The following is a 72,089-nucleotide window of genomic DNA, read 5'->3' on the forward strand; positions in this document are numbered from 1 at the left end:
CCCCTGGAGTTAAAAGTTGGGATAAATATGATAACTCAACCCTAAGGGAAAAGACATTGGATGTAATTTTTCACATGAATATGAGAAATAAAACACGTTTACTAACTGATTTTGGCGGCCGAAGAGTACAAATAAATCTTGGTAAAGTCAGTGAGCAAATTTTGTTTAAAGTAGTAGTTTATACAGTTTTTATATGAAGTTTTAGTACTCACATTCACACATATGCATAAGCGATGTTTCATTCAATATACATAAAGGTTAGAGATAAATGATTACGTGTGCATTCTGATATTCTGTGTTGTGATGGAAATCACAAATGAAAACCACAAGATATTTATATTGATGTAAATTCAAACGATATGTTAAGAAAAGAAATTAAAACCACCATTTACATGCACTGCACATACAAAAAAGGACAAGAACAACAGAAAATAATTGTAACTGTCTTACCTGTGTTTTCATTCAGTTTTTCTGTTGTATTGTATTGTCTGTTTGCAATACTACTGTTATTTTTAACGTATGAATGCTTCTATAACTACCATCATATACCACCTAACTATTTTTATCGATATTGCCAACTAATCTGTTGAATCTCTTTGTGTAACATGAAATGTTTTTTTTTTAGGATTCGTCATATCATTACGAATATTATATGTTAATCATATATAATGAAAATCAGATATAATTATTATCAATTTATTAATGAATATTAGTTCAAAGCGCGATGGTCGTCGCGCAGCACGTGTTCGAATTTAATGTAAATAAACAATGTATTTTACACGCGTTGTATACGTCACAAATTGCAACAGAAATAATTTCTTCACAATGCATTCCGGGGAGGTGCCTAGATTGACATACTAAATGTCTAAATATACCTAATTTGCATATATTCATAATATAACTATTATATGTCCGTCAGAGTCTGTTCTTCGTAATGACTTAGAGCCACGACGTGGGATGAGGGGGAGACATCGATCCTATTGGCCTGATGCGCAACACCCCCACCCCCATCGATCCTGAAACAGTCACTCTCGGTAGGACTGTCACTTCCGGGATTCAGAGTCCTGTATTCGGTATTGCCTTGGATCCCGTCGAGTGCTGGACGTAGGGGAATGCATAGATGGTGTTGATGGGCGGACCTTGGTCCCCCGCGGGATAGAGGCTTCTAAGTCCTTAGGGTAGGTAAATGTTATGCTAAATCTTTGCCGCTGGACCAAGCGCTACCCTATCGAGCGGTGTTTGAGACCAGAACCTTCATTTCTTTCCAACCCCGGTACCACGAATTTAGTTGGTTCAGTTGGACGGGCAAAAGGGGTGGCAACGTCCATGGAATATTTCGACCGGTTAGTTGGAAACAATCCACTCACTGAGAGCAGAGTGGCGACCCTCAACCTTCAAGTTGTGGCCAGCCCACTGAACAAATTATTTTGCGCTGCCAGCACTCTGAAGTTTCAATGGCGGAACGCACCAGCCTTCTAGACCAGCAGACACAGCCATTGGTGGGACACCACACTGCATCTGGCTCTCGTGGAAGGGGCTGCCACTGTACAGCGGAATGTGATTTTGGCCAGTCTTGGAGCAGTCTTGGTGCTTCAGGATCCCACTGACCAGTTGGTAATGGTAAGACCCACGAGCAAGTTTGGTTTCTGCCAAGGGCAAGCGATAAGGACCTCAAGCTGAGAAAACATAACGACCAAAGTCGGCACCCACTGGCCAAAAGTAGCCAGGAGGCAAGTGCCCCGGCTCTTTTGGGGAGGGAAGAGTGGCAATGCGCCCCCAGGAATTTGGGCCCAGGTGATGGTCGCCCTTCTTCCTCGGGGGTTGCCTACCCAGCTCGCAGGGGAAGCAGGTTTGATGCTTTTGCTTGCGACAAGGGGATGGGCATATGTTTGGCGGGAGACAGAGTTTGAACCTATCGACTTCTACAGGCCTTGCAGGGTCTCACCTAGGCGGAGGAGAGATCACCCCGATGTGGAACCACCGAACACACATCGCTGTTGCACTGATTACGTGGCTATATTCCGGTTCGGAAGCATGTGTAACCGATCCCTGGACTCTCCAGGTGGCGATACACAGTTACAAGATCCCGCTGCAACCCCCCCAGTACCAGCCCCCATTCGGAGCACTACCAGAGAACCCGCGCAAAGCAGGAGCAATCCAACAGGAGGTAGATAGTTTGCTTACAAAGGGCGCTATACACATGATAGGGGACCCGGCGTTGAATCTGGGCTTCTACTCGCAAGTATTGGTGGTTCCAAAGACTACAACTGAGACTACAGGTGGCTGTACCCAGTTCTGGACTTAAGCATACTAAATCAGTATGAGCTTTCTGGAAACGCTGAGCACTATATTATTCTCTGTGCTCTGTTTCTACTGATTAGCCTCGCTAGATTTGAGCAATACTTACCTGCACATACCGATACACCCAGTGTGTCAGTGACTCCCTCGATTCGCCCAGTTGTGCCAAGTAGTCGAGCGTGTGGTGCTCCCCTTAAGGTTTTGCATGGCTCCATACATATTCACCCGAGTGTGGAAACAGGTGGTGCTACTGCTGCGCCCTTACACATCACATCGGTACACATCAACGTGTACATAGATGGCTGGTTGCTACACAACCCAACAAGGGGTGATTAGTCAAACACCAGATTTTCTAGACTAGTTGTGCTTCCTAGTAAATCGAGCAAGTCCCACCCTCAGCCAACACAACAGTTGGTGTTCCTGGCAGGGTTGTTCGACCTAGTGTCTCTAATGCGAATCATCGGAATGATGTCAGCAGGGTAGTTCCTCAGGTTGCGTTATGCAGCCGCCCATTACGGCGCATTTTTGTTGCAACACCAGCCTCTCTGACGGGAACTGGAGAGATGAGTAACACTCTTGGACCAAGGGAGGACCGAGGAATGCCTTGCCCTGGTGGTCAGCAATTGCCAACCTCAGGCAGGGGGTCCCTTTGGACCCACTCGCCACGGCTATGACATGTTGGGGGGCGCACCTATTGGACGAACAAGCCCAATGTAAAATATGGCCCCTGCATTAGATTTAGAACTGCCATATCAACTAGCTCAAACTGAAAGAAGTGCGCTTAGCACTACTTCACTTTCTACCCAGTTCGAGACCAGAGTCTTGATTCACATGGACAACACAGGGGTTGTCTCCTATAGATGCAAGGAGGGGGACCCAATTGTTGTCAGTCCTAGCAGAGCAAATTCCCCTTTGGTATCTGGAATACAATGTGGAGCTAGCCGCACACCACCTTCCAGGAGCGAGAAACAGTCAAGTGGATGCCCACTTGTGGCGGCTCTGTCTCCAGAACGTGCAGTGGTGGATACCCCAATGGGTAACCTACAGACTGTTTTAGCAGTGGGACAGTCCAATGTTAGACCTATTCACCCATTCTCCTTACCAGAGTTCCTTGCGGTTAGATCACCGAAAGTATCTCTGCCACCACACACCGCCATTTTGTGGTGAAACACCACAAGACTTTTACTATGCGTGTTATTTGCGTATTTTTTTATTAGGGGGATCTAGTGTTGATTTATTCCTACTGGAAAACAAGTTTTAAAATATTTTATAGATGGCTGATAACGATTTTTTCGTAAATGCACTGTCAAGGGTGAAATAGTTATAATTTACAGAAGAAAATAATTTCATGCGCCGGAATAACGGTTGCTAAGGTGTTACTCGGTTCATCAAACTGACCATCCTGTCGATTTCCAGACAACAAAAATATAAAGAAACGATTGCACTTAGGGGGTATTGACGGCTAAATCGTCCTATTGTCGCACCGTTTGTGCTACAGAAAGAAAAAAAAGCTTCTTGCTTTGAAAACAGCCAGTATATACAAACAACGCATACACATTCGGCGAGTTCGAAAATCGAACACCTGCATGGTAATGTTTTTGGTGAGCGTTTTTGAAAGTAGTACCACTGTGACACATCGACCAATCATAAGATCGCGTGGTGGCAGAGATATATTCGTAAATAAAACTTTGCCAGGGAGATTGCTATTCAACACACCTCGGAATGCCAAGATCCCGACGTACACGACACTCATGCCAACTCCAGGAGCATGGACCAGGGTCACTTTGACACGAGCGCATCTGTAATTTGACTCGGGTGGTGCCCAATGGGCAAAGCAAGGTCTGGTTTCCACTACTGTTGGAAATTTTAGTCGAAACACCAGGGGTGCTTCCGGACTTCCAGATCTGCTGTCCCAACCTGACGGTGCTTTGCCTTTGAGCCCAGCGGTGTACCACTTACACGCATTGAGGCTCTGAGTAGGCTGCCAATGTCCTGGCCAGGTCGAACAGGGATCCCACCAACACAGCCTACGCCTCGAAATGACGTCCGTACACTAATTGGTGTAGTGGAAGGAAGATCCATGGCTTCCCTTTGTTGGCCAGACAGCTGAATTTGCGTCCATCGTTTGAACGATTGTTGGCTATAGGTCAGCCTTGTCACCCACTATTGGGATTCTCTGGGGATGAGAATAGCCAGTTGTCCTACCATTACGAGACTGTTTATTGTTTAATCAGATGCCTGAACGAGAGAAGCAGACTGCCATTTGGGTCTCTCCAATTAGCACCACTCAAACTTTTGATGTGTAAAACAGTCTCCCTACTCACCCTGGCCTCAGGTAGGCGTCGGACTGAACTAGGGGCCCTGTCCTTCTCGGTCAGATGTGTCGCCTTTATTGGAAATCATGTTGTGATAAAGACACGAATCAGGTTTCTCGCGAGGAAGCAAATCCCAGGACGCGATCCACAACCAATCATCATTCCTGTAATGACTGACAAGGAGGCAGCACCTGAATCTCCCTTGAGGATAGTGAGTTGCAACTGCTCCATAGACTGTCACAGTCTCAGATGTACCTGCAGAAAGCACAACCTTGAATGTTCTGCAGTTTGTGGTCAATGTCGAGGATCTGGATGCACAAATGTAGTTCAGATATCTGATAAAAATAGCGATGACAATTAGCAATTACATTAATCAAACAATAAACTTTTGAACAGAATTATAACTATTTAATACAGCTTTTTAAATCAAAAATATAGTTTATAGAGTTGAACAATTTACGTTTAAATGGTCTATTATGAATATAGTATAGCATATTTGTAGATCCAACCATGTGACAGCTATGTTAGATTTATGCAGATGAAGTATCTGTCTACCCAGGAACCCATTTATTCACATCTTTTATGTAGGGTACGATTCTGTTTACTTATGCCACATAGTAGAGAAGCCGGAAAAGAAGTTACATAAAATAATTATATTATCTTGGCCATATTGAATTTATGCTAATTTTCATCTACTCAATTAACACATTTGGCACTCTCATACCTTCTCCGACTCAAAACAGTACCATAGCATAATGAATTTTTGAAATACCTCATCTAGAATTAAATATATGTTCAAATAGTTGTATGTTCATGTTGTAAAAATGTGCAAAACGGCCATTTTGAATATATGCAAATTAGGTAAATTTCGGAAACCTAGATTTTCCTAGACTTTTAGTATGTCAATCTAGATACCTTCCAAAAAGCACTGTGAAGAAAATATTTCTGTTGCAATTTGTGATGGGTTGGCCCCCCTTTTTTACTAAAATGACTAGACTATATTGGAGATGTCAATGTTACATTTGATTTCATCAGATAAATCTGGGTTCAACAGAGAAAATAACTAATTAGGTCGCCTTTTTATTGTTCCTTGGCCCTACCTCAAGACTGCCACTAGATTGCCTGTGGTACATCAATGTTTTACAGTGATGCTACATAACACCATGGTAACAATCAGCTTTATAACAATGAACAAAATTCAGGTTAACATCATTGTTCTCAACTGAATCTAACTGTAAATTTTATAGCTCAGCAAAGTTTCAGTGTCACATTGTATAATTCATATTATACCGCATGTCATTTATATTCTCTTTGGCTTAATTCTTTTTCTAGTGAGTCTACATGTGTTTGTTAATGCTATTAATTGACTTTTGACTTTTAATGTGAGATTTATTTACATGTGACAAATTACGATCAGACTCAGCATCACTTTGTGACCGAACAGTAATCTTACTACCCGTCTTAGAAATAACGGGGCAAGGTTCAAAGTGCAAAGGTGATTTAAGATTTATTAAATAACATCACCTTGTTTACTAATATTTTGCAATCGAATTTAGCCCATGGTTACCACACAAAAATAATAAAACTTACAAAATCAAGTTGTGTTTATTGTGAAGAAGATAAACTAAAAATATAAAATATCATTGATTTAAAATATTGTTAGAATGAAATAAAGAATTTCAGCTTTCGTCGAATGGAGTACAGCTCTGTGACCATAAATTACAGATCTACAAAATGTTAAAATGAAATGCATTTTTACTAAACACCATGAATGTGAAATTAATAAAAATACTCAAATGTCAAAAAAGACAATATTTAAGAATATTACGTACAGAAAAAAATCATTTAGCAGTCAATTTAAGAAACATCGTCTGCAACCCCACTGTCAGGGTAAATACTCGCAACTATAGCTGCCGCCATTTCGTTCAATTATTTCTAGGTGCAATTAGACTTCAGCTAATGAGGTCAGCTGATGTCGAGACAATCAAATGTAAACAAATCGAATATTCAAACAACTGAATAATAACATAACGATAAATTAACTACACAACGCGAGAACAAAAGAAAACCAAATAATGACATAATAATAACAAAATGCGGAAATAACTAAATGGAATAGTAATGATAACATCATAATATAAGAACCACATATTGTAGTAATCATGATAATGTAAAAAAAGACACCAAGCTAATTTGACCGAAACTTGTCAACCAAATCAAGTGAAATAGAGTAGGCTGCATGAATAGGTGCTCGTAAAATAAAAACAAAAGCTATATTATCCCAGTCCTTTTAAAAAGAACAGAACTATTCTATACAGATCGTTTTAGCGAAGTTTGTATACAGAACATAACTGATAAGTTGTATGTCCTGATCGTTAGCCATTATTGCACTTGAATAGTAACGCAAATAGATTCACGATTGAGATTTTAGCGACTGATTATCTGAGTAGACGGTAGTTTTAAAGGTTATTTTTTATGATGATTGCTTAAAGCGGTGGAGTCGTCACCTACGCAAGCGTCAGATGGTCATAGCGTGCCATTGTTTACAAACACGCGTCTACCCATGAGCCTTTGCGTTTTACCGTGTCTTGTTATTGTCGCTTGGGACTCAAATTCCTCGCGTGCGCAGGTGACAATCAGATGACTGTAAACGTTGATGGTTTAAACAGATTGAGCAACATTTTTTATTAGTGTAGTAGTTGTAAATTTAATTTTTATTTTCTTGTAAATGCATTTCCATCATTTTCCATTTGGTCTAGCGAGTAGTCACAGTAATGACATGTTTTACAGTCAGTAGTTTGGCAGTATGGTGAGCCTATATAACCTAAATATGTACCTATACATTGTTTTCACAACAAACACAAATTGTTCACATAAATGCATGTTTAAAGTGAAACACCGCTAATAAAAGACGATTTAGCGAGCACAATTGTACAAAAGTACAATCGAAGTGCGCTTTTCTGTTGTCCATATTGTCAAGTCCCCAAACATCCCTCTGGTTTCTGCTTTTCAACTCGCTGCTTTTGATGGTGTATTTTTGGAAGCTTTTCTTAGGGAAAACAGTATTTATATCATATTTTAATCCTGAAATCTCTACCTCCTCTCTTATTGCTCTCTGGCATATTGTTCATGATGATTGTTAAATTGGGACTCCAGTTGATAAGTTGAAGTTCTGTGTATCATGTCGAATAAAATTCAGATTCAATGTAATGATCAAAAGGGGTACAATTAAATACAGACGTCGCAGTCAAAACTAGTTTGATTTTGAAGTAAACTATAATTTATTAAAAGTAAATACGACAAACAACTTCAAACAAAGTGTTGCTAGGTTGATTGAGAATGACGAGACGTAAATTTCAAAATGTGCTTTGACAGATAAACTGAACTTACGGTTAATAAATACAATATTTCAAAACACCTGATATAATCGTATGTGTGTCATGATGATGATAGATTTTGCTTATTTGAAAAAAACTGTAGTATACAGACAATTGTGTTGTTGTTAGACCTGCACATTTAAGCGTGTTGCTATTTTGTTTATGCATGAAGATATTGTGTATTGTGGTATTACCTTTATAACACACACGTTACCGTGTTACTCCCATTATCACCTTTACATTAAACTGTATTACTCGAATTATCAAATGCTCATTATACTCCCATTATAAGCCATACATAACCCCGTATTCCTCCCGTTATCCTAATATATCGTTTTACTAACATTATCACCTGTACATTATACGATTATCTGTACATTGCGGCCATAATCAACTATGCTATTATCACATGTATATTATTTTATATTATCACATGGAAATGTTATTATCACATGTAAACTATGATATTATCCCATGGAAAATATGCTATTATTACATGTGAACTATGCCATTATCGCATGCAAACTATGCTATTATCCTATGTAATCTATGTTATAATATCACATATGAACTATTTTATTACCGCATGAAAACTATATCTATTATCACATGTAAATTATGTTATATTATCACATGTAAACTTTGTTATTATCACATGGCAACTAAGTTATTATCCTATGGAAACTGTATATTATCATATGTAAATTATTTTATATTATTACATGGAAACTATGATATTATCACATGGGTACTATAATATTATCACATGAAAACTATATCTATTATCATATGTCAATCATGTTATATTAACACATGTAAATTAGGTTATATTACCACATGGAAACTATGCTATTATCACAAGTAAACTATGTCTAATATGAAATGTACATTGTATTGTCTGACGCTCACTATAACCTATATATTATACAGTATCACTAACCTGTGTTGTGCACTCTATTACCCAAATTACTCCCTTAATCACGTGTACAATATACTGTCACTTATGTCGGAACCACAGTCGAGCTGAGGAAACCACAAAACGATACGTTATGTACTTAAGTTAATTATCATTGAGTTAGTTGATTGGCTACTCAGTAACAAGTTAAGTAAGCCCAAACTTCCGGCCACATTGTATGTATACTTTCAACACACGCTTTATTAAGCAGTAGCTGTATATTATTCGTATAATCTGCATCGTAGAATAAAGTCTCTTTCCTCGACTTAATCGACCGTCTCCTTTATCCTATTATTCGATTGCCACAACTTATACCGTGATATCAGCTGTATATTATATATGTGTCACTCCTTTTATCACATGTACAACATACAGCTATTTCCACCATTATCACTTCTACAATATATTATTACAATTATCACTTATACAATATGTTATTACAATTATCACCTGTACAATATTCTATTATTCCCATTATTACATTTACAATAACTTGTTATTTCTATTATCTTCCCTACAATATACCGTTATTCCCATTATCACATGTACAATGTATTGTTATTCCCATTATCACCTGTACAATATAGTGTTATTCCCATTATCACATGTACAATATATTCTTATTCCCATTATCATCCGTACAATATATTGCTATTCCCATTATCACCTGTATAATATAGTGTTATTCCCATTATCACATGTACAATATACTGTTATTCCCATTATCACCTGTACAATATAGTGTTATTCCCATTATCACCTGTACAATATATTGTTATTCCCATTATCATCCGTACAATATATTGCTATTCCCATTATCACCTGTATAATATAGTGTTATTCCCATTATCACATGTACAATATATTGTTATTCCCATTATCACATGTACAATATATTGTTATTCCCATTATCACATGTACAATATATTGTTATTCCCATTATCACATGTACAATATATTGTTATTCCCATTATCACATGTACAATATAGTGTTATTCCCATTATCACCTGTGCAATATATTGTTATTCCCATTATCACCTGTACAATATATTGTTATTCCCATTATCACATGTACAATATATTGTTATTCCGATTATCATCTATACAATATATTGTTATTCCCATTATCATCCATACAATATAGTGTTATTCCCATTATCATCCATACAATATAGTGTTATTCCCATTATCATCCATACAATATAGTGTTATTCCCATTATCACATGTACAATATACTGTTATTCCCATTATCACATGAACAATATATTGTTATTCCCATTATCATCCGTACAATACACTGTTATTCCCATTGTCGCATGTACATATATTCTGAATTCTATTATCACCCGTAGAATATACTGTTATACCCATTATCATCCGTACGATATATTGTTATACCCATTATCACATGTAAAATATATTGTTATTCCCATTATCACCTGTACAATATACTGTTATTCCCATTATCACATGTAAAATATATTGTTATTCCCATTATCATCTATACAATGTATTGTTATTCCCATTATCACCTGTGTTTTAATCTCGCATCACAACTGCTTATTATACAGATGCAAGAATACACCATCGGTGCGACCGAGCTTGGTAAAATACACGAATGAAAGTGTAGTGTAATATAGATGCGAGAAAATTTCGCAGTTTCTAAAATAAATATTATTAAAATAAATTGTAAACCATTGCCATGTGTAAGATGCAATTTAAAAATAAGTTTCATTTCCAGGGTTGTTTATTGGTGCGTTATCATACTTCTTATCTCCATTCTCATGATTCCTAAACAACCACCACGTGAGTGCTTTGAAGATTAGACCAATGACCTTGATAGCTAATAGTACTAGCATGTATTTCATGCGATATTGCGGTATATCATGTACCCAACAAGCGCCCTCATCGCCACATGCTGTCGTTTCCCAAAATACACACGTGGAATCAATGGTTGCTCCGATAAACATGGGCGTTGGTATCCAAACTGAAATTATTATAAAAGAACAAATATGAGATCAAATTGTATTAAAAATCTTCGCAAAAACAACGTCAATTATCAAATTTATAATATCGTAATTTATTTTGGACTACGTATAGTCGAGATATACACTGTGTCAGTATATCTTATCTATACATCGTGTAAGTGATTGACAGTGTGAGTAATCTATAGTTGACAGCGACAGAGCTGGTGTTTCTAGCCAGATTTCCCAGCTTTACACTTTATACAACTAGCCCGAAAGTTTCATTGTTGTTATGGAGACTGTAGAGTTACGTCATGGTAATGAAGTCATAAAACAATGATTTTTGTTAACGCTGCTTTCTACTTCATATTAAATTAAATTAAAATACAATGTATGAGCTGAGAATACCACGGGACGTTTCGGCGTTTATTTCGGTCTACGCGCTCACAGCACCATACTGCCGGGAGATATTAGATATTCAGAGTATAATGCGAATCTAGTGACCCCAATAATTTCATTGCGCATATACAAATGTAGTGATTACAAATTCGTAAATGTGTCATATGAGGTCCATATACAACTTGACGCGGCACGATGACTGTGGCGTGTTAACTAGTTGATTTACCTAATAACGTAGAAAGCACAACTTTTACACCTAGTGCAAGCGTTTTATCTGCTGGGTCAACGCACCTACAAAATAATAAAAACATAGCAGTTTAAACAGGGAGACGCAACAAGAACAACTACTATATATATAGTGTAGAGAACATTGCTTGTTATTTGAGAAATAGTTTGCTGGTTTGGTACGTCGTATTTGATTGTATTGTATTGTATGTAATGGTACTTTGGAACCCCGTCAGCAGGCTGGTGACAACGGTTCGCACTTAAGGTGGTACACACCTTGCCTGGAAATTAAAACATTTAAAACGCAAAACAAGTAACATAAAAAAAATAACGCACTTATGTTTGCAGAGTACAAAACTTCTGGAATCCGTGCGCTTTCTAAACTTGGTTGTGCATTTTCGTACGTGAGTATGAATAATTGCAATATTTGTCAAGACATGTAAGCCAACATTTTATTAGATTTCAGCAAATTTCTATTCATCGTCACGTCAAACAGTGTCTAGTTTTTGTGATGATGGCTGATGAGAACTTGAATCCGATATTCTTAAAATGCACCCGTTTCAAATGCATTGATAGTGATACACAGTAATTGACTTTCATATGACGTATTACTCTTTTGGTTAAACAAGTAATCAGTTAAGTAAAAGCAGAATTGTCATGGTTGTTATACAGATAAATTTGAATATAGCAAAGTCGCATTTTCCATATGCGCGTTAGAATATGCGTTACATTTTGCCCACCCCTTTCCGAGAAGTTCAGTGTTTCGGCAGACACGCAATATCCTTGCAAAAATAAATCAAGCTACATTTTCTCTACAAGAATTAGATCAATATGAGGCACAAGGCTAAGAAAGTGACATACTAACGGCAATGAGATCAGATTAATAATAACAAGAGCATTTTGTTCACAGTCCAGTTTCTGATCAATACAGGTTATTCTCAAGATAAACACCCACAACTTTCAACCTCATGCTGTCCTATTTGAAATCGAGCGATGGACGCCAACCAACTAATAACCCTTCCGACGTTTGAAGATTGATTTTGGATTGTGGAGTTTGAGACACGCTCGTAAATATCTAGTCACGAGTAAGTGAACTGAATGCTGCTTGTTTGTTATAAACAATTCTACGTCGTCAGGGTGAGTAGTAAGGTGTGACAAGTCCTTGAATATTTTCATCATTTTTAAATTTATGGAGTAGTGGTTTAATGGATTAGATGTAGAGAACACATAGTGATGGCACATTAAACACGGATCAGAGACTGGAGATTGAAAGATACGAGAAGAATACAAGTAATGAAAAGGTCATCAAAAACCTTTTCTTAGTGGAAAGCAACATAGGTCAGGGGTATGTTCGTTACGTTTGTATACAAACAGGATAGAGGGACACATTTTCAGTTGAAGCAGTAAATACACAGTACAGGTTACCTCCAGTGATACTGTGAGTACGCCCACGAAGTTTGCAAGTAATGCTGAATTCGGCAAACATGCACGTGATTGGTTCATCAAGGTCTGCTTCGCTTAGCTTCTGCAGCCCTTTAAACAGACTATTTTGAGCTTCAAAGTTAAAGTAATTACGTGAGTACAGGCTATTGTAAATAGTGTGTAAGATTTTACAAATGTTATCTTGGCGCCTCGTTATTCCCTGCAATAAAATATCTTTAGTGGAATCACTTTTGCAAGTCCATCTAGATGTGCATAAGAGCTTGCACCTTTCCTTATATGGGTGTTTTTTATCGTTTATAGCCAATTTACACCCAATCGCAAACAGTCTACATACATATCATATTCTCCCCGTCATTATAATCTTTTAGCTTTTGAATTTTAGTAGAACAAATGGTTGACACACGTGTCTCTTAATTAAAAATGCTTATTCTTATGTTCATGGCTCCCTTTAATTAACTCAGTTTCTGTGCATTTATTCGACTTTCTTCAGAAATTTAATCTGTTTTTCTGGTATACTCTTTGTTCACTTATCTGATCTTGCAACTTTAAAACCCTTTCACGGATATTTTTGTTTTTAATCTTCAAAACTTGTAATACAACTGCCTTCCCAATTCCTCTACAGCTTTCATATCTATGCATTTCAGATTGTCACCTCGTAAATAAACCTAGCCATTGTATACTCCGTTTAACACAGCACATGTGATTATTTTTTAATTAACATTTAAACATATCACAACGCTGCCACCATTGTCAATAGGTTCTAAATGTAAGCCACCAAGTCATACATTAACGCCCTTGGTGATTTTTTATTATCACGTGGCCAAAAACATCTGAACTCCTATATATTTAGTGTCGGTACTCGCAATGTACACATTATAGTGTAACACGAATGGTGTGTATTAATATATTATATAGACCAGTTCATACACAGATGCATGAGACGCGTTTAGAGAAAATTATTTAAAGGTCCTGATGTACACAAATACGTCATGATGTAATTAATCAACCATACAATTCGTTACGGACCCCCATGCAGAACTGGGATATCTGAAGGTGTTTATATGTTCTTGCAGATTACTGGGTATTCTTCAGTCCATCAACGATTCTCTATTGTGATTCACATAGACTAGCGCAGTTGGCAAGCGGGACTCCCGACGACATGGTTAAATCAGTCAATGCTTTAAGAGCCACAGGCAATTATCTAAGCACAAAACACATATCCTCAATGAAGCTTGGTTATTGTAAAGTCTATGTCGCGCATACTAAAATCATTCTCGGCATAGTCAATACTGTCATACAGAGATTAATGTTGTCATAAACTCATCTGTTTCGGTATACTGCAGTGAACAAAGGTCCTGCTGATCCCGGGCAGTCGCACTGCATGTTTTAGGAAATATTGTGTAATCACTATATAACAGACTCTCATGTCATGCTTGTTCATCAACATTTTCGCTTGTGGCAGCTGCCATACTCATGGTAAAATGCACTTGTCGTTTCTGGTCAATTGGCCTTCCCTTTTTAATTTGCTGATCAATGAAGGTGATTTGTTATTGCTGCACTTGACTGTCTATCTCGATGTGAACTAAACTCGTTGGTTGTTGACAAAGGTTTAGATGGCATCGATATTTTAAGTATTTCCTGGTCAGTAAGTACACAACGGAAATCATGCTCTAAAATAGGATTACTATTTACTTGTCTGTATTTCATTCTGTTGTTACCTTTTTTGAACATTCGTCTCAATATATCTATATTAATTGTTCTGTTATGTTTTTCGTTTGAATTCCATGTATCTATTCAAAATGAATACTCTTGGTTTCAGATAAATGTTCTTTTTTGAACAGTTCAGCTTCAGCAAGTTAGTTCTTTGACTCCGTTGCGTCATCACCCATGGATATATTTAGCTCTCAAAGATAGAGTGGCGTAAATATTGAAGGCCTTTAAAAAACTTATGACGGAAAGACTTTATTATACCACACTAATGACTCAAATTTTATTAGCGTTACTTCTAGTTGGAATAGTGTCCTCACTATTCCAATCTTGCTACACACACATATATGTCCAATCAAAATTTACACCACGAAAGTGTATTGTATTGTAATGCGGATTAGAATTGTGTAAAATGACTGGTGGAATTACTAATGCAATTAGTGATGTGGTTTGACCTTCTCTGGTATGTTTAATGGTTGACTTCTGTAGAATTGTTTTGTGCAGTACGGTGTGGTTCAAATTATGTTTTATAATAATAAAGTTGAAATGATTACCTTAGAATAAGTTCTATAGACATTGTTGCAGGAAGGAATCCGACAAAACTAAAAAGGCAGAATACAATAACAAACACTATCGCATTTTGATTGCATTCTTCTCCACATATACCAGTCCTAGCATAGCCAAGTGTTGATATATCGTCCTCATTGGGAAGATATGCAGATCCGTTATTCATTGTATTGTTGTACGTCTCTGTATAGTTATCAAAACTGTTACTATCCATCAGGGAATGACTACTTGTAAAAGCAGAACTGATTCTACTAGGCATATCACTGATAGTTTTGCCTGTACACGTGCATTCAGTGTAATTCTAAAAAAAAACAGATTATAAAAATTCTAATTTATTATAATAATATAACATAAATGTATTCCTTGTTTAAGGCTTGGATAAACCTAAGTGAACATTACCTTTGCATGTGGTATTGGGGAATTCAATGATTGACATCCTGCATGGCATGGTGAAAGGTACGTAATTCCATCTGATCCACATACCGGATCAAAAACATCATCTTGACATATACATTCAGAGTTACAGGAAGTTACATTGTTCACATTGCTACTATTACTATATATTCTGGAATAGATAATTTATAGCACATATTATACAGTAAGGCAGCTGTTGAGGGAGTAGTATAATAAAAGACAGATAAATATCAATGCCCTATTTGGGGAAATAATATGCAATATAGTTTTGTTCTTTTTAACAGTCTAGTGAGTGTATAAATAACATATACCCAATATAATAGTCATATAGAGAAAGTTCAAAACAGTCTAATAAGTACAAGAATACAAGGTGGATACCATGGTCGACATAAAGTCATGTCAGATAAGTGTGGGCATATTCTGGTACACGTGTGGCAACTATGGCTTATGAATGAAAGCCGCGTACTATATTAGACAAGTGACATTTTTTTCATATAATTAAATATAGTCGAAGATCAGACACACCTGACATCTTTCAATGAGTTTTACTTTCAAGAAAATTGACCTTGTAGATTTGTAAGAAATAATGGAAGAAGAATGAGAATTATAATATTATAATAAGAAAGTATTTTTTTCTCAATATTGAGCGTATTGCTGACAGTAATTGCCAGAAATAGTCTGACAAGATGGCCGACCTTTGACCAAATTTGCATATCCATTGTGTAATGGGTGACAGTCGGATGCCATATTCATAACATTAGTTGTCAATGTTTATATAGAAAAGTTGCATATGCGCTTTCGTTTTTGAGTAACAACATTTTGGTCGGTTTGAAATGGATCGCTGACCATAGCATTCCTGTGTCACTGATCTTCAAAGCACAAAGTGTTTTCCTAAATGCCCAATGTACCTTAACTATGTGATTTTCAAATTTATTAAATATGGTTTGGATCTAGACACTGGCATACGGCATAAGTGGCGGCATACACACAACTGGCCTTGCTTGTTTCATAGTGGCTATATTCGTAGCCAATATTTGCTTTAAACCTTGTCGATTTTTAAGATTTATCGAGTGCAGTTCAGAATTTTAGAATTTAGTTTATAATTGGATTAGCAACAGGAAGGGACAAGAAAGCATTATGAACCGCTATATTTAGAGAAGCTCAGCAAGAATATTTTGAACTCTCGTACTACTATCGTCATATTGTTTCTGTTATTGGCGTGTTTTCGTCATACTGGGACTGTATTATTGAGTCTGCCTCGGTGATCTGGTTTAATACATATTCTTTGTTTTTCACTGTTGAGGACTCAAGGGCTAGAAACAAAAGACCGTTGGCGGGTAATTGGTGAAACAAACCCATCATTTCTCTTTAAGTTATTTATTGTCCTCGACCTAATTTAACATTGGAAAGATTTCACCAGGATTGCGCGTTACCGTATACCAGTGCCACATATTCTGAGATTTGTTTGTGTTTCGACATCAAGAAGATTCATTCACTTCTCCAAGCATTCTTGTAGCAGCAAAATTTGACTCATCTATGAGACACATGTTCGTCACAATGATTCTTATTACAGTCACAACTGATGGCTGTGATATGACATCTGAACAAAAGATTACCTCATCCTCTATTGTTACCTCATCCTCTATTCCATGCTGTGAACTATTATACACGACAATGCACTTATTATGATGAACAAAAGACCCATGGAAATCAACTTCATCTGTTTATATTAATAAATTTGCATGTAGTTAAATACCCAGGATTGGAAGGGACAGGAAATCTCTTGTTGACCAAATTCTATTGTTGATGTCTGACGATAGACAAAAAAAAAACAGATCAGTATTTATTATCCTTAATGATTAAACTGTCTTAAATAGTCATTTTGTATATTTTCTCACATCTCAATATAAAGAACCCTATATCTATGTCTATACTTGACAAATGGGTTTTTATAAGCTAATTTTTGGAATCCAAGTTAATGACTCACGAGTAGATGAAAAGTGTGTTTTATCCAAGTCAGTGAATATATCTTCGATTATGATATATTCGATTGAACTGCAACTACGACGACATTAGGCATGACAAACTATGTACATTTATATGTAGTACTCAGTGAGGTATGCAAGTAGGAATGGTGGAGCATGACTGACATGGTAAATATAAAGTACCACTCAATCATTACCACACTTCACAAAATCACTGGCAATACATGGCAGGGAAGTCATTGATTGTTACATTATTCATCTGACCTGCCGGATTGCTAACTCGTTTGAAATATAAAAATGATTCTCACTAAAAACTAGAATTTGAGGGGATAATATGCTTTCCTGTCTATGTTATGACGATACTTCCGGTTCTATTACCACCATGAAAAAAACATCCACGAAAAAAAATAGAAGTCTATTACGAGCTGTTCCTTTCCATGTTTGCGACTGCAGCAGCATGGGTAATGCCAAATCTGCCAGGGTTCCGCCCCCACAGGACTACACGGACCTTTTACAGTGCATCATGCTTCTGCCTTGTATGGTGGAGCTAACCATCTTACAAAATAGAATTACCACTAAATATCCGTGGGAATAGGGATAGTTGATGTTCCCAAACTTGAGTGGTTCCATGTAAGTCAGATCCTTGTGAAAACAATAATTGCATGGGTGATTTGATATTATGGGCGATCCGTTTTAGTTAGATCAACTTTGGTAACCTGTGGGACAGCTGCATTGACTTCGCTAAACCTTCACGGAGCAGATGGGAAAATATTCTCTTCCCTAAATTTAATATACTGCTCTTCATGTCGGGAAGCCTTCAGTGGTGACACCAACGAATACATATTTTATTCTACTGCAGGTAAAGGGACAAGGTTTGCCAGATTGATATATTTAAGACGTTGTGTTTGCTATTTGCGACAGGGTTGTTGTGGAATAGTTTTTGACGAGTGCTGTAATATATAGTAAGGCATACAGAAAGTCGACGGTCGACTACTCCAGTAAAGCCAACCACAAAGTTAAGTACAATGGTAACATTTCGTCGGAAGCAGTTGTGTAAGCAAACATTTCTCTGATCAAGAATTGTCCAAGACATTATGAAAATAACCAACTGATCAATATACAAACACCATGCAAATGGTGATATACAATTCCACTATATCTCGAATTAAATAATTTTTTATGGTACATATATGACCTCAGTTGTTGCATATCACTTTGCACTTGATAGACAAATAGATGGTAAAAACGTTATGATCAGAAACATTAATGGCAACAGCAGCCATTATATAGAACAGTAATGGTAATATATCAACAAATTAAGAAGAGTATATTTTCAATTTCAACAAAATTCAGAATGTCTGATTACATGGATAGCATATGATGTAAGAACATATGAAGTGCAAAACACAGCTAGTGAAAAAGATTTAAGAAATGAAACACATTGTTATTATCAAATATATGTATATGAAGGTCCACATGATGATTCACTAACCTAACTGCGTATTCTGTATTGATGCCAGCAAATCTATAATTATCACAACCAATAAAGATCATTATGATAGGAAGTGGTACAACCAGAACACCTACAAGGAGAACATTTCTAGCTGTAGATACTAATGATGGTTTGTATTTCCGCATGAGTATACCTCCAATGAGTATCCCAAGTCCGCTTGGTATAACAAATGCAAAAGCTGTGAATATATCGAAGTAGTAATGAACATGAATTTGTTAGTGAGGTAAACCACCTCAGTTGTAATGTGTAATATACTACACTGGCTCAACCTACCACATCTATTACTACAAATTATGGATTGTTTCTTGAAAATGAAACGCCACATACTATGCTTAATGCATATTTATGCGTATAAAAAATAAATTACTTTTTTCAATCTAATATGACTAATTCAAGTAAATAATCACAAACCGCTCAAGTCAGAAGCAGGTAATGAAGTAAAACAACCAATGCATCGACCCACCAACTCCATTGAAGCTAAATAACTTACGAACAAGGAATCCAGCAATTGCCATAGGAACTCTGAATTGGTCATGTATGTATTTAACACTAAAAGGCGCGAATGCCGCTACCACGGCCGTATCGACTATACGTGCCATCATCCCTGCCATGTAAGTCTTATTATAAACGAGTCGTTTCAGCGCCTGTGGCAGATCTGAAATGGAAAGAAGATCTATCAAATCAAAGTGAAGTGGCTGTAATTTTAAATTGCCCACATGTAAGCCACATCTATTTGTAATCCTTAAAGCATGTTTCTCATGTATGATTGCCTAGAGGTCTGTTTTCTAATTATTTCATACCCGAAGAATGTAAGTCGTATCAAATACCACCATGCATAGAAACTTATCATATTATATAATTGATTTCCCTTTTAAAATACACAAATGCGTTTACTTAGTATTAAAAAAACTATTAAATTAAAGTCTACCATGTGACCTTATTCGTGATCATTTTCCCCATACTGTGCTTTAGTAAAATTCCAAGCAAGACATACCTTTCAGCGTCTTGTTCAAAATAAGTGATATAGTGTTATTTACAACGACTTCTTGATTTGGGCTACCTATAGTTCCAACCTTAGCGTGAATCTTTTTCGGAAGAAGCATAATATATATTCCAACAATAATGCACAATGGACCATTGATAACAAAAGGGAGCCACCAAGCACCGACCCAGCGTGGATCGTGTCGACTGATTTCGCTCATCGATGTATTGACGCGATAAAAATCTACGTACATGTTATTATAGGCAGATGATATCGGGAAAGCTATGAGTGGTCCCAGTGCATGCATTGAAAACATTAAACCTGAATTGAAAAAAAAATCATCAATAATTAGTTATTTCTTGTCCAGCCCATGTATTTATTTTCAAATACAAAAGCAATATGCATCATGCTATGACAATGAAATGTTCAATATGCACCTTTTCAAAAATCACACTCTTTAGGAAATAAAATATTAAATCATAGGACATTGAATGTGAGTTGTATAGCGAAATTTACAAGTTACACAACCGAAATGAAAAACTATCTACGTTACACAATAAAGGCAAATGAGTAAGAGAATAATAATTTGACAACCATGAAATGTAAGGTTGTTTCCAAAAAGAGTTATCACGTACTGCTCCACGTTTGACACCCGCCATATTTTCATCTGAGTCTTAATCAAATGCCGTTGTTGGAATCTGACTTTTGTAGCATTATTATTTTATTTAATGACAGGTTCATTATATCTGCCAACCAAATTATTTGAAACAGAAGTTTTGTAAGGAGAAGACATATGTACTACAGGCCAGAGAACGGTGAATTAGATGTGGTGTACACCACATAAAAAGTGTGATATTTCTGTTAAGATGAGAATTCCTGAATTGATAGGGCTTGTGCATTCATTTTTCATTCATCGCGTAACCTGAATCGCAGTACCCCGATTATCTGTGTTTCCAACTCGCAACATAATAAATCCCCTAAAAGGTGATTTTATTTGTTCAAATAATTCGTACAGCCCCTGAACATTTGCACAAAATTTTGCCTAGTAGGAAAGCAAACATGGAAAGTATTGTTGACTTCGTAATATTTTCATATGTTTGGGGGTAATGTCACGGTAGCCTTTACTCAGCAAAACAGTAGTGATGTAGACAATTCATTTCCAAAACAAAACAAAATACGTCATAATGCACTTCAAAACAAATCATACATGCTAAAATTTTGATAACATTTTTATTTGTATTATATTTTATTTACTTTACCTATATAGAACGGGGACTTATTCTTGGGAACAATGTCATCAATATATGTGATCCCAAGAGTGAAGAGTGGAGACAGACCAATGCCAAACATGATTATTCCAGTGAGTATCAGAAGTAACAATTTAAGCTGAACCCCATGCATAGTCTCTTCATTGCATCCAATGGTGTCATTTAAAGAATATTCTTCCCGGGCACTGCATAGTTTCATCGACTTTTTTCCGTTGAAGACGCCGTACTGATAAGGTTCAGACATGAATTGCAGACTGCTGACAATAAGAAGTCCTATCCCTCCGATTATCATACCACCTCCTATCCATCTGGGTCTGTGGGTATCTGGTCTACCACCTATGTAGGTTATTAGAATTAGTGGAAACAACTTGGCTACGTCCATGACAGTGAATGCAAGACTAACTGTAGTGGAGGGTAAACTGTAGCGTTTCTCCCAATTGTTTAAAGCAGATGACATTGCAGCAAAATTTAAAGTCATGCATAGTGTTCCTATCACAAGACCGGTAACTGCAAAATGAGCCTTTGCGAAAACTTGCAGACACCGAGGGCGCCATGGTCTTATTCCGCAACAATATTCATACTCGTCAGTCTTAGACAGTGCAAGGGTGGCAGGCATGTCGTCGAGCAGTACTTTCTTAATATCGGCGTTGTCCTTACTTTGCCTATCCATGTTTATAAAGCAAGAATGACAGGAATATCAGCTGAAATATTGAGATGGAAATATTACATTTTGTTGATTAAAATTATGAACTATTGTAAACATTTGTGTAATAAAAGAAGTATGTGCTAAGCATTTTTCCATATTTGTCATTGATAAGAATACATACAACTCTCATTAATGGCCATTTTGTCTCTCATTATTTTGTTGTTTGAAATTACTACAGTCACATCTACAGTTAAATCTGAGGTCTTTGCTGAATAACCTCCGATATCTGGGATCACTCGCATATCTGTGTCAATTCCTGAATGCTCATTTATTTATTATAAAGATAAGGTCCGGCCAGAAATTACTGGAGTAGGCCTTGAATGGTGCATGACAAATTGTGACTCCCCCTCTTTTAAGTGGGAGGATAGTACATGTATCAATATGAGGTTACCTCAAAATATGCACAAAGACAGTACGGCTGAAATATCGACCGACGCGTACAGTCTGAATACATCTTTTCCTTCCAAGGATACATCATGGGAATGTCGAAATCCAAAAAGTTTGGAACACAAACAGCGAACTTCGTTGTGTGCAGTTCGGACAAACCAAATTAGATGACGATTACGCGCAATAATAAGATGAAAATACACCGTAAAATACCGCAAAATTACGGCATGCTGTAACCTTGTAATGTCGTTACTGTGGCAGATGAATAACAATACTATATATACATACTAATTGATGTTCTTCTACGCAGCTTAGAACTTTTCTACTTCAATTACTTAGCTCAGCTCGCATTGAAAAGAGAACAATATATGATACTGTGAATAATTGACTAATTATTATTCAAATTAAGCAATTAATATGCATGGATATTTAATAAAACACGATCACGATAAAACACGATATGCACCAACTTTCTTTAAAACCAAAATTGCGATTCTTGAGATATCAGTGGAACGGACAAACACACACACAAACACAGGCTAACTGCAAAGACTTTCATTGAGTGCTTCGCACACAGAAATCACAGACAGAAATTATAACAAAGAAAGTCAAATATTATGTGAAGGGAAGGATGGGTGGGGAAGAAAGTTCTGCCTTGTAGCCAAACATTGCAGTGGAATGAAAAAAGAGAATCATAGATTGTACATTTATAGTATATAGGTGCTAGTCACACCACTGCTAGATCAAATATTATTATTTACTAGTACTGGCGGCCTTAATTACTCTTACACTGGATACTCATGGCTTAAGATAATTACATTTTAAAGATCACATTTGAATAATCACGGTATTGAGTAATGTAGTGTAAAAATTATATTCATTACAATGAAAGTACATGTAAAAAAACAGTGGCTATTGGTATTAGTAAACACATATTGTATCATAAATTACACTAAAATAAATATGTGTGTTTTATACTGTGTGTTTTTCCCCAGTGGTGAATTGATAGTCGCCAAAAAACTTTCTGTTTCAGTAACTTGTTGTCACAGACCTGGTGTACCGGTTTGAAACTTTCAATTCCACTGCCTGATTATTCATTATTAGAGTCATCAGACAAAGGGTCCTCATCATAGCTCTGAATATAAGTTGAGGTTAACATGTGAATTCAATGTAAACACAACTGCTGAATGATTGATAGAATAAATGTTAGTTGAGGCAAAACAGTCAACAATACTGTTCATAACACTTACTAATAGGCTACTTTAATTGTGGTGTCACGAGGCTTGCTTTGCACAATTGCAAAGCGACCCTCCCCCATGCCTGCACAGATTACTGATTAACATTTCCCTCAACACTTGCACGAAAATCAGTGACCCCCCCCCCAAAAAAAAAAACAACAAAAAAAACATCAACCTACTCCCTGTACTTTCTGCACAGTATCTAACTGGTTGCAAAAGAATATATTTTGGTTGTCAAAGGATATTGTCAGCAATATTTGAAAGACATAGGGACACCATATTGATATGAAAGCCAGACTAAACTACAAATGCAGGCTTTAGAATCATGATTGCTATTTAATTTGCATTTGTCAAAACTGGAGGGGAAAATACACGCGTGGCAGTTATTTAACTCACATAAAAGCGATGCAAAGTCTTGTTTTTTTATTTATCAGGTGCATTCAAAAGCAGCCGTGCATTTTGTTGTGAACATCAACAAAAGTTTATTTGCACCTTAACTGTTGTGTTTTGGGTCTAAACCGCTCCGATATTATTTCAACCGAATGTAAGAATGTAAGACTCCAACGTGTAAGTGATAATGGACCATAATTCATATCTGAAGAAATCACCACATTTCTTGGGAAAAAATATTCAATCAATGACACGTTATGTCTACCCTACGATTCTTTTATCAATGAGTGAACATATCAGAAACTGTATTATTAAAAGGACACGCTTGTTATTATGTAATTTTGTATTTATTAATTTATTGTTATAGTATCAATTGATAACAGCCCAGAGGTAGGTTTTATAGCCCAGTAGGTAGCCGCATTTGTCACTACACGTACAGAAAGTACCTATTACGTGACCTCGAGGTCGCACTTTGACAATGCTGGACGAGTATCCGTGTGATGAATGAACAGGTGTCGCGGACCAATTAGCGATTGACACAATTAGCCATGTGATGGCAGGGTATTTAAAGATTGGGACGGCGTGGTGCTCGGTTGTTGCTGCTGGAGATCTTGACCAATATCTACGCTTTGTACGACCATGGAAGCGGCGAGCAGTACCACCACATACTACCATAGTCGAATCCGGCGTTGAACACCAGTCTGAAGTCTAACTGGGAAGGAAGCCTTGGCGCTGTGGACGAGAAGGGAGAGTTCAAGTCGCTAACTACCGTCGCTGGCTTCTTATAATTCACCGGGCGACGCTGCCGACTGACACTGTTCGACGCACGTCGGGAAACGTCAGGTACCGAACAGTCCTACACACACACTAGTTAGTCTGGGGCTTTAAGTTATTATATTACCTTGTTAATTACTAGAATTGCTATTTTCCTGGCCAGTTTATTTATGTAACATTTTAAGAGTGCATGGCACTGATAAACGTGACTAGTAGGGTACGCCGTTCCTCCCCTGGTCGTAGGGTCGTTACCGACTTTGCTGTGGTGTCTACAGTGCGAAATATCGTAACCCCCACCTCTTACCAACAACATAGTTGCGTTGGTGCGTGGTGAGGGCCGCGTGTTGTGCTGTATCTCTGCAAGGGCGGGCGATACCGACGGAGAGAACTGTAGCAAGTATGTTTTGTGTACCTAATAAACTATGGTTTCATGTAATTCATGTGTAGTGTCGTATGTGCAAGACTGGCCGGTGTGCATTATTGCTGCTTATATGTGCATATAGTCACATTGAACTCTACTGGAGCCCATCAGTCTAAATTATATTTGTGTTACACAAATTGTGTAATTTTATATTGGTTAAGAACCCGCACACGAGGTAGTAAACGTATTGCATACTATTTGGTATTTTGGCTAATATTTGACCCAGTGACCTCGTGGCAGACTCTTTCAATCATTAAAAATGGGAAAATAAAAATGACACTCAAATTGTTCACTGACACACAGAGTAGCAAATGCTAAAAAAAAACTTTGAAATATTCTTGAAACTACCCGGGACTCTCACTGGTGAAACATTACCTAAAGCGAACATATTACAACTGAAGAAACTCGTGGCCAAGTACAGAAGGGAAACAAATGTGGATTCATGGGACATTAACATGCATTGTAAGAGCACCAAGTAATGAACAACGATTTGTTTATGTTGATCTCGTCATTCATGATGGCAAACAGCATCCCAATCAGCTATAACGAATCAGAAGTGAACACATAATACCAAATAGTGTGAACACGTCAGTTAGTGTTGTGCTCTCAGAAACAGCTGCTACCACGTAGTGAGAAAATATATATTTCTCATGCTAACCCAAAAGTTATTCAAAGGTAAATTCAGATCAGGTCACTGGAGATAAATATATTATCCACTAACCATAAGGGCAGGGGGTGAGAATTACGAAGTGATTTTAGTGGCAAAACAATAAAACTAAAGCTTGGTACAATGATTGAGCATGTCAAAGAGCAGTTCATAAATCATTCTTATTTGATGTTTCAGAACTCGTATTTATACAATATACCGGGATGGCTAATCAGAATTCTGCACCATATGGCTGGCTCCATATTGGAACACACGTTAAGCATATCTAGTATTACAGAAATAATATTCTGCTTGGTTAATTGTAATCACAAATAAAAATCACAACTGTCTAACCTTTGTTTGTATTCAGTCCCTCATTACATGCATTCCCAGTTGCTGTGTATTTACTGTACGCAGTACGACTGTTGTATCTTTTAATTATAAATAAGCGTGTAACTACCATCATTTATTATTTAACTATTTTCGTCGATATTGTCTAATCTCTTAAAGGGCCACTAGCGGCGTTTTCAAGCTTTTTTTCAGTATTTTTCTTATATTTAGCTTTTTTTTAACTATCATAGCGACGAGAGAGCTATAAACTGTGATGGCAGCACAAAAATTATCAACGTGTTACAAACGCACAAATATCAAGTTAAATTTATTTCGGGACGTCCCGATAAATGCCGTAAAATGGTGAGTAATCTGAGAGCATGCGCAGTACCATCTCAGAAAAAAATGGCAGATCAGACTGGGTGCAGGATGCGCGGTCGCCGAAGTATGAGCGAATCTGCGAAAAAACGACGACAGACAAGCAATAGTGCGACGAAGATTTATCTTGGCCAAGAGGTTGACAAATGGATTGCCATAAAATTGGAGAATTCTCTTGGTTCAGACGCAAATGTAGCCAAGTGTTTAATTGCTAGGTGAGTTGTGTTCAATGTGTTATCGCGTAGTACATTACATGGGTTATGTATTTTTGTGTTGTGCATTTTTTGGGAAAGTTTGGCTTATGTATAGTTTATTTTTTAGGCCAGAATACTAATATACAAGTGTGAGCAGCTTGTAATATATGTTGAAACGTAAAATAAATCCATCGGCGCCATGCGTTGTGGTTTGTATATAAGGTGATATTCATTCATTGTGACGGAACCGTGCATGAATTCAAATAATTGGGTATGAAAAACTTTCAAGTGATTATATTGAATTTAGTTTATCAGAAATGGCCACAACGGATTTGGGAATTATGTATGACGCATTGTAACAAGTTTTATTTTATATGTGAACGCAACAGGAAGTCAGTAGAAACATGGAGGTAGAAACAACACTTTTTTTCGTTGGCGTGGGGGAAAGTTGGTTAGCATGGGGCACAACAGAGGTGTTAATCCGAAAATCCATTGTCTATTCTTGTTTGTGATTGGTCCTGGCAACGTTTGGAGGATCGTGATGTAACCCCGGACGTAACTCCATCTTTGAGAATTATTGTTTTGTTGTGCCTTGATAAGCAAATAGTTATTTAGATAACATTGTTCATTTTTTAGTTACTTTAGCCATGAAACTAAAAAAATGTTTTAGCTCAATGCCTTAACACGTGTGGATGAGTGTATTACTGATAGTTATACTACCCCTACGAGTAGATTAACGGGAAATAGCGGCTCCTTTTGGAGCCTCGGTCTGGTAAAAGTCCGAGGCGCGCAGAACGAAGTTATACTGCGAATTTGACGAGTTTTGCACGGCTTATTTTAAATCCTGTGGTCATGGCGGATTTTTACAGCGCTATTGTGTAAATCGCAATTCTAAACCAGGTGTAGTCAACCGCAATTATCAGCCGTGCTCATTGGCTATAACAGATGTGTTGAAAAGCTCTAGCCAATCGGCATTTACTCAGCAGAGTTTGTTTTGTTTAACAATAGAATCTACAGTGGACTTTATTGTATTACCAAAACCAACACTGATTGGACCACGTAGAATTGTATATACAACATTCGATCACGTGAATTTGGTGCTTATTTGTGAGAACAGTGGAGCACGTTGTTGAGTGAACTCCGGAGATCCGCCAGAATCATGTCCGCTCAAGAATTTGCTGCTCCGGAAATTGACTGGGATTTCGAAAACTGGTTGTCCCAAATTGATGTGGACGACGCCGAGGACTTTAAACTGAGCGATATTCAGAAAGAATTCCGTTTTTTGCCTCCAGTTGACAGCAAACAAGTCACCGAATACAAGTCACGCAGACAACTCGCAGCGCTACAAAATGGGGCGTCAAAACATGGAATGAGTGGAAAGAGCAAAGCAGATGACTGATATCGCTGGGATAAAATGTTATCATATTGGGCATTCAGGAAAGGTACGTATTAGAATTTGCAATTTAGTAATGCAGTGTTCGATTTCCCCGCTGACGAGAAATAGTCACAACTTTATGTCGAAAATAATCACTACTCGTTAACTCCATTTGTTCATGCAAACTGTTTGGTGGAATACCATTTAAATATTATATTCACTGGCACGATATGTCTGATTCATTTCACGCGATAAAGATTTAATGCAAACGGCTTTGGCGTGTTTTAATAAAGCTGAACGATTGAACGTACTATAACAATATATTGATATTTTACATTGCTATGAGGTGGACTGTTACAAGCTATTGTACTTTCATATTGATACATAGTATTTTATTTTAATTAAACAGGTTACACAGGCAACCACGCTGTTCCGGCAAAATTTCGACGAGCAGCTAATAGCAGAAAGAACGGGTCACTCCAGTCTAGCAATTAGAAGCGACGAGCAGACGAAAGCGGTGTCAGACGCATTGCAGCCACTCAAACCGAAAACTGCGAAACAGACGAGGACAAATCTAATATCACTGTCATAACCGATTCTTCCTAAGTGTCCGTGAAATTTGTAAAAGGAAATATGAAACTTGAAATAGGTTTTTAAAATGTATCGTATAATCGTCATTGCGTATTTAAATAATTAAATGAAAATTCCACCTTGTTCTTTGTTTTCATTCAGTGGCCACCTGTTATGTTAATCAGCTTTTCACTCCTGTTGTGCTCATGAATATTTAAATTAACCCATTCATTATTAACAGTCCCAGCTTGTTAATCTATTGATAAAACAGTACCGTTAACAAGAATGCATAATTAGGTTGAAACTGTCCGCTAACGAAAGTAAGAAACATAGTTAGAACAATGGGGTGGAGACAAAAAGTAGTATAACTAGTTTTATTCCATCTATAAGTTGTTTGAAAACAATTTGTCATTAAACAATATCATACTATTTTCTCTACCAGTTTTTACAATTGTAGTTTTTTTATGTTTTTCAAACTCATTGTCATGCTTTAGATAGTAATCTTTTGTGAATTTGTATGTTTAATTTTAAATATGTGTTCTAGTGTAACCATTTTAACTCCCGAGGAATTTTAAGTGTTTCAATAAACAATAAAGCTGGCCTAAATAGTCATGTTTGCACTGTGAGACGCATCCTACTAATTTTAAAGATAGACAGTATTGATAAAATATTGTTTTAACATGTGATGTCATCATTTGGCAGAAACAGAGCACTTCCTGTTGTTCAACTCATAGAGCTCCATGTTTAACTGAAACCAAAATTAGCATATCTATAGCAAAGGGATATAATCATAGATACTATAAGGAAAATTTAGGTATATTTGATTATCTACCCTGAATTACAAGACAAAACAAAAATGTTATCCAAGCCAGGGTTAAGAAAGTATTGTACTTCAATGTATTCATTTTGTTATTTGTGCATTTATGAGTTGGATGCAGATGTTTTTAGAGAAACATGTACAAAAGGGATACTTTGCAGAATATGCATTTCACAATTTTTTGTGGTGAATCAATCATTTCTATGTATTTTGTTTTACTACTGGGTGCTCATAATTGTATTTCCCACATAATAAAAAATATGACCAATGTAAAGGGACACTTACAAAAGATGCGAGACACTGACTAATGGCTAAACAGTTCTGACTTTGTTAATTATGTGTTTATTCTCTTGCTACAGGTATCATGCTAGTAAGACTGTACCCTCAACATCAGCTGCAGATCCCAGTACTGCCAGTGTTCAAACTATGCAGCTACAGAAAACAACAGAATTTATGGAAAAACGGCTGTTGAATCTTAAAGGTATGATTCTTGCTATCATCATGTCTTATTTACTATATTCGCTTCTAGACAATGTCAGAAAATGTGTGTTCTATTCATGTTTTTGTATGTACAGTGGTAACGGGTTATGCTATTTTTGCATGATTTAATACTGTTTAATTTTTACTTGGTCAGATGAGATACCATTCTAAGGAGTCTGTTATCCCTTCATCGTCCACTCCAAGCCCCACTAAAACTGTTCCTATACCAAGAACTCCGGAAGTGTCAGAAATATCCTGAATCTGAAAAGTGATTTTTTTTCTCGAAAATTATATCAATATTTTCTGTGTAGTTGTTTCATATATTTCAGGTGAGTGTATATTTTGCTTCAACTGTTCAACTAAAGTGAATGGTGATAATAAAATATCATATGTCAGCTTTTTGAAAATGTATTGAGAATTGTGTTCATAAAATTCCAAATATATTTCTTGGATATTAACATGCATTTTATTGACTCCAGTTTCACATCAGTTTGTATGTGTGACCCTGTATTGCAGTCTTGGGAAGCACAAGGACAATGTTGCTTGTTAATAAATGTCTGGCTCCAAATTCTTCTGCTTGGATAAACTTCAAATTCCTTTGTACTTTTAAACAGATAAGTCTAGTATCCCTGCTTGAAAATTATTATTTCTTCCTAGGCTGCCCTAAACAAGGAATGTAAACCTTTACTGAAGTGGAGTTCACATATTGTTAACCATTTTTGGTATTGTTGCCAGAAAGCTACCAGTTACGATATGTTTTTTGTAAGTATAATTTTCAATTTCACCTTGTTCTATCTTGCTTAGTCTCTAGCTGTGCAATGTGAACCAAGTTTTATGGATTCGCAAGCTGCTACCAAATATTTTATTAAGTCAAAACACCGTGATTTCAACCACTCTCCCAGGTTGCTACAATATTGCAACATTGGTTTCATCGCCGATGATGCTAAAGCCGAACGAGTGCGACACTTGCTTTGCGGCTCTCTAAGGAAGCAGCAACCAAATGACCGGCCATTTTCAGGACCTTGGCAAATTTCAAAGAGAATTACTGTTCCTGATTTAATATACATTTTTGTAGACTTACTGTTATGATTCAGATAAAAAATCATGAAAAATTAATGTAAATTACCTAAACTGAAGAAGTCGACTTTTAATCTTATTTTTTTAATCACAACTGTAAAAAAAAACCCTGGGCGTATGATCGGGCATGGGCTCTTACCCGGGTAAATACGGTACAATCATGACTTTTGTCCTTTATTGTGATTACAGGGAATGTGGGGTGATGCACTGCACCATGTTGTGGATGAACACAGCTGGGTACTACCCTATATTGAGGGAAGTGCAGAGTGTGACCATGCAACAATTGCATTGATTGTATACTTATTTATTAAAATATGATGTATTTTGACCATAGAAACACCTGTTATTTACATAAGAGCATGCGCTACTAATAGAGCAAATACAGTATTGCATGCAACATCTCTGACAATTTAGCTGTTTTAGTTTGAATAAATTTTACAGACTAAAACAGAAACAGTGTGGATCTAAATTTCACTATGTTGTATTAAGACTCTATGAAACGTATAGAGAAAGCTGCATTTTCACTGGAATTTATTTTGCAAACAATTGACTTCAGGTAAAACAGGGAAAATAAAATGCCAGTGCAAATAAAGCATTTCATGTTATGTGACCACAATAGACAAGATACATTCATGATTGTATGGAACCATGTTTTATTAAACAAGTAATAAATAAAATATGTTCCAAGACAATGTTACGCCCTAGCAACACATGCCAGTGTAGAACTAGTGTCACTGTGTGTGAAAATAAAATAATTAGATGTCTAATCTGAGTCACTGTCCGAATAAAACGGAACTCCTGAAGGGACTACTTTTTTGCTCTCAGACCTCACTTGCATACGAGGTGTGGAAATACCGATTTTGATTTCAGGGACGAATCAAAATAAATGCAGTACATGTGTAATAATAAAATAAATATTAACATATTTTTTTGTCAGCAAATGTTTTACATCATCCTCTTACAGAGCAATCTTTTTCTGACCTACAATCCGACTATCACCACCCACCTCGCATTCACCAACCATTCCACTATCACCACCCACCTCACTCACACCTACCATCTCATTCTCACCACCCACCTCACTTTCACCACCCACCTCACTTTCACCAACCATTCCACTCTGAAGAAAAGGTCAAATCAGATGCCGTGTCATCCATGTTGTTTCAGCGTTTACTGTACGCTTCGTTTTAATGATTTTTTTCCCTTCTCACCATTCTATTGCATACTATTTATGTTGCTTTTGCACACATAAATTGGTGGGTGTTATTGCAGTAAACTATTTAACATGGAAATATTAAATTCTTGTCCAAATCAATAAATGTTGTTTACAGAAGTACTGCAGAACTGGAAACCTGTCAGCAACATATTTTGATGTATGCTGCCAAAAGATATGCCTATTCACCACCAGTTTACAGAGCAAGAACAATTCTAGCAGCACTAGACCATAACATTCATGCAGATAGAAAACTTCAAAGCACACAAACTGGTGAACAGAGGTATTTTTTTATTTTAGTGTTAGCTATGTCATTTTAGAATATTCCTTAGCTGGAGAAAAGGCAATCTACATCCATGTTGTAATACTTGTTTTTACATTTCGGCAAAACAGGCAATATTAAGAATGCAAGTCTTTAAGCAATAACATTTTTAGCCAACAAAAAATATTCTGGTCAGAAAAGAATAAGATCAATAATTGTCAATGAGAATAATATGACGTATACTGTATTAATCTCATCATGTTTTATATAATAACATGACATATATATATATATATATAGGTGTTTTGGAGGGAAAAATACACTGTACTTGTCTGACTTGATATCCATGCTCACTTTTGGGACATTTCTATTTTCAGGGTCACGTTTGACTAAGCACACATACTCTTCGAAATTCCCAAAAATTGACTGTCTAAATCATAAAATGCACTATATACTACACTGATTTACAGATCTTAATACTAAAAGTACATCACATTGACACATTGCATTCAAACACTTTCCATTTATTTACATTGGATGCAAAAGTGGTGTCACACAATGGAAATGTAGTTCCATCACTCAATGCAAACATTCTTCATAGGGTTATCATGAGAATACCACAAAGTATGCACTCTGGCAGTACAAGGTTGCATCAATCTCATCTGTGTCAGTCGGTATCATTGCTGTACTGCCTTTGTTTATACTTTGCTGTATTCTTGTGATAATTTCATAATATAAGTAAACACTGTTGAATTATAAACTGCTTAGAGAAATAACGTTTACACATTTATTATTTTTAGGTATCTCATAGGTGCTACAACAAAGACACTTAGATACTCTGTAAAACCAATCAGGGTACAAAAGACATATCTCCACATCGCACAGTTAATGAAATCATTTGTGGTGAAGAGGTTGACAGATACACATGGAATGCAACGAAATAAAGAGCTGGAACCCCAAGATCCAAGAAGAATATCACTGCATCCTGCTCCACTTAGTCCACCTCGAACTGATACTCTTGTTGAACAAAAAAATTCAAGACGCACATAATTACACCAGTCTACCAGGCAGAAACCCTGTGTATTGCATGTTAGCATCCGGGTATTTATCCCTGATGCTCTAAACGGTATTACCAGTCTGTCACCAACACCAAGTCTACCATGTGTCCATAATGTGTACTGCCTATATGCTGCATGCAATTTGCCTTGTTTATATCATCGTAGTCATCCAGTACTAAAATATCTGTGATAGTACCGCGCCAAAGCAAGTACAGCTTCATCAAGGACAAGTAGTTCAAAATCCTAAAAGCAGAAGTGTACTTTAGCTTAAAATATATTTTACAATGTTCGCTTGTTTTTGGTTCCTGTTTGTAGTGGCCAAAGTTTTTGCTGTGTTTTAACTTTAAGAACCACTTGTAGCACGATTTTATGCAAAAGTATTTTTGGAAAACCCTTTTATATGAACCTTGTATATTTTTATTGTTAGTAAGCAAATTGTTTCCTCAGCAGTAGGATCTACATGAAGTAACACGATACCCTGTTCTCAATGTGACCAGAAACACTATTTCATTTGTTACTTTGTAGAGTTATGTAGCACCTTTGATGTACAATACACGTTTATGAAAAATGATAAAACATGACTCATTGTGCATGTATAACACAGAAAGAAATCATGCCTATTTGAAACTCTGTGATACTCACTGGCAAGGTTGTGGTGCACTGTGGAGGCTGCCGCATGCAGCATACATTTTCCCTCTCTGTAGGCATCTCTCGCCAGTTGCTACAGACACACCAGCTGCGTTTTTGAGTGTCTGGGGACGAATGATATCCACCTGGATGTGGCACAACTGGTAACAAAAGATTAAACATAAGCCTGGATGTACCTCCACCACTTAAATCTTTAATTTTTTCCCCCCATGTCATTTCATCAATTATGGTCTGAAACACAAGTGAAAAAAACACTTTTTAATTATATGCAAGACTTGCAAAACTGTAGGCAAAACCATTATTTTTATAGCCACTGTTCTCATTTGCCAATGGCCTCTATCACCTATTTAGAGAATGGAATGATCTGCTTATCAATAACTGTCGCATACTACTTGTTTACCACTTCCGTGTGACTGAGAATGTTCTAGAACAGTACGGTGTCTGCGTGGAATTTTTAGAAACTGGTTGAATAGGTAATAGAACACTGTAGGAGGCAATAGAAGGTAATGGAACATTCTAGAAATTTGTAGTAAGTTCCAGACTCGTTATGTATGCTGATGTAATGGTCTATTTATAGACAGTGGGTATATAGGGGAGGTGTTCAGCACTGAGATCAGATCAGAGATCTCGTTGAATTGTATTGGAGTTTAAGTATTTAGTTATTAGAGTAGTGGAGTTTTACCGCGTTATTGTACTTGATGTTTGCAGAGTATAATAATACCAGTACCAGTTGAAACCTCATCTGTTGGCTCCGTGTTCGCATTTTATCATCGCCGCCAGGGAAGTCTTTCTGTTGCTGTTGCCATTTTGGTATTTGAACCATCACACCTGTACTATACCAATTACGGTAATATTACGTTGCGTGTGACAATAACCTGTCAATAGGTTTTCCTTCTCATTGTGAGCTAAAATTTTATCTGCTATGTCTGCATATCCACTATTGCTCAATGCTTGTATGTAACACTCAAACTATAGGAACATACAAAATGAATTCAAATCCTTTTTAACTATGGTTATTTTAAAATGTGTATATGTTTAAAAAAACAATGCAGATGGCAGAGTAAACAAAAGTTGTTAGCATATATTATTGTTTGTACGGTTATAGCTTGTACATGTGTTTCTGCCAGTTTTCTTGCCCCAGGCTTGTTTGACCTATTAGCCTGTGCTAACTATGCTTAATTAATGTTGTACACAAGTTAGGTAATTTTCATCTTTAATTATATTCAAGGTTTTTTATGAATTTCTTTAATTGCTTGTTCACTCCTAAATGTTTACAGTTATGTATTGCTACACTCGGTTTTATGAAGGCGAACATTTATAAAACATTTATCCAGAAAGATCCTTGCACTTCATTCCAATTCAAAGAAGATGATTTCATTTACTGTAGAAACCATTTAGTAATGCCTATACCCCTTGAATCTTGGCTATGAATGCAAAGTGCATTTCAAATTAAAATCAGTCTGCACTTTGTTGGGTTATTTTTTATATTTTGTGGCAGCTTGAGTACACATTGAAATTGCATTTGCCAAATAAAATGTATGTTTCTGTTTACGAAAATATACTCACTCGTATTCTGTTCTTTTTTTGAAGAAGAAGCCTCAAAGCATCATGAGCATTTGGTTGGCCTTGCCCTCTACCACGTCCACCTCTTCCCCTTCCACGGCTACGTCCCCCCCTTCTATATGGAACTGGCTCACTTTCACCATTTGCTGTGTCCAGAGAACTGCTTGATGCCTGTAGAAAATGCAGTAGTAATTGTTTAAACTATCTGAAAATAAAACTTTTCACCAAAAATATTCATCAAAATTAGATAATTGAATGAAATGACAAATCTGAGAGAGGTCCACATTTTAGTACCTATATGTGTATGATAACAAAGCAATCACACTTGTGGTTTTTAACAAGAAGTCAGAAATATCACTTTTTACAACGGACAATCACTCAAGCTAGGATAAGTTTACAGCTTAAAAAACAGCGATTATGTTTTTCCCCATATTATACATTCAACTCATTAAGAATCAATGAAAATAAACACCCAGAATATATATATTTTTAGCGAAAATTAATTCCAGCTAAAATAAAGTATTTTACAGCATAGCATTGTTAGGTGTGGGGATTTACAGTTTAATTTTGTTGAGGTTATCCTTATCTGTGTTGCATGTACGAATGATTTGGGGCCTGAATAGTAGATTTGGTAGATAATGTAATTCATGCAGAATAGTGACCATGACCTTCACGTAAAGTACATGGTTTATTACATAATCAAGTAAACTTTCTGTCCATAAAATGTATGTACTAAATATAAATAAACCATGGTTCTACTAGTAACCATGACTAAACCATGGAGTAATATAGTAACGTATCATAACGATAGCAGTGAGGTATAATTCAGCCTACGCTGTTCAAAACGTTGTCACAAAGTGTACTCAATTTCTATACTTCTATATACAATTCCATGTCTCCACCCCTTCCCATCGCTAGCTACACAGTGGCAGCGACCAATGAGCTGAATAACGAAAAAAATTTAGTCGACTTTCATTGCAAAGGTTTTAATAAAAATCACTAATGCCTACACATTTCCGACATTTATTACGTGATAAACCGCTGAGAAATGCAATTGTATACCCTGGGTTGTATACGCATCATCCTAGGCAAACACGATCGGCGTACAGTGTGATCGGGGTCGCCAAAAACAGTGAAATAGGTCGAGTGAGAACAACATGGCAAGAGAAAAAGTCTGGGAATTCAACGACAATAAAAGTTGTGCCGGTTTTCCTTGGGAAAACGCAGCGAAATAGGATGGTTTATACTTACCGCGGAATACTCATTTGAGTCGTCCATTGTTTGGTAGTTCTTAGAGTGAGATGACGTCATTCAGAACTCTTAGGAATGTACGCCGCAAGTTGGCATTTAAATCGATGTCGCAATCGTCGGAAAACCATTTTTCGTTCGCGCACGGTGAACTTGCACTATTTTCGTCTTTATGTTCAGTATTTCTCATTTAACACAACCAACATATCATTTCAGCAAATTGCAGATGGATTTAAATTATGACAAAAAAGCTTGAAAATGCCGCTAATGGCCCTTTAAAGCTTTTGTTGAAGCAGCAATTGTTTTTATTTTTTATATATTTAGGATGACTTCAGGCAGGATGATTACAATTTTATTCTAATTGAGTTCATATACATGTGAGGAAAGTTTTGAAACGTGACTGCGTTGTGTGTTTTTTATAGGTTACTGCAATCACATGGTAAAAAACAGAGCTGTGGACTGTAATTACAGGATTGTGACAGCATCAATGGCAGCTCCTGCATAGGATGACGCCATATTGGGATCAAAAATAAAAATACAGAAAAAAATACATACTCACTTAGTATGCCATGGGTCACAGTTCAGCATTCATGACTCGACCAGCACTGCAAATGTGCATCTATATAATGGTCACAAAATTGTCTCAAAATCAAATTTGCAGAATACAAAGCAATTCACCATTGAGATTGTCGAAGTTTTCTCAGAGAATCATCTTTAATTTTATCGAACAATTGAACAACTGTAACATTATCTGCTCAACATAGTATCTTGCTTAATTGGGACAAGTTATACAGGGAGATAATCTTCAAACACGGCAAAATCGGTCGACTTATTGTGAGCAAAGATATTTGACTGTTTTTAAACTTTCAAATGAGTGAACGAAGTATCGGTTGTTTTGGGGGTTAATGTACAATCAAATAATTAAATATGGCGAGAAAACATATAATATAATAATAATCTTGAATGCACAGCTGTATTACCACATATTCCGTATATTGCATTTATTCCTAGTCCCCCGTATCATAGTCTTTGTGCACATTGATTTCAGTGTATCGCGAATACAAGGGCAGTTAATTCGAGTTATTGTATTGGGAATGTAAATTATGAAAATGTAATGGCATGACGTATTTGCTCGAGTGCTTGAGGCATTTTATGCAATTTGGGTTCCCGAATTGATAGCGTTGGTGCGTTCATCGTTTGTGCGCTTGCGCATATCGCATGACCTGGGGTCAACAAACAGTGCACCGAACATTAATGTTTCCAACTCGCAACGTAAAATTTTCACTGAAATAAAACTGCCATCATCTTTCAACCAACTCGTACCAACCGCTGAAAATTTACAAACTATTCTATCTAAGCAAGAATAACGAGCATGCAAATTATCTCTGGCTATAACGTAATATTTTCATTTTTGAGAAACTATTTCACGGTCATATTTTACTTCTTGAACCACCCATGTACCATTTGTATTTCAGTCCATTTTCTCAGAAAAATCATTTTTTCGACTGGAAATCAACGTTTTTCAGCTGTCTTAAATAATTCTTTTAGCTGCCCTCAGTTTTCTTTAAACAACTATTTACAATATGCCGCTGACTTCTTCCGGGTTGTGTGACAACCGGTGCTCTTTTGACCTTTTATAAGCTACGCATGCGCAAATAAATTACATCGCGCCTGACGCTAATTCAGGAATCGGGAATTATGCAATTTGGTCGGTGTGGCTTGGCAGGCAGCATTATATACAGGCCTCATATTAGTAGACGTTTTGAATGAAACTGACTCCTTTTATAGTATAGGTTTCAGTTATTTTTAAAACATAAATTTGTTCGTGTTGACTATTTGTACAAATGGTTTCGTTATTGGCGATTTGTTTACATGTGTGAACAATTTCAGACGAGTAACTGGGAATTTTCTTACCCATACTAGTAATAGTATTAATTCGTATTGTTTTCTGTGATAATGTCCCCATTTGTAATGCACATCTTAGTCCTTGAGGGTATTTTTTAATAAATGTTTTATTTGATTAACATACTTCGTAACCTCATTTTTCTATTTCAATATTCGTAGCTGGCCATGATTTAAAGTAGCTAAATTGTTTCTCTATACCTTGTGATACCCTCTCTCTTTATTTATATGTTTATTGTTTTAAACAATAACATTTTAACATATTTATTGATTCCACCTTCATGACGTTTTCTTAAATAAAATGCATTTCATTCCCAATTTTACTATCTTTACATTTTCATTCAAATGTTGATATTTTTGTTTCTGCCTTTTACAGAACACAATTTCTAACATATTTTATACAGATAATTTTCAAAATACAATCTTAACGATTTTGTATGTTCACATCTTATTCCCCTAACCATCAATTCTACTTGAAGTTTGTTCATGCGTTAATTTGGATTTCAAAACAGACAACAGGTTGATGTTATTTATATTACCTCTTTTTCTATTTTCTGCAAATAATTATAACGCATGTTATAGTCTGTATAGTATATGTGATTAATCCTCGCTTCACCAACTTTGGCTGAAAATAGCATGTCATAAATTAGCATTTGATTTGTAAAAACGCGATCACGGTATTTCACAAAAATACAGCAGCAATAAGTACAGCATCAATAAGTAATATCACATCTCTACCAAACCATCTCTGCAAGCCCGATGTCGGAATTGTCTTGTCGACATATCCAGGCTCAATAGTCTGCTATTTCTCACACAACTATAGCAGACGCCATTTCGTGCAATGATTTCTGGGTACGACAAGACTAATGAGGTCAACAAATGTCGAGATAATCAAATGTTGAGCCAACCAAATATTGAGACAATCGAATGTCAAGACAACCACAGATTGTGCTAATAATCTAATATCCAAATAATAACAACTAAAGAAAATAATACTGAAATAACAGTAAAATGACACTATAATAAAACGAAGACCAAATATTGGATTAATGACATAATAACGACGTATTGCCAATATAAAGACACCAAGCTAATAATAGCAGTTTTCTCACCCATAACTACAAACCTAAATACAATGGGAATTGCGAGCAGATATATAAAAGCAGTGAACCAAGGATTTACAACATACTGTCTCAAGGCTGGTTGTCATTGAAACTACATAACATCTGTGCATCTATTTTGGGTTTTGTGTTTTTCTTCATTTTCCAATTTTTCAATGATATATTTTCCCAATAACATAATTTTGGATGGAAAGTCAACTGATTTACCTATAATAAGTTTGCAAATTGTGTGGATATGTAAAGAAATAGAAAAATACATTAATTTTAAATGACTTCTGGGTAGGCAAGTACAGATTTCTTTTTTCTCTCTCTATTAATAGCATTTCAGCTCTTATTCTATGTTTGCATTACATTTTTCTAATTGTATTTTACAAGGAAATATTATATGTTAGATCAGATATGAATATTATCAATTTATTAAGGAATTTTGCAATACAATTCTGTATGAATAATAGTTTAATGTATATATTTGATGTACATATAATGAATATAGTCAACAATCACACAAAAATTACGTATTTATAAATAAGTAAATTCAAAATACAGGGACTGCTAATATTATACACATCTATTATATACATCTAATTATCATATTTCATATCGTATTTGTATATTGCAGTATCTTTGCCGTGTTTATATATTAACCTATTGGAGATGACTTTCAATAGAAATCACTTCGAGACACGTTCGCACAGGCATGTAATTCCAAGAGAAAACGATAAAATAAATTATTATAAAATTGCAAATGTTCAAGTTTATTACTTAAAATACATCGTCAATAAATAGAAAAGGTTTATACAAATATAAAACAGGAAAAATATACACATGAATCGACATTATAAATCTCGCGGAATAATACATTAACATTTTTTAAGAGTGGTACATTTGTACATGGCGGTATGAACATTTTTCAAGTTTTTTTTTATAATTGTTTAAAGCGGGGAGATGTCACCTGCGCATGCGTCATATGGACATAACGTGTCATTGTTTACAAACAAGCGTCCACCCATAAGCCTTTGCGTTTTTAACGTGTGTTATCGTCGCTTGGGACTCAATTCCCGCGAGTGTGCAGGTGACGACCCTCCGCTTTAATTAGATGACTGTAAACGTTGATGGTTTAAACAGATTAAGCAACATTTTTTTATTAGTGCAGTAGTTTAAGTTTAATTTTTATTTTGTTTAAATATGTTTATTAAATATAAGGTCTTAGTATATTACCTAAAAATATTATTTTAAGCACATTGCTATAAAGTTAACAATGTTGACAATGTTTGCAATAATTTAACTTCTTGCACTCATTTATTTCAAGTGTTTACTCATTTATAAACTCGTTGTAATAAGTTTTCCAGCCTTAAGCTTCAATGTGTAGTAGAGATTGTCATAAATTATTAATTATTTCCATGAAATTCGTTTTCAAACCATACACAGATCAAACTATATATTGAATGAATGCTGGTTAAACACTTATGCTACGCTAGATGCAATCTTCATGTGGTCAAGCGATTTCGAAATAAATAAATCATTGAAGACTTAAAATAATACTTCTGGGAGCTTAAAAATATTACAGCAATTTGTTTGTAAAATATTGATTAAAACATGAGAAACGTAACAGTCATACCAATTTTGCATAACATTTTCTTGTAAATGCATTTTTACCATTTTCCATTTGCTCTAGCAAGTAGTCACAGTAATGACATTCTTTACAGTCAGTTTGTTGGCATTATGGTAAGCCATGTACTTATACACAAATTGTTTACATAAATGCATGTTTAAAGTGAAACACCGCTAATAAAAGATGATTGAGCAAGCACGATTGTTCAATATATCTGTTGTCCATATTTTTAAGTCCCCCAACATCCCTTTTCGCACAAATTGGTTTCTGCTTTCCAACTCGTTGCTTTTGATGGAGTGAATTGGGACTCCAGTTGATAAGATTCAATGTAATGACCAAAAGGGGTATAATTAAATACAGAAATAGCAGGCAAAATGAGTTTGATTTTGAAGTAAACTATAATTTAATAAAAGTAAACAAGACAAATAACCTTAACCAGAGGGTTCTAGATGGTCGAAGAATGACGAGACTTAATTTTCAAAATGTGCTTTTACTAATAAACTGAACTTACGGTTATATAAACAATATTTCAAAACACCTGATATAATTTGATGTGTGTCATGATGATGATAGATTTTGCTTATTTGAAAAAATGTACACTATAGTGTACAATTGTGTTGTTGTTAAACCTGTAGATTGAGGCGTGTTGCTATTTTGTTAATACATGGAGATATAAAAATTGTATATTGTGGTACTACCATTATTACACGCACGTTATACTGTGGTACTTCCATTATCACCTTTACATTAAACTGTATTACTCGAATTATCACAAGCTCATTATACTCTCCTTATAACCCATACATAATCTCGTACTAGTTCTATTATCATAATATATAGTTTTTACTAACATTACTAATCGGCTATTCTATTATGACATGCAAATTATGTTATATTATAACATGGAAATATGCTATTGTAAATTATATTATAATCCCATGGAAACTATGAAACTATCACATGGAAACTATGTTATTATCATATGTAAACTATGATAATATCACATGGAAACTGTTATCATATGTAAACTATGATACTATCACATGTAAACTATGTTATTATCATATGTAAACTACGTTATTATCGTATGAAAACTATGTCTATTATCATATGTAAACTATGATAATATCACATGTAAACTATGTTATTATCATATGTAAACTACGTTATTATCGCATGAAAACTATGTCTTATCATATGTACACTATGATAATATCACATGGAAACTATGTTATCATATGTAAACTATGTTATCACATGAAAACTATGATGCTATAACATAAAAACATGTTATTATTATATGTAAACTACGTTATTATCGCATGAAAACTGTGTCTATTATCATATGTAAACTATCATACTATCACATAAAACATATTATCACATGTAAACTATATCTATTATATGGAAATTATGTTATTGTTGCAAGGAAACTATGTGTATTATCACATCTAAACTATGTCTATTGTCACATGTAAACTATGCTATTATCACGTAAACTATGTATATTATGAACTGTACATTGTATTGCCTGGCCTCTACAATATACACATTTACAATAAATTGTTATTCTCATTATCACATGTACAACATACTGTTATTCCCATTATCACCTGTACAATATATTCTTATTCCTATTAGCTTTGAGTTTTCTATTTTTAAACACAGAACCTGTACAACTAGTGTGGAGTACTGAATGCATTTTAAGTATTCACGTACTTTTTTTCATTGAGTTAGAGTTACACAATCCTGACCATGACTAAATTAAATAATCGTATGAGCTATGCAATGACGACTTTGACCTGAACATGTGTTTCATATTAAATCATCACTTCAACGTAGGCTTTGAACCAAATTCGTGTATTTTACCTTTTAGGTATGTATGCTTAATAATGGAATTGGAATAAATGACTAATTTAAATATACTGAGCAAACGTTAAAATCGATATTGTAGTGGACACAAAACTCATCCTATAACGTAATTACAGCCATAGTCATTGTTTAGACACCCTGCAGCTTGAAATGGTATGGTCCAAACACAAATTTGATATGACGGTGTCTCATAAAAACATAAAAAAATGGCATCCAAATGATTTCTGTTTATTTATTACTGTTGTAGATCCTGAGAATTAGCCACTGAATATGATGTTGGGAATAAATGGTATTCTGAACATGCTTTATTAATTAATGTTGGCAATATTCCAATTTGAAATGGGAGCCAACTTGACACCAAATCTAGTCGTTGTATTGTTTGTTATGCTTCTAAAATATTTTTTCAAATGTCTTGAAACAGATTCAAAAGTAAAGATATGGATTGTAAAATATTAAAATGAAAGTGTCCAACAAATTAATTTGTATATGGTAAATTTATTTTCAAGAATTCAGTGAGAATATTATAAAATAAAATAAATTAAATTAAATAGAAATATTATGTGTATTTTTGTATGTGACAACTTGGCTGACCCATTCAAAAATATAAAAAATGTGAAGTCTGCAGTTCTTTGTTTTATAATTTCGTTATTTGTGAAAAAAATAGTATTTTAAAGACTGCAAACAATAAAACACTCACAGTGCAAGGCGAATTCACCAACATGTCTCTTCTCCTGCTTGAGTGTGAAAGTACATGATTTAGTTACTAACTCTGATTTTTTTAAATATATATATATGGAAAGGTAGTCAATTATTCCAGGTGAGAGTGCTCGATACTAAACGATAAGTTTGTAGAGAAGATTTGTATCCGTGGACAAAGACACAACTACATGAAGTTGACTCTACAGTATTGTTTCGTAAGATACATGGAGTATCTCTCACTTATCAGGAGTTATGACTTTATTAAATAAACCACCGAAACAGACTACATTATAATCGTTACAGATTAGCATAACAATGGAGTGGGTTTACGATATTGAAACTAGTGTTGCATAGCAACGATTTGGCTCTGTGTCTACTCATTTCTTTTATTTAAACTACAGTAATGTGGTTGGAAAATTATAATATGTTTTTCTCTAATGCATAATTGCAATGTTTGCTTGAAGTAATATATGGTGCAAAGAGACGATAACACTCCATTTAATGTCATAATCGATGATATTGTCGTTCAATGACCGAGCGTACTTACTGAGCTCTGTTGCGTTTCTTAATGATTGGTTGCGTAACGATGCTGTGTGGTTTCTGTACCAGGTTTTAAATTTCATTACCTGTTAGTCCCACATATGTTTCACACTTGTTGTTGTCTTGCCGTCTGATATTAGCTTGGTAAACCAAGGCCGATTGTAAACAATTTCCGTCTAAGGAACATGCAGATTTCTTACGGCAGTTACGTAACCTGTTAATCTCGGTACTGGGTGTATTGGTGTTGGCCGCTGTAATTTGTTGTTTGTTTGATAAGTGTTTCCAACAGGGAAACAAACTCAGGTAAGCTTTCAGCCGTAACACCGTCAAATTGAGCTACAGCTGTACGAATAACGTAATGCAAATAATCTGCAATCAAAACAAACAACAACTTACAGCGGCCAACACCATTACACCCAGTACCAAGATTAACAGTTACATGCAACGGATGATTTAGAACAAAATCTATGCCTATTAACGTACTCTGTAGCCAGTAATAGTGCTCTTAACAAAGATCCATGGCGTCGCCACGTGACTTGGCGATGTCACGTGATATATTGTGGCCAGTTGCTGTGAATATTTATCGAGCTTTGAAATAATATATGTGAAGCGAACAGCACTATGGTGACACCACATGACTTGGCAAAGTCACTCACGTGATATATTGTGATCATGTGCTGAGAACATTATTCTAGCTATATGTGAAGCGACCGATGGCAGAAGTTTATTAAAGACATTAAAAAGGACCGGGAAGTCATTAAGAAATCTGTGTGTGATTTGAAAATTAATATTGAAACATCAAACACTAAACAGCAGGGAAATTATACCATCAATGTAAACAAACAGACACATACTTCATTATTTCAAACACGAAATATCTACAATGTACTCCCAATAGAAGAACAAACACATCAACATCATCAGATGCAGGTAGATCAACCACAACACTCTATCCCATCACAGCATCAACCTCAGAACTTGCAGCAGCACAGGCCTGTAGGTAAACAACTGCCACACATACATAATCCACCACAAGTACCATCGCATGGTCTTCAGCCATATCCACCACAGACAGAGGTGAGAATGAAACAGCCTTCTAATAATACCAAATACCTAACTCCAGCATAATTATGGAAACTCAGAGGGAAAATATTCCTGCAGTGTCTTCTGATAGGAAAATTGCTATTATAGGAGATTCTGTATTACGGGACATTGATACACAGTGATGAAACAACACCTTTGTTCAATCTCGTAGTGGCACAATGATATCCGATGTTAGGGATGAAATCAACAAAAAAACAGGATGTCAACAAAAGCTCTGATGATATTATCATGCATGTGGCTACAAATGACATCAAGAACCAAATAGCTTATCCCAGCATAACTGAAGAATACACAGAAGTTATTAAAAAGGTAAAGGAATCACATTAACTTATACAAGGGCGTATGCAAGAAGAGACAGAAGTAATGCTGATGTGAAATACATGAATTACCTGTTTCAAAGGGTTGCAGAGGAAACAGGGTCAGTTTTTATTGACCATGACCGATTCTTACAGATGGAAAATGGTGCTGCTGTATTACAATAATGTTCACCCCAATTTCAGAGGTACAGCAAATCTCCTTCAACATGTGCCAATCTTAAAGAAACAACTTAGAGCCACTTTCACAAGGTCAAACGGATGTTACAACTGCGGTGAAGTATCCATGTTGAACGGGTATGCAGACATGAAACGAGAATATGATGCCATTCCTGTGGTGAAGAAGGGCAGAAGGAGAAATTCTGTCCAATCAGAAGATCTCAATGTTTTGGCCAAGAAGATAGTGCCGTCTCAAACTGAAAAGAGACTTAAACACTGAGACAAAAAGTACTAATGGTGATAAAGAATGTATACTAAACACTGCCAGTAAATCAATGACAATTCACACTTTGAGGGAAAACACAGGTCAGACAAAACTCAGAGCTTATATAAGACTGTTAAATCACTGTAAAATAATGGTGTTTTTCCATCCAGGTGTGCTAAAAGTAAGAAGAACATTACCAAAATTGGGTATAATAACATTAGGGGACTCAAATCCAAAAAGCATGAAGTATTTAGATTATTATACAGTGAAATTATTTTGATTTTCGGTATTTGGGAGTATTTTCTGAAAAGAGATGATGTAGTGAAAATTCCAGATTACAACTTTGTACATAAAACACGTGAAGCTAAAGATGGGGGGTATTGGATTGCTAATCCATAATTCAGTTGTTATTCAGGATGAGGAGTGTCCTGACTCTTATAGTGATGATTAGGAAAGATTGTGGATTGAAGTCAGTTTTAAGGGTGCAAAGGACTGTGTTTGTATTTGTATAGTTTATTTTCCTGTGTAGGGAAGAATAAGAATTTAATCGATGAGCTATATCACCAGTTATTAGTAGATGTGAAAATCAAGGTAATGAAAATATTATGTTGATGGGCGACTATAATGGTAGAGTAGGGGATTTTATTCAAAATGATGACATTACTTGGAATTACAATGGTACAAAATTAATCGACTTTTGTGAGGATTCTGGCCTAACCTTAGCAAACACATTACAGTGTGCTGAAGGTAAATTTACCTGGTTTAGAAATAATCAACAATATATTATTGATTACTTTTTGATTTTTAAAACTAATGAAGATATTTCACAAAAATAACTTAAACTAACATATATGGAGTGATCACAACGCTGTGATTTTACATTTAGACCTGGGTCCAGGAGAATCACTAATCCCAAAGAATAAGAAAACATGGAAATTAAATTATAAAAAAGGATTGGAAACCATTTCAACAAGGGCTATTATATTCATTCAGGAAATGGGGGGATAAGGTGAACAACTCAAATGATTTGTGGGACGAATGGAAAATTAGCTTACTTCAAGTTACGAACAAATGTATTAGCAAAAATGTTGGATAAAGAGGTAAAGGATGGTGGGATAAAGAAATTAATGATACCATCAATGAGAGAAGGGATGCTTGTAGAAAATACAGACACTGGACAAAATTATCTGTAGATACAAGGAAAGCAGCAGACGGAGAGCAACTCTGGTCCACCTATATTGACCTAAAAAACACACAATTTAATAAATAATACAATGCTGGAGTTTAAATTGAAACGTAGTGTAGATACAGCTAAAAAGGGGGAAGGTTTTCAAAAATGTTTTGGCAAGAGTTACAGGGACCAAAAAATATTAATAAACACACTTGTATTTATGAAACTAAAAAGTAAACACATAACGACAAACCATGCAGTAATTAAAAATAACATAAAACGTTACTGGAATACATTAGGAAAAATGAACAAGCCTTTAGTTGAAGACAAAAATGAGACAGATTTCCATAACAAATATTAGAAAGGGTAAAAGTAATTAGGAAAATTAAAATCCACTGTGAAGGAGACATTAATAATACTGCAGAAATTAATACAATCACAATAAACCAAGACGATGTTCGAAATGCAATACAATCCTGTAAAGCTGGTGAAGCGTGCGGCCCTGATGAATTCATCATTAATGGCGGGGAATCAGTTGTTCATTCTTTAACGATTCTTTTTCAGTCATGTCTGAATAATAACAAAATTCCAAACGATTGTAAGCAAGGGGCTCATAAGAAAGATGACATACAAGATTTAAATAACTATAGAAGCATTACTCTAAACTCATCCGTATCCAAAGTTTATGCAAAAAGGAATTTGTCAACGAAAAAAAATATACTAGGTGAGATTCAGGGTGGTTTCCGGAAGGATTGTCGGTGTGAGGACAAATTTTTGCCCTCAAAGGTATTGTGTCACACCGTAAATCAATCAAGAAATCAACTTATGTTGCCTTCCTTGATTTTTCGAAAGCTTTTGATAGAGTTTCGAGAGATCGGTTGAGAGTTGCATTATGAAATGTAGGAATTACTGGAAAAGTTTGGGACATCATTGACGATATGTATGATAATGTTTTTAACAAAGTCGATTTTAATGAAATAGAAACAGATTATTTTGAAACAACTCAAGGGGTTAAACAAGGATGTGTACTAAGTCCCTTAATATTTTCAATATATATCAATGAATTTGCGAAAATGCTGCATGATTCAGACCTTGGGGTGAAAGTTGGAGAACAAGTAATCCCTGGACTTTTCTGGGTAGATGACGTTGTTCTCATCGCAAACAATGCAGTGGAATTACGAAATATGCTGAATATAGCAGATAAATTTGCAAAACGATGGAAACTAAGTTTTAACCAAACAAAATCTCAAATAATGTACTTTGGTAAGAAAATGCATAAAAAGGCACACTTTGGAAATTAGGAATTTTTTTATTAGAAGAAACAAACACATATAAATATTTCGGCTTTATTATCTCTAAAAATCTTAAAGACCATGCACAGTTCACTGAAATTTGTAAGAAAGGGATGAAACTAATAGTGTATTGTAAATCAATTATAAATCAACATAATATTTGTAATAGGTTTGAATATGGTGATGTATTGTGGCACAATATAATAATGCCATCTATTAGCTATGGGTGTGGTGTATGGTTTTTGGAAAGTAATGAAGATATAAACAAGTTGAAGAGCCTACAATACTAATTTGGCAAATTTCTTTTCAAAGTGAATAGAAATGTTGCAGACACAGCTGTATTAGGAAATTTAGGATGGGCAGATTTAGGCTATATTCTTGATAAATTTAGGATACAGTGCTTAAATAGATTAAAACATATGGACAATAGCAGGTGGTTCAAAGTTGTTTTTATAGAGTTACACAAATCCCAGGAAAATAACTTTAAGCTTATCTGGAATTGGCCAAAATATATAAACAAAATTTTTGTTTCTAATGGACTAGATCATGTTTATGGACTGAAACACAAACTAATAAACAGTGGATCAAAAGCTTTCATAAAATAAGTGGAGAGAATGAACTGAAACATTTTACAGATAAAATAAATAACACGAAATCCCTTGAACACTATTGTTGGATCAAAAGAAATAACAAAAAAGAAAATTATTGTAATGATCCCTATGATCATTGTGGCATATCATTAATGTTTAAGGTTAGGTCCAACTCACTGGATTTAGAGGGAAATAAACTACAATGGGTAAATTACAAAGGAAATTTGTAAGTTGTGTCATGGTGGCAAAGAAGATGTATATCATTTCCTATTTTTATGCAATGCAACATTCCACTTAAGAAATAAATGTTATGCTGATTTGATCAAAACAGTCTTGAATATCGTTGAAGGCCAAACACTAAAGAATTGTATTCTCTCAGGGGGGGTGAATTTCAAGTTTAATTTGCTTTTTTCCATGGAATGTGAATTATGTTGGGGACATTGTTTTAAAGAGGTATGAACATTTCTTAAACATCTTTGTAAACACAGAAATGAAAGTAGTATGAATTCACCATGAGATCTAGTGTCAATTGTATTTTTATTCAGTCTCAGATATGTATGATTTTCCTTTTTTCTTTTTTTTATCTTGTTGCCATTCCGAAGGCTATATAAATATTATTATTTGCCAAGTATTTATTTGGTTCGCCAAAGTTTCACTGTGTTTTTCATTGATTTTTAACATTTTACTAGCAAAATTGCCAAAAAATATTTCTCCGAGTTTAATCCGAGTTTTAACGACAACCTGCATAACGCATATGCAGTTCTCGTCTTGGTGGAAATCACCGTCATTTTCGTGTGGGGATATTGTATCCCGGATTGTATCTTTCTTTGCAAAACGCTTATATGGACAAAATTGTGTCTCGTTAATTTCAAAGGTAGGACACTGTGCTTACTATGGTATTTATACACTTTGAATTATCGTTTGTGTCTCGGGTTTGGTGATCGTGAGAAACTCTTGCTATTCTGGTGAGAGCTTTGCCAGAAAAACTGCCTTTCTATTATTGTAAGAACTGATTATGTATTGTGTAAATTGAAAGTTTACCTTGTCGTTTGCAGTGTTCTCTCCGGGAATCAAACATCGTGCCGCCATGCTGCTCTGAGGGACGATCACGCTTGCCAGACTCTGCCACGCTCAAAATCATTATCGCCATGCTTGATTTCCGCAGCATTGGCACTTGTTAGGAGATATACATGAAGTGTGAAGCTTGGCTTCTGTTGCGTTCAAAAGTAGATAACTAAAAAGGCAACTTACTAGACTATAATGTACGAGACTACTTGAAATAAATTGAACCTCTGTCTCCAGAGACACATTTTTTATATCCTTACTGATTAAGTCAGAGGTACAGTTTGAATGTTTAGCTAGCACAATTAACCTCAATTTTGAACAGAAAAATAAATAAGACTCCGACTGAGACGGATAATTCCTGACGGCGGCCATGTTTTGTTTTTATTGTTGACAATTCGGTTTGCAAATTACCAGCACATACACGAAGCTATTGAAGGATTGGGGATGGGTAGGGTCAAATTCACGTAATCCTCAATTTTAATGATAATGATTTCATACTTATAATATTTTTTTTAACAATATTAACTAATATTTTTTGGCAATATATCCCATTTCAGTTAATGAAATTTGTTTCACTCTACACAGTAAATCTTGTTTATTCCAAAAAAAAAATAACTACATTATGATAATTAATATGCAAATTAGCTGCAACCTTGAGACAATTTTCTAGAGAACACTGGAATCCAGTTCAAATGAAATTTGACATACACCTACTACATGATCACTACTTCTGCTGATTATATTTGTATGCAACTTTATCTGTATTTATATTAAATGTATTATTTTTTTGTATTTTTCTCGAGAGTAATTTTTGATTTCTGTAGATATCTTGGCACCCATTTAGTTCAGTTTAAGTGAACTTTTCTGCATATTCCTTTTCAGATTTAAATGACATTGAACACATAAGTACTTAGGCATTATGCACATCCTAATATGTTTGTGCAGAATCATGTGCATGTTGATTTGATAACTTTGTGGAGTAGAACAGAGACTAGGGAATTAGTTCATTCTAGACTTTGGTAGAACATGATTAGAATAGCACAATGTAAGCTGCAATTTCTTTCTGCAATTTATGTCCATGCCGAACACTTGATTAAATTACATGTTGCAACTTTCAAATGACAACAAGCGAAGACAGTGTCATTCATGACTTGTTGAAAGTGGGATCAATTGCTAGCCTCATAAAGTGGAGTAATGACGTATTCTATGAGCTGTGACTCTGGGCTGCTCTACACTTACTTGATTACCTACTAAACGTCTATTGTATTGAAGAGCAAAGTATTTATTAATCACACCGTACATGCCTGATTTGCAGCATGTAAAAATCAAACAAGACTGCATGAAAACTCCGATCCGGACTATTCCTAAGTGACAGATAATCACAAATGTATAATAGTCAGTAAAATAAAAACAAATAAAAATAAAAAAAAATAATCAGCCTATAGTGATCTCATAAAGATAAGGTCACAGTAGCATCTATGTTGAAGCTGTGGTAGCATTGGTATTCTGCGAATAGTAAAGTTTCGCAAAATTTTAGTAAATATACTGTTTCGTAAACCCGTGCTTGTATTTGTCTTCGAAACAACAAGTTACATGAATAGTGTGACGCGTTAAGATACATAATTGTTGAAAAAAATATCACTGTAATTCAATGAAATGTCAAGACTGATATGATGAATGTCACCCAATTGAAAGCATTTGAAACTATTTTATTTATTTCCTAAAACATGCCGTTTGTGTGGTCGATTAAGATACACGTATGACACATGGAAGGGAATATGTATAATACTGTTCGAGGTGAATACTTTGCAGCACGTGATATCATTTATTGCACAGTTATCGACGTAAGAAGTTAACTACAAATATCTCTGATACATTAAAGATTGATGCTATTATTTTCGTTATTAGAAAGTTGATCATAAAACATTCTGGTGTACAAGTAATTCTAAAATTATTACAGTAAATTGATCTAGGACAACAAATAACAAATACTGCTAAGTGAACTCAACTTTCTTATCTATGACTATGACTACATATTTAATATTGAAAAATCGGTATTTCAATTCCACTCGCCTGATAACCCTATACAAATAATATAAATATACAACCCCCAACCTATGTTCTATCTCATCTTACATGTGCAGCATGGTGAAGTGTACGGCGTTCAAGACTAAAATTTGGATGAATTGTATTGACTCCCAGTCTGGTTGAACAAAATATGTCAAACATTTATTTTTGTTCAAGAATAAAACTTCTATTTTAATTCCATCATGCTGTTCACTTCATTTAAAATGGTGAGTACAAGTCGAATAAACTTTGTCCTAAACGAAAACACAGTACAACTCGCAGCCTCGTTAAATCACGTGGTCGACATTAAAATATCACTCCAAACTACGCAATTAAAAGAACTTAGCTATTGATAACTGGCACAAAGATAACTAATTCCCATTTTCTATGTATAAGTTTGAATAATCTTATCAACAATATCAGGATCATCAGAGTAATATTCGCAGGTATAGATGGTGTACTCATCATTTTTGCGAACCAAACAAATTCTATCACGCGTTGAATCTTTTTCAGGAAATGACGCCTTTAACTCGATTTGCTCGGCGATGACTGGTGGGCAATCCTATATGTGAACAAAACATTCATTTAAAGTATAAGAGAGAAAATGTTGAAACGAAATAACAAATAGATATATACAACTATTTCCCTACAAATGTTTTAAATGGCTTTGCATTATTTCACGTAGTATTAATATATCATATTAAACAATTCCATCATAGCAGTTCCATTACTAAACTTTTCAATGTTCTAGTTTATATAGTGTTAACTATGTTATTATATATTTTAAAATAGTGAGGTAAAAAATCAAACCATCACAACATCCAACCACTAACACTAGCTAAACAGCTTTTTACTACGATTGTGTTGATTCCTTTATGTTTATTGTAGTGTATATTGATGTAAAAATAATCATTGCAGGACACTCACCACAATTTCACAAACAAATTGAACCCACGCATCTTCTATTACAATGACCTCACATCGTTGACAATTATCAGTTGCCACATCTACAGTTCCCTGTAAAATAATGTATGTCGATATATACAAACTCTTTTTAATTCATGGAATAATAATAATAATATAACAACATTATTAGATATGTTGTTTATTGTGCAGTATTAATTTTTCTCTTTTACATTGAATTCTTCACGTTAGTTTACGACATTAACCCATGAAACCCGGAAAAGTTTTAAGTCGGAACCGTTGCTTTATCACACAAGAACAAACGCGGTCAGTCGGAAATCACTAAGTTTCCATCGCACATAAAGGCACATACTGTGATATCAAAATATGACTATTTACAGTAACATTTTAGTGCATGCGAGTCCGTGCTAAAAATACGAAATAACATACTATATCACTCTTTTTAATTGAGTCAATTAGTGATGTGATTATTGCGTCATACTCGTAGTGAAGTGTACCAGGTACGAATGCTGCATTCCCTAAATAAGTTGTAGCCTGAAACCTTATATCTTTCCCCTCAATTGTATTTTCAATGTCTGCTATGTGAAGTGGGCAGGTAAACCCCTCAGTGCACACACTATGCCATACTCCATTGTCGTACATGACATCATTACAATCCGTACAAGTGCCATTAGCGGGGTTTCCAGGATGATGTTGAGCATTTGATGTAACTGCCATCAAGATCAAACCCCAGAATGAAAGTGATACAAACATAGTTCCTGAAAGTAAATAAATAAACAAATAAACAAATAAATAAATAAATAAATAAATAAATAAATAAATAAATAAATAAATAAATAAATAAATAAATAAATAAATAAATAAATAAATAAATAAATAAATAAATAAGAGACAAATGTTATACATTTTTCCCAGCTAATTATATTTTTATATCAAAGTTGAGCGGGATCAAGGAGCTTGGTTCGACGTTAATTAAACTCGTCACGCGGGTTAAAAAACGTTGTACAATCTCACTTCAAGCTGCAGACACGTACAGTCATGAGCCCCACTCATGACACAAAAAAGACTTCATGTTAATGTACAAATAAATCAACTCACTGAAACTAATACTAATGGATGTATATACCAAATGAATACAAAACATGGCAACAAATGGTGAAAGCACATACATACTTAACAAATCCTCATATTATATAAAACAAGTCAAACCTGTATTTTGTCATAAGACTGTCAACACTTGCAAGCTCAGTTAATGTATATTTCACAGTGCTACGTATGTGTCCGCAATGTGACTACTATACGTCATTACATGAATATTATTAGCATTTCTTCCCTATCTTTTAATCTTTTAATCCCTGTATATGTCGTCAGGCAAGCCGAGTCGGCAATATTGATATGTTTATTGTGAAATCAATGTTCATAAAAAGTCGAGGTAGATGTTTTTTTTAACGAAAAGTAAAGTAATTAATGCATATAAAATTAAAATGCCGAAACACAATTTATTATAGTTTTACGACGTTTTAATAGTACTACTATTTAGTACCAGCATATTTATGATTTGCTCTTATTTTGAAAAGTGCTAATATCAACCAAACCATTTTCACAACAGGGGTGTAAGTAGTCACTGGTTGGAAAATAACTTGTATTGTCTTTTGGTGAGCTGTCAAAAGTCAATTATTATTCATCTCCTAAATATTTGTTCAAATGTCGCATTTCATATTAATTTGTAAGTTGTCGAAAATGACAACTATATTGAGAACATGTTAACAACATAATGCATTCTTCCGTGGTGTTATTTCCTTGTGTAGCTTAAATTTATTTTTAAAATAACAGGCAAGATAAGTACAATTATTCCAATTGCAAACAATGTCGTCCGTCTGGTGTAGCCAGGACCACACCGGCTACGATTCACTGTTTAAGGATAAAGTGGACGTATTCTTGTAATAATTAATAAAAAAAAATTCAAAGCACTGTCATAGATGAAATGTGCATGTAACACAAGTAAAAGGTGACAAAATATAAATATTATTTCTCAGAAAGAAAAGGTTCATATATCTTGTTCTTACTGATACGACTAATATACTCGTCAATTATTTTTTGGATAACTGCAACGCACAACACTGGCCCGGAGCTGACTAACTCTGTTCACGATCGTTTTGCACAAGCGATAACAAAAGAATGTAAATTAGTAATGACAATTCTGAAGTAGTATGATTTAGCTGCAATTTGATCATTTTATATCACTTTTCCCTTGTTCTATTACCATGGAAACGGGACCATTATACTCACTTTGTGTTTCATTGGAATTATCTATTGTCATTGCCTGATTTGCTACTTTGAAATAAAATTAATCTACCATTTTACATTGATTTTCATCTTTTTCCAAATTTATCAATGGATTCTTCAAAACTGTCCCACTCTTCGTGCCCTATTGTTTGAATAACAATTGTCTCTGACAAGTTAAGTAATTGAAATTGGAATCACTTCTAAATTATGCATGCATTACGAGGGAGAGGTTGTAATCACAATGCATGCTGGGATTTGTTTGTGTAATATGTGGTTTTCTCTATGTAGCAACATTTGTTGGATTTTTGTATCTGTACTATTATATGTTCACATTGCATGATGGCAATCATTGTGAATTCAGACTGAAATTGATTTGTCTAATGCTGATGGATGCTCTGGTCATGGGTATTTAAATTCTGATATTTTTCTGTTTGCACGCTAACAAACAAATAATAATAATAATAATAATAATAATAATAATAATAATAATAATAATAATAATAATAATAATGAACAACTTATAAAATACAATGCAGTTGATACATAACAAAGGTTGAGTTGCATGGAACAGCCTATTAAAAGCAACAATATCTGCTTATTTATACAGGTAACTATAGAAATATATGCTTAGAAAATATAATACATAATAAAGTGATTCTAGTGAAAAAAATTGCAAAATAATTACATATCTACAAAATTTGCATATCATGAAAATGGGAGAAAATCAAGATGATAAAATCTACTAGCTTGTGAATATCCGGTATTGCTGGTTATGTTATTGATGACAGTTATTATTCAAGTCTTAGAAATGAGATTTGATTTATATTTGGATTTAAACATGTTAATATTATTTATATTTTTCAAGTCACAACTCAGTAGATTCCATAGTTTCATTCGTTCTTGCTTTGTCGATTTCTGGATTAATGAAGTTCTTGCACTATCAACATATAGATTTTTTTAAATATTTAATGAACATTTGATTAAAGCAATTTATTAGCATTTGGTTTTCAACTCTGAACATAAACAATGCTCGTTGCATTTTATATATGTCATGTACTTTTAGAGTGTTTAGTTTTTTTTGAAAGGTGGTTTTGTATGGACTTTCCTGTCTACTTTGCATATTAATCGGATTGCCCGTTTTGCAGTACATGTACTTTTTCTATTTGTCTTATTGCTGCTCTTCCCCAGGCTAAAATACAGGAATTTATGTGTGGCAAGATCACTGCATTATAAAACATTCTTTGACATACTGTATCTCAACCTGGATTATTACCCTAATTGTTTTTTTGAAATTTTGTTTGTTAGAGAATCAATGTGATTTTTTCATGTGATGTTCTTATCAATAATAACACCCAAGAATTAAATACTGAATTAAATCGCTGATTTCTTTGTTATTCATTGAATATTATCAGTAGCGCATGTTTGTTTTTTTAGGTTTTGCGTTCAAAAACCATAAAGTTCGTTTTTTTCAATATTAATCGATAATTTACTGCTTACTAATCAGTCAGATACCTTTTGGATTACAGTATTATTAATATCTATTGCAATAGTGAAATCAGTATGACTGTGAAATATGTTGGTATCGTCTGCAAAAAAGAAAGTAATTTAAAACATTTGAGGTCTCCATCAGAGCTTACGAATTGTTTTCTGTTATTTAGACTTTTAAACCACTCCAGGCTTACCCCTCCTATTTCATAATGATGTAATTTTGATAATAGGATACTGTGGTTTGTAGTGTCAAATCCTTTAGATATATCTAAAAAGATGCCAATTGTATATTCTTCCTTGTCCATTGCTGATAAAATTGTGTAAATTAAGTTTCTCAGCCATGTATGTTGAGTGGTTGGAACGGAAGCTATACTGATTTTTTTTTAAAAAACACATTCTGATTTTTTATTAAACTGAATGTTATATTGTACACTATTTTTTCCAAAAGTTTAGAAATACATGGAAGAACTGATATAGGGCGATATTTATTAGGACAATTTGTTTCTTTGAAGTGACTCGCAATTTTCATTTGTCCGAGAAACTGGCTACAAGAAAGAGACAAGTTGAAAATGTGCTTAAACATAATGTCACCTCTTAACAATATTTATAGGAATTTCGTCATACACTGCACTATTGTTCACATTTGATGAGTTAATTATGTTTAATATTTCATTGTAAGTCAGTGGTTCAAAGAACATTATTATTGGACTTGTCAAATAAGTATGAAGCCTAATAAAGGTGGGGCAAGACGACTTGCTAAATTTGTGCCGACATTAGCAAAAAAGGTTTTTATTTCATTTGCAATTGCTGGTTTATTTTTAATAATCAGAAATTCAGACTGATTGTTCTCTAATTTATTTTTCTTTGATGTTGAATTCATTGTATTCCATGTATTTTTCATGTTAAGTTTTTCTTTATTGAACAAATCACTGTAACGTTTCGTTTTTGTGGATCTCAGGAAATTTGTTAGGATATGTTCGTATGTATAATACTTGTTCCTGTTTCTTCCATTGGGCTTTTTTAACGATAGTTTATATAGCTTATTTGTTGTTCTTATAGTTTGTAGCAGACCTTTAGGTTTCATGGCGATTGTAGCTTTTAATTATTAATTTTTATTTACATTATTAGTATGCATTTATCAATAACTAATTGCATTTTTTGTAAGATCTATCATACGAGTCATTTGTGTCACTGGTAGTTCTGTGATGAAAATATTTTTAATGACATATTTAGCTTTTTTGTATGAAGTGGTGTAGTTTGATTTACGACAAATCGGGAAATGATCGGAAATATCGGTAAGCAGAATATCATTTCTGCAAATGTCTATTTTAGTTATTAGTATATTGTCGTCAAGTTAGCTGATCTGCATTGAACCGTGTTGGCATAAAAGAACAACTATTTAATATATGTAAACAAATTCAGTTTACCATTTAGATTATTGACATCATTTCTGACTGAGTAGGTAATATCATTGTATTTTTTCAAAGTCAATATATTAACACTGTGTTTCTCATTCACCCATGTTTCCTTTCAATCCTATGATTGAAAATGTGTTTTCAATAGACCTTAAATAGGTAGTTAAACCGTCAATTTGTTTAGTCAAAATTCTAATATTAACATGAATCAAGAAAAATGTGTCAGGGTAGTCATGATATAATTTGTTCAATTCTTCTTCTGTCAAGTGCTAGCTCTTTATACTGCCATTGCTATTATGAATATTAATAGTGAGGGAATTGAAGATTATATTGTCCAACCTTGCAAAATTTACTGCAAGGTTGGAATTTAAACTATTTACGGCATCATAAAAATGTGTATTTTCCTTGAAATGATTAAATGGAAATATGTTTGCTAAACGAGTGGTACACAAACAAGTCGCATCATAATCAAATTTTGTAATGCATAATTACACAATTTTACTGACTTTTTTACTGACATTGTGAGAGATGGAATATTCACTTAAAGAAGATGGTGACGTGGTATTTACCCAATGTTCCTAATGTCCTCTCCATTCTTTATTATTATGGTATTATGACCTAGCGTTTTTTTAACATAAATACGACTGCTGTCCACATAAACTGAAAGCCCTCATCAAAACAAATACCTTGGGTAAATCTGACGCCTTTCGTTTTTCAACAGTCATTGCATATGTTTGGCATTTTCATGGTAAACTGTTCTGTCACCAAGAGCAGTAATCACTTGGCAATGATTGGTATTATGTAACAGTTGAAGTTACCAATTGTTCTTAAACAATATCTCTTGCATAAATTATCATCAGTGTCATACCTTTCCAAATCAACAGAAAAAAAAACACTCGAAACGTCACCAAAGATTTCCATATTGGCTATCTTATGTGATCTGCATGGAAACTGTGTCTTCACGGAGTAGTCAGTTCTTGTACAAGCTTGTCCATTCAGACCTGGTTTTGAGGAAGATGTAAAATGTGGTTACATGCTGCCGTTTATGTTTATTCAGTGTTCACGATGCGTGTCATCGTGTGTGTAATGCATAATAATTATAATAAATACGTCGAAAATGAGTCCGGCTAATCGATTCCTCTCTGATAATGTGTATCAGAGGACATTGCTTTCTGTTGCTGTATAATGGCTGGATATAATGTGATGCTTGACTGCATTGCAGGTCCCATTCTATAATGTTTGGGGCTAGTGACATTCAAATCATGCAGACATTTGCTTTTGCCTGTGTGATGCCATTGACAAAGTGATTTTGCAGAACAGAATGCAGTGGAAGTATATTTAACAATTACATTTCTTCCACCATCTTTGTCTCCATAATGTACGGTCACAAATGCCTTTCCACAATAATAAATGATTTGATGGAGTGATTTACATTATATGTTATGCAAATTTGTCAGGCTTAAAATGTCGAAACAGTAGTTAATTTTATTGCTGTATTATAAAATGTCTAGTTTATTTGTTCAATTTAATACGATATATATAGTTTTATACAGATTCAAATTTAATAAATTTTGTAAAGGTTCTTTAGAAATGCAAAATAATCCCAATTTATAATTTTTTGCTGAACCCAGCAACTACAGACCAATTAAAAACAAAACATATACTATTAGACACACATTTGGGTTTCGGAAAAATTGTAGCACTAAACTAGCCCTGGCTGGCAGACCTGGTCTCTGATATAGATGAGCAGCTCGATAATGGGTTTCTTACTTTTGGGGTCTTCATTGACCTCAAAAAGACCTTTGATACTATTAATCATGATATCTTATTGAATAAATTAAAACATTATGGTATCAGAGGCCTCCCATTAAACTGGTTTCAAAACTACCTCTCCCATCGCCAACAGTCAGTTTTCATAACAAAATTACATCGCCATACATGAACATACAATGTGGTGTCCCACAGGGATCGATTCTAAGCCCGTTCTATTTCTAATCTACATCAATGACATTGCAAATTCCACCAACTCCTTTTAATTTCGACTGTTTGCTGATGTCACCAATTTATTTAAATTTACCAAAGAAAATAATATTAATCTTTCCCATATTAACTCTGACCTTAAGCATGTTTGTGAATGGTGTCATGCTAACAAGCTCACTATCAGTGCTGAAAAGACCAATTACATAATTATTAAAACATCAAAAAAACAATAGTGAACGTAGAGGGCAGCTTGGGTATTGACGGTAACCAAATAGAGGGTGTCCCATCGGCCATTTACCTTGGAGTATCCATTGATCAGCATTACAATTGGAAGTCTCACATTCGAAAAGTTGTAAAATCCATTGCCGCTATGGTTGGAATTATATCTCGGCTCAGACATTATTTACCTACTCTTTAATTCTTCCACACCTTTCCTATTGTATTGAAATTTGGGGGAACACGTATACTACCGTACTGGAGCCATTACTCAAAGTAAACATAATATCAAATACGCAGTTACAAATCACTGGAATGCACTTCCCAATCCCATTAAAAATATCACACATAGACACATGTTTAAAAGTACATTAAAATTCCTCTTACTAAATGAGTAACATTCATTCACTCATTCATTCATTCATTCATCAACTTAGTTATTTATCTATTTATGTGTTCAGTTATCCAGTCATTTATTTATCTATTCATTCAGCCATTTACTAATTGATCAAATAATTGATAAAATATCTCATCAACAGTTTGTTATTTTACTTTACATTATTTCACTTATTTAATTATATTTCATTATATTTCTCAGTCATGCAGACACTTTCTCTGTATAACGCTCGGCGGGGACATGGACTAGACTATATCCGTTTTCCTCACCAGTTGCATTCCTACAAAACAATATTTTATTTATTACACAAATATATGCATTTCTGTACATTAGTATTTATTTAATTTCCTTATGTTACTGTTGAAATAAATTTCAATTCAATTTATACACGGGAATTCTAGGAAAAGCACCTCGATGTGATACAATTACACTTGAATGTCTGATTCTATCAAAACATATTCCATGTCCTTTGTTAGGTCGATTAAGATACACGTATGTAATTGAAAGTGAATCAATACAACTTCGTCCGAGATGAATATTTTGCAGCAGATGGCGCAAATAACATCATTTATTGCACAGTTATTGACATAAGAAGATAATTGTAAATATCTCCGATACATGTACTTTAAGGATTAATTCTATTACTTTCGTGCATATTATTAGAAAGATAATCATCAAATATTTGGTGTACAAGTAATTCTAAAATAATTACAGTAAATTGATCTAGGACAATTAATAACACTTTCCTGCTAATTGAATTCAACTTTCTTATAAATGACTATGACTACATATTCGAGCAATTTAATATTGGAAAATCGTTTTTTTTTAATTCCATCCGCCTGATCACTGTATATTGATAATATAAAAGTATCCCAATAATTTCGAACCTATGTTCTATCTCATCTTACATATGCAGTATGATGAAGTGTACGACATGCAAAATCTGAATGAATTGTATTTATTTTTGTTCGAAAATAAAACTTAAGTTTTTATTTAAATTCTTTCATGCAATTGTTTCATTTAAAATTGTGTGTACAAGTCAAATAAACTTAGTTCAAAATGCAAATGGAGTACACCTCGCAAATAAATAAACAGTCCTGCCACAATATGTTTTGAGCTAAGTGCAAACTATTGCTAAATTAATCTGAGGCGTCACTTGATGTTCACTGCTATTTTATTCTCGGGTGTGAAATATATATCTGTTTATTCGTTTAAAAGATTCCTCTCATTAGTAAATAGCGCCCTCACTCCACAATATTTAGAATGATTGGTTGGTCAAAAGTTTGATGAGTCAGGTGCATCTATTGGCTAAGCTTGTTGTACATAGATGCAAATGAGTATAGGAACCATCATTGCTGTAGGGTGTATTGGTAGGGGTGGATAATGACTGGTTGAATGCCAACAATAAAACACCCACAGTGCAAGGCTAGTTCACCAATGTGTGTGTGTGTGTGTGTTGTGTATATATATATTTCTACCTTTATTCTGACTAGTTAATTGTCCTTAAATGAACTCCACAAGATGATGGTCGGTGTTGATTCAAACAATAGAGAAAGACATTTAAATCAGCATATGCATGCACTGTAGTCATGACATAACAAAAAATGGTAATCTATTTCATTCAGTCTTTTAATTTTACATTCCCCGTTGTTGTGTATTACCTGTGCTATCATTTATAACCTATCAATTTTTAGCGATATTGCCAACTAGTGTTTTTGTTCAGAGCCCTGTTTGACAATATTTGAAAAATCATGACATTCTCAAGACATGCCATCGCTGTAGAGTCAGCTGTATATGAATTATATTGTTTAGACCTAGTCCGGATGTATTCAGTAGACATCATGTATTTTTCATTGTAAAATTTGAAGCACAAAGATGAGTTTGAAATCATCACATGCATGCATGCACAGTAATCATGACATACAACTAATATAACTGTCTTACCTTATTCAGTTTCTCAGTACCTACATTTTCTGTTGTTTTTATATTGCCTTTTCAGTGCCACTTGTTTAACGTATGAATCCGCGTATGCGTTATTTATAATCTATTTTTATCGATATTACCAAATAATCTTTTCAAACACTTTGTGAGTGACAGCTAGTATATTTACTATATTTAGGGTGGTTTCAGACATGGTAAATACAACTTGTATAGCCATAACTAATATTTATGCATTTTTGTTTTGTTTTTTATTCCTTTCGGTAATTTAGATGCAAAAAAGACAACAGGTTGATGTTATTTATATTACCTTAATTTTAGCATATAATTATAACGCATGATATAGTCTGTGTAGTCTATGTGATCAATTGTAGCTTCACGAACGTTAACGGGAAATATCATTCAATGAATTAGCATTTAATTGCGATCATCTACAGAAATACAGCAGCAATAGTAATTTCACATCTCTACCTAAGATGTCTGCAAGCCGGATGTCGGAATTATCTTGTGGACGCATCCAGAGTCAATAGATTGCCATAATGGTTTCTTTCAACTAAATAACTAATCACAAAAATATGGAGATAACAATCAAATGACAATTCAAACTCTCAACCTCTAAGTACAGTTTTGAATATTACATTTTATCTTGTTAGTTTCTTTTACCAGATGTCTTTACGCAGTGCTTATGGTTTATACAAATATAGAAGAATTAGTAATGATAAAATTATTTCCTCAGATTTTAGAAGATATGGAATATATTATAATAGCATGTATTCAATTTTAACTCCATTGTGTTCTGGTAGTTGGTGTATTAAATTTATGTCTTGTGCAAGGGCTCAGTATATTCTAACTATGTTTGGCATTCTTTTCAGTATATTAATGTGAAACAAATTTGACCAAAGTTGTACCATATTTAATTTTCCGTGTATAGTAATGCAAGGTGTGTTTTAAAACTTAGTCTTGTTAATCACTTTCAAATTAAACTGACTGTTTGAATGTGTGCGTGTTTACAATGAGTGTGAACCGTGTGTTTGCTAAATCAGCTTTTATTTTTTTAACTGAAATAACATTAATTATATAGTCTTTCGAAAAGAAACATTCAGATCCCAAGTAATAACTTAACCAACAAGGTATCGAAAGTAATGCAGTCTGATTAAAAAGTAAACTACAATTTATTAAAATTAAACATGACAGATAACCCGAACCAAAGTTTTGCTAGTGAAGGACTAGACTTAACATTCAAAATGTGTTTTGACATTATTACCTATGCATTATACCATTACATGTATAATTTCCTGTACAATATAGTATGTACAACCTGTATATTTTACCTTTACATGCATTATCACATTACATTAAACCGTGTTACCCTTATTACAAGCTGTAAATTAAACTGTGTTACTGACATAATCATCAAATTGTTACTCGCATTAACAGTATGTTGCGTTATATATCTAATGAATTGTACATTGCACTCAATGTACAATCCGTTATCTTCTGTACAGTCTACTATACAGTATACTGTTCACATGATCACCTGCGCTGTAACCCTTTTACCTCAATTATGAACAATCTGTACATTATAATGGTACTCCATGCTCAAATGTTTATTATACTGTGTTATTCACACTATCACCTGTACATTAAATAGATATTCCCATTATAATCTATACATTATACTGTTAATCGCTCATACTATTCCATAGATTATCACATGTACATTATACAATAAGACTATTTACTCACATTATCACTTGCCATTATTACACTGCTAATACAATTATCACCTGTGCATTATATTGTTTCTTTCATTGGCATAAGTACAATGTCTGACATTATACATTTTCCATTATTACACTGTTGTTCCCGTTATCCCCTCTACGTTATATGGATACTGTGTCACTTCTATTACCACCTGCATGGTATACCACGTGACGTGTGATATCAGTTGTGAATTGTACTGCAATACTTCAATTGTAAGGGATGTAGTATAATATATTACCCATACGTTACACCTACATGCATTATCACCTGTATTTTAAACTCATATTGCCACTGTTTATTATACAAATGTAAGAAAACATTATGTATGTGACTGAGTTTGATAACGCTTACTAATGACGAAATGGCACAGTTCCTAAATTAATAGAATACATAATACTAAAGTATATAATTACTAACAATAATTCAAAGGTATGTGTCATTTTCAGATGTGTGTGTTGGTACGTTACCGACACGATTTCTAAACAACCACCAAGTCAGTGCTTTGAAGATCAGACAAACGACCTTAATAGCTAATAGAACTAACATGTATTTCATGCGATACTGTGGAATGTCATATATCCAACAAGCGCCCTCATCGCCACATGCTGTCGTTTCCCAAAACACACATGTGGAATCAATTGTTGCTCCAATAAACACTGGCGTTGGAATCCAAACTGAAACAATGAGAAAAATAATTATGAGATCAGTATGTTGTTCTATGTTCTTAATTCTTTCAGATATTACGATTTCACCTAATTTGAAGACAATAATTTTAATCCAAGCTAAAATAAATTAATAAGTTGTATTAAGAATTATAGCAAACGCAGTATGTTGTTCTATATCCTTATTTTTTCAAAAAAAAATACGATTTTCACCCAATTTGTAACTGATTTTACAATAATGCTTGTAGCCTATTATTTCAGATTCTGAGTGGAAATTTATATTACATAGTTTCTACTGAATTCGCCAATCAGCAAATTTTGGATATGGTAATTTACTCTTGAACTAAATCTGACACTGACGTCATCAATACTTATGTATACACGCTCAGGTGAGTGCCACAGTAGTGATTTCTTGAATTGATTTGAGACACGCCTTGTCCGATTATGGTCAAAGTGGAAATTAAAAAAAAAGGATTTTTTGGCGGGGAAGTTATTTTGACCTTGCCTCCTACTTTAAATCATAAGGAAGAACCTTTATGAGTAGGTAATAACACGAGACTTAGCCACACTAAATACTTCTGTCCGGTGGTTTTACCTATACTTATAATCCAGTGACCCCAGTAATTGTATTGCGCATGCGCAATTGAGGTGATTACGAACGCTTACACAAATGTTTTACAAAGTCGCTTACATCAAAGGTACAAATCACCACAATCATCACGCAGCGTCTGTTTTACAACCGATGTATACGTCACAAAGAACCCGTATACAAGATAACGCGGCATGACGACTGTGGCGTTCGAACTAGTTGATTTACCTAATAACGTAGAAAACACATCTTGAACACCTAGTGCAAGCGTTTTATCTGCTGGGTCAACGCACCTACGAACAAACACAAACGTGACCGTCTATAAATGTTTCAATCACAGTTGAGTACACAAACACATTAGTATAGACATACATTCGTCTTATGTGAATTATGTGGGATGTATGTATGTATATTTTATCATACGTACGTCACTATTTTGTGCTCAGCAAAATACGCTATGTATTCTTTGTTACAAGTCACATGTGTTATAATCCTTGTACTGGTGCTTTTATTATTAAAGTTTTGGGGTAGTTGTTTGTGCTTTGGGTGGAAAAAGTCGCCGGGCTGGCCTCCAAGATGGTCACTAGCAGGACGATCCTACGCAGCAGAACTTGAATTAACACGAACTAAGGTTAAAGTCTCTTGTGCTAATGGGAGCGAGACATTTTTTTGGGGGGGGTTCTGTAATCTCAGTCAACGAAAACTGCGCGTGCGGACTTGGCACCATAAGATAGGTCACATTATCTGTGTGTGCGTTCGGTACATAGAACACATGTTCGCTATATAACCCACAGGGCATTTCAAATTTTAGGGGCAAAAGGTGTGTGTTTATGTACTTTCGTAATATAAAAAGTAACTACATAAGGGTGGTACACCTATTCCTTAAATGTCATGCCGTTCATAATGCCTTGTTAAAATTGGTGGGTCAATATAAATCTTCGGTATATAAAAAATAGTTTCAATTTCAGGTCAAAGGTGGGAGTAATAATTAACGTTTTTGTGTTGTTTTTTTCACATAACTTCAAAAATAGCAATCGTCTTTGATTATGGCACATATTTTGCATTTTAAGGTCAATGTTAAAGGCCACATTGTATGAGTTTATTGATTTATTTTTTTAACAAGTGGCTTCACTGTCCTAATCTTGCCATACACGGTTATTCCCCACCATAAAGGAAATATATAAAGCCACACTGATAATGATTTATTGTGATGTGACATTACTGATGTAATATTTCGTGTGATTTGAACTGCTGTGATGTGTCCAGTGTAGGACTTGTGTGAACTGGTTTTGTGCAGTTCGGTGTGGTTCACATATTCACCAAATAAGTTCAAACCAATACCTTAGAATTAGTTCCATCGTCATTGTTGCTGGAAGAGATCCGACAAAGCTAAACAGGCAGAATACAACAACAAACACAATAGTAATTTGATTGCTTTCTTCTTTGCATATACCTGGCTCAGCATAGCCAAGTATTGATATATCGTCCTCATTGAGAAGGTATGCAGATCCATTATTTATTGTATTGTTGTACGTCTCTGTATAGTTATCATAACTATTGGCCATCAGGGAATGATTACTTGTAAAAGTAGAACTGATCCTACTAGGGATATCACTGTTAATTGCGCCAGTACAGGTGCATTCATTGAAATTCTATAAAAAACAAACAAATTTTACAACGTCAAGGTTATTATATTAATATAAGATGAATGTATTCCCTATCAATGGTTTGGATAAATAAAATAAAAGCCAAACATTACCATTGCATATGGCATCGGGGAATCCAGTGATTGACATCCTGCATGGCATGGTGAAAGGTACGTTATTCCATCTGATCCACATACCGGATCAAAAACATCATCTTGACATATACATTCAGAGTTACAGGAAGTTACATTGTTCACATTGCTACTATTGCCATATAATCTGCAATAAGAAAATGTTCAGACTTAATTGATTGAATTGATTGATTGATTTATTTAAGCAATACACCATCACCCTCTAATTGCAAAAAAGAGCATGATAAAAGGGAAATATAATCACCATTCCACAGGAGATAATTTGAACCCCTTGTAAATTTATATGTATCACATATTTTACAGTGATAAAGCAGTACAGGATATGGATAGACCTTTCAATTGAAGGATTATTAACTCTATGCATATTTGTGTTCGTTACTGCACCAAGTTAAGTATGATCCAAACGCTTTTTTAATACACAGCTCCCTACAATTCAGAAAAGTTTTTCGGGTAAATATGCGCGAGAACATTCCAGCATTATATTACTACAAAGTATTTGGGCATAAATCGATCAATGCTCTCTTCAGTGCAAAAACCTGTTACAAAAACCCTTATAAAAGACCAGTGAATGTTTACAAATTGAAATAGCATATCCAACCATTGTCCTTTATCCAAAAGTCACTATCAAGAACTATTTTGAAACTGGGGATCCCTTAGCGGACAGACATACTAAACATGTATTTCATTCATTGTCTAACTTATTGTATCTAGTTGATGCTTGAAGGAGCCAAGCAATGTTGCGATAATAATATACAGAATCTGTAAACCCACTTGGGTATTTTCATTGAACATATGGAAGGTGTCCTTTGGAGGACTATATGTCTAGCATGTGATATGATTAAATTGACATGCATACATGCATTGGTGAAGGCACTGGTTTGATGGTACCAATGTGCAAGGGCCAGCAGCTATGTAAATCATTGCGTTTTGTTGGCAATTTTCCATGGATGATTTGCTTTCCTTCATAATAAACCAATCCACCCCCCCCACCAAAAAAAATGCGTTTTTGTGCTCCATACAAGATTATGTCTCCCCGTGTTTATGGTAAATGTGTTAAAAAATATAGAACTAAATAGCAAAATTAAAAAATACGAAATACACTCAAAAAACACAAAAATACGTCACAGTTGCCAAACTAACTGTGTCGCCACAAGGTTATATCTATGTGATTCACAATGGTGAATCGTTGAAAGACCGGTGAACACAGCTGCATCATACAGGAGAGAATGAGGAATTGGCCTTGATTCTGAAAATGTTCATTTTTAATTACTACATTTATGGTCTGGATAACTTTTTAAAAAGTGACCCACTGTTTAACCATCTCAACACAAATTTACAAGATCAGTGTAAGTGATTGCTATCAAAAAGGAAGAATGCAAAACCCTCTCATCCTGTTTGAATTCCATGTCAACGTGCCATTGTCGGGTATTTTTTAATCTCAAGACATGGTTTCACCCCGTTTTTACATATATATATATATAGTGCAGATAGTGCGTCCATTTTAATGGGAAAACATATCGTGTATCTATAAAAGCTATTGTCAAATTAGCATATATAATCTCTTATTATTATGGTACACATTATTATCTGAACTCATCTCTCGAGCTGCAGTATTTAGCATATCATTTCGTTATCTTTGTTACCTCATACCCAATGACTTGTTTTTATTCATCAGGTACAATAGTATGATTATAGGTACGACTTTACCTAAATTATTATACTTGATATTGAAGACACTTGTCGGAACTATGTAGGGAGGTAGAGAATGAGTGGTCAGAGACATGCAGGGCCTATTTTTATATTTTGAAAAGTATTACTGTGAAAATATATTGCACATATGGGTCGGGAAAACATATTCAGAGGCACAAAATGATTCATTTTATACGAATTTATATCATCTATCTGCCAGATTTGCCAATTGCAGACTGCATTGCACGGGCACTAACAAATGTTTGTCAATGTATTGCTCACTCCAGAACAATTGACGAATTAACTGATATCATTTATGTTATTCAGAAAACTGACATTATATATATATCTACAATATGCAGAATTTTATTTTAATTTCTAGAAGTTATTACACTTAGTATTATTACTTGCTTTTATTTTTTTTAAATTGTTGGACCCAGAATAAGAATGCCATATTCAAGTTATATCGTGAATATATTTATATTTATCTTTGCTTAGAAGGAATATCTTAGCTTTAATTGACTTAATTTAATTGAATATTCCTATAAACTAATATAATACCTGGAATATTTGTGGCTATTGAGTGTGAGATAAATGCCAACAAGTTTAATGAGCCAACTTAGTAATATTCTAATATAAATACTAATTCAGATAAATCTGAACAAGATCAACCCAGAAAATTTCACAGAACCTGTGCAGCTTCACTGCGGAGAAATACTAGAGAACCATCATACAATGTTTATTTGAGTTGAACAAGACCTTTAATTCAGTTTTACAGGGTTCTTTACAGGGCATTTGATACCATGCAACAATATTAGAATATTTATTTTTAAGATACACACATAGATGCTTAAAGACATTATAATCAGGGGAATACTCAAACAAGAGCATAATCCAGAATACATTGGTACACGATATCACACGATGCAAATCAGTATTAAGTTCCAGTGAAAAAGATTTAAAAAAATGGAAACAATTATTATTATTATTATCTAAAATATGTCCATGAAGGTCCACGTGATGACACACTAACCTATTTGCGTATTCTGTATTGATGCCAGCAAATCTATAATTATCACATCCAATAAAGATCATTATGATAGGAAGTGGTACAACCAGAACAGCTGCAAGAAGGACATTTCTAGCTGTAGATACTAATGATGGTTTGTATTTCCGCATGAGTATACCTCCAATGAATATCCCAAGTCCGCTTGGTATAATAAATGCAAAAGCTGCAAAAACAATAGTAGTGAACATGGATTTGTCAGTAAGTCACACCACCCCTGTGTAATACATTAAGCAGACGTCTTCTACACTGGTGTCATTTGAGCCACGAATGATTGTGTGACACATGGTTTCAACATTCGCTTAATTGTCGTGGTTCTTAAATGGTTCTTAAGAAGATATTTAAAGGTTTAGTGCCATTTTCAGAATTATGGCTCAAATATGTACTGCCACTATTATTCAGACAATGAATTATGACGCCATAAATCACGTACTGTACTGAATATTTGTGACCTTATACATATTTGTTGATGCTGATCATACGGCTTTGAAAATACAAGAAACAAATCAAATGAATCACGCCGCCAGAATTATGAGAAGTGTATGGAATATGACAATTCACAAGTCATTTAAGAAGAAGACACTAAAGTGCAATAACCAAATTATGTGCATATTAACAACGATCTTTCGAGTCTACAAAGCATCGAAGACTAATAACTTACGAACAAGGATCCCCGCCATTGACATTGTAACTCTTAATTGGTCGTAAATGTATTTAACACTAAAAGGCGCGAATGCTGCAATCAGAGCCGTATCGACTATACGTGACATCATCACTGCCACGTAAGTCTTATTATAGATGAGTCTTTTCAGCGCCTGTGGCAGATCTGAAAATAGAAGAAGATTCATTGGACAAGCATTTCAATTAAGTGGATGGTTTATCGATATTGGATTATTTTAATTTCACTGAATGCAA

At 34.7% G+C, this 72,089-nt stretch overlaps 5 protein-coding genes and 1 pseudogene across 5 annotated transcripts in view; 2 read left to right on the forward strand and 4 right to left on the reverse strand.

Annotated features, from left to right (window-relative positions):
- Nucleotides 1-10,665: 10,665 nt before the first annotated feature.
- LOC102809786 (solute carrier organic anion transporter family member 2A1-like) lies at nt 10,666-22,084 on the reverse strand. The gene is made up of 8 exons (XM_006811882.1): nt 21,406-22,084; nt 20,159-20,467; nt 19,655-19,819; nt 19,144-19,342; nt 15,652-15,817; nt 15,240-15,553; nt 11,537-11,601; nt 10,666-10,934 (listed from the first exon to the last, which is right to left on the reverse strand). Exons 1-8 carry the CDS (start codon nt 22,082-22,084, stop codon nt 10,666-10,668), a joined length of 2,166 nt encoding a protein of 721 aa, XP_006811945.1.
- Nucleotides 22,085-26,721: 4,637 nt separating this feature from the next.
- LOC146734608 (uncharacterized) lies at nt 26,722-30,821 on the forward strand. Its single transcript, XM_085507706.1, has 4 exons — nt 26,722-26,899; nt 30,000-30,121; nt 30,275-30,449; nt 30,778-30,821. The coding sequence occupies exons 1-3, from the start codon at nt 26,736-26,738 to the stop codon at nt 30,289-30,291; spliced, it is 303 nt and encodes a 100-aa protein (XP_085363832.1). The 5' UTR covers nt 26,722-26,735; the 3' UTR covers nt 30,292-30,449; nt 30,778-30,821.
- A 52-nt stretch (nt 30,822-30,873) lies between these two features.
- Nucleotides 30,874-34,306, forward strand: LOC144355198 (uncharacterized). Its single transcript, XM_085507556.1, has 4 exons — nt 30,874-30,882; nt 31,387-31,463; nt 32,529-32,693; nt 33,473-34,306. The coding sequence occupies exons 1-4, from the start codon at nt 30,874-30,876 to the stop codon at nt 33,720-33,722; spliced, it is 501 nt and encodes a 166-aa protein (XP_085363682.1). The 3' UTR covers nt 33,723-34,306.
- On the reverse strand, nt 33,723-37,252 carry LOC144355191 (P2X purinoceptor 7-like; annotated as a pseudogene).
- A 15,331-nt stretch (nt 37,253-52,583) lies between these two features.
- On the reverse strand, nt 52,584-55,177 carry LOC144355225 (uncharacterized). Its single transcript, XM_078010618.2, has 4 exons — nt 55,096-55,177; nt 54,316-54,644; nt 53,890-53,979; nt 52,584-53,524 (listed from the first exon to the last, which is right to left on the reverse strand). The coding sequence occupies exons 2-4, from the start codon at nt 54,637-54,639 to the stop codon at nt 53,348-53,350; spliced, it is 591 nt and encodes a 196-aa protein (XP_077866744.1). The 5' UTR covers nt 54,640-54,644; nt 55,096-55,177; the 3' UTR covers nt 52,584-53,347.
- Nucleotides 55,178-64,634: 9,457 nt separating this feature from the next.
- Nucleotides 64,635-72,089, reverse strand: part of LOC100373798 (solute carrier organic anion transporter family member 3A1-like) — a 12,533-nt gene continuing 5,078 nt past the window's right edge. The window contains exons 4-9 of the mRNA XM_002731051.3: nt 71,836-72,000; nt 71,142-71,340; nt 68,381-68,546; nt 67,963-68,273; nt 66,850-66,914; nt 64,635-66,044 (exon numbers count right to left, since the gene is read on the reverse strand). Coding sequence (XP_002731097.2) covers nt 65,794-66,044; nt 66,850-66,914; nt 67,963-68,273; nt 68,381-68,546; nt 71,142-71,340; nt 71,836-72,000 — 1,157 coding nt within the window. The 3' untranslated portion in view covers nt 64,635-65,793. The remainder of the gene's footprint in view (nt 66,045-66,849; nt 66,915-67,962; nt 68,274-68,380; nt 68,547-71,141; nt 71,341-71,835; nt 72,001-72,089) is intronic.

This window comes from Saccoglossus kowalevskii, chromosome 14 (genome assembly GCF_978046115.1).
Source record: "Saccoglossus kowalevskii chromosome 14, keSacKowa6.1, whole genome shotgun sequence".
NCBI lineage: Eukaryota > Metazoa > Hemichordata > Enteropneusta > Harrimaniidae > Saccoglossus > Saccoglossus kowalevskii.

Excerpts from the sequence above, each read along its gene's own strand:
- LOC102809786 (XM_006811882.1), bottom strand. The coding sequence starts at position 22,084 with ATGGATAGGCAAAGTAAGGACAACGCCGATATTAAGAAAGTACTGCTC. Across the intron at positions 15,554-15,651 it reads CCCCAATACCACATGCAAAG|AATTACACTGAATGCACGTG; the intron begins GTAATGTTCACT and ends GTTTTTTTTTAG. Across the intron at positions 10,935-11,536 it reads TGTGCTTTCTACGTTATTAG|TTTGGATACCAACGCCCATG; the intron begins GTAAATCAACTA and ends TAATAATTTCAG.
- LOC146734608 (XM_085507706.1), top strand. The coding sequence starts at position 26,736 with ATGCGCGGTCGCCGAAGTATGAGCGAATCTGCGAAAAAACGACGACAG. Across the intron at positions 26,900-29,999 it reads GCCAAGTGTTTAATTGCTAG|GTATCATGCTAGTAAGACTG; the intron begins GTGAGTTGTGTT and ends CTCTTGCTACAG.
- LOC144355198 (XM_085507556.1), top strand. Across the intron at positions 31,464-32,528 it reads TATATTGAGGGAAGTGCAGA|AAGTACTGCAGAACTGGAAA; the intron begins GTGTGACCATGC and ends TGTTGTTTACAG. Across the intron at positions 32,694-33,472 it reads ACACAAACTGGTGAACAGAG|GTATCTCATAGGTGCTACAA; the intron begins GTATTTTTTTAT and ends TATTATTTTTAG.
- LOC144355225 (XM_078010618.2), bottom strand. The coding sequence starts at position 54,639 with ATGTTTGTATCACTTTCATTCTGGGGTTTGATCTTGATGGCAGTTACA. Across the intron at positions 53,980-54,315 it reads CAATTAAAAAGAGTGATATA|GGAACTGTAGATGTGGCAAC; the intron begins GTATGTTATTTC and ends ATTATTTTACAG. Across the intron at positions 53,525-53,889 it reads AATTTGTTTGTGAAATTGTG|GATTGCCCACCAGTCATCGC; the intron begins GTGAGTGTCCTG and ends GTTCACATATAG.